The 72,089-nt window shown below is 35.2% G+C and overlaps 3 protein-coding genes across 7 annotated transcripts in view; all 3 read left to right on the top strand.

Annotated features, from left to right (window-relative positions):
- Positions 1–40,855: 40,855 nt before the first annotated feature.
- LOC133879789 (putative disease resistance protein RGA4) lies at positions 40,856–58,188 on the top strand. 5 transcript variants are annotated; one of them, XM_062318561.1, is made up of 9 exons: positions 40,856–41,126; positions 49,120–52,769; positions 52,886–52,915; positions 53,028–53,057; positions 53,170–53,337; positions 55,810–55,877; positions 56,379–56,484; positions 56,572–56,601; positions 57,854–58,188. In XM_062318561.1, the coding sequence occupies exon 2, from the start codon at positions 49,181–49,183 to the stop codon at positions 52,757–52,759; it is 3,579 nt and encodes a 1,192-aa protein (XP_062174545.1). In that variant the 5' UTR covers positions 40,856–41,126; positions 49,120–49,180; the 3' UTR covers positions 52,760–52,769; positions 52,886–52,915; positions 53,028–53,057; positions 53,170–53,337; positions 55,810–55,877; positions 56,379–56,484; positions 56,572–56,601; positions 57,854–58,188. The 5 variants fall into 5 exon arrangements, with proteins under 5 accessions (XP_062174545.1, XP_062174547.1, XP_062174546.1 ...); XM_062318563.1 differs by having other exon boundaries at positions 53,170–53,409; positions 57,082–58,188; XM_062318562.1 differs by lacking the exon at positions 55,810–55,877.
- LOC133879095 (putative disease resistance protein RGA4) lies at positions 45,869–47,242 on the top strand. The gene is made up of 2 exons (XM_062317641.1): positions 45,869–46,297; positions 46,394–47,242. The coding sequence occupies exons 1-2, from the start codon at positions 45,869–45,871 to the stop codon at positions 47,240–47,242; spliced, it is 1,278 nt and encodes a 425-aa protein (XP_062173625.1).
- A 12,152-nt stretch (positions 58,189–70,340) lies between the features above and the next one.
- The window catches only part of LOC133879094 (flavin-containing monooxygenase FMO GS-OX-like 4), an 8,857-nt gene continuing 7,108 nt past the window's right edge, over positions 70,341–72,089 (top strand). Inside the window, exon 1 of the mRNA XM_062317640.1 lies at positions 70,341–70,938. Coding sequence (XP_062173624.1) covers positions 70,341–70,938 — 598 coding nt within the window. The remainder of the gene's footprint in view (positions 70,939–72,089) is intronic.

Raw genomic sequence — 72,089 nt, 5'->3', positions numbered from 1 at the left:
GGGATTAAATCTGACGGTCAACGCCTCAAGTGACCGTCATATGCCGTTTTACAAGTTTTCTTCCTATTTTACCCTCATTTTCATTGTCATTTTATGGGGGCATGTTGGAAGAGAGTGGTAATTCATGGGAGGAAAATGTAATTACCAAAAAAAAATTAGTAATTTATGAAGAAAAATGTAATACCCCTAAATTTCAACTTTTTGTCGTGGCAATTGCATATACGCCAGCAAGGCAGCTACTCATGGGCAACATGTCTTCCTATACAAATTAAAACACGCGTAAAGAAAGGAAAAAAGTCTCTCAACCTTTTCTCTCTCTAAGAAAACAAAGCGTCTCTCTCTAAGAAAGTCTTCTCTGCTGTTGGTTTTTCTCGCCGGGGGAGGCTTCATTCCTCTCTCCCGGCTTCTGTTGTTTTCCTCTTAGCCTTGTTGGGCTAAGGGGTTTTTGTTTCCTCCCTGGCTTTCCAGTGGAGGCTAGAAGTCCCCCAACCATTAAGGTTGTGTGGTGTTTTTGTCCCCACGGTTTAGATCCGGTGGTGGTTGCGCCCCTTCTAGGTCCTTTTGGACTTTGAAGGTTTGGCTTTGTTTGGTTTTCATTGTTGTTGACAGGGAAACGCTCAGGAAGCTGTTAAAGGAGGAGTGGAGCTCTTCTAGTGCCGTCGGTGGCAGCGGGGCCGCTCCTCAACGTCTTAAGCATGTCACGAGGCCAGATCTGTTTATTTTGCTGTCCTCGAATCGGCACGCGCCCCTCATCTTCAGTCGCTGGGGTCTTCTGGTCTTGCTGCTGGTTTTGTCGGCCGGAAAGATGGTCTGTGTGCGGCGCGTAGCTCCCACGTGCCAAGTTTCATTGGCGTTCTGAGTCGCGCGTGAGAGCTACTCTCCGTTTCCTTTTGCCGTGGCTTAGTGGTTTCCGGTGACTTTTGGTGGTTGATGTTTGATCGGGTGTTTAGGAGGCGTTCTCCTTCTGGATGCAGTTTCGTTTTGGGCGTTTTCTTGTGTTTGTTTAATCTGAGCTTGGCTCAGTGTTGGATTCACGCCTTAAAGGTGTTGATGGTGATCTGTAATTGTTGTTGAATGTTTAATGAAAGGCTGCGTTTGGGTATTGAATTTTGAGAATTAGAATTGAATTCTAATTCTATTTACAAATATCGAGGTAAAAAATTGTGTTTGGATGTTGAATTTTGAGATTGAAAAATATTATATTTTAATGATAAAAAATGATTGGAAGTTTAAAAAGTTGTGTATAATGATTGGTATTTTGAAAAGTTGTGTAAAATAATAATTTAAATAATAATAATTTATTATATATTGATTATTTAATTAAAAAATAAATAAATATTTTTTAAAAAAAAAAAAATTAAAATTAAAAAAAAAAAAAAATGATGCAGGGGCGGTTGGCAGCCACCCCTTTGGGGGTGGCCGCGCGCCACCCCCGGAGGTGACCGGGGGTGGCGCGCGGCCACCCCCAGTGGCCGGGGGAGGCCGCGCGGCCACCCCCAAGGGTCGGGGGTGACCGCGCGGCCACCCCCGCTGGTCAGGGGAGGCCGTGCGGCCACCCCCGCTGTTCGGGGGTGGCCGCGCGGCCACCCCTTGTGTTTTTAATTAATTATTTTTATTTTTATTTTATTTAAATTTGTATTATTTTATTATTTATATGTGGGACCCACGCGCTTTTTGGGAGACAATTTGTCCTGCGCGTGGGCCCAGCCAGTATTCAAATTTTCAGCATAAAATTCAAACAAAATTCGGGTCAAATCCGGGTTTTTGGGCGGGCGGGTGGGTTTTAGAAAAAACCCGGATGGAATAAAATTTCATTTCTAATGCCAAACAGATCAGAAACTTCAAAAAAAAAAAAAAAAACACGTGGTTTTTTTTTTTTTTTTTTTTTTACAAAAAAATAAAAATTGAAAAGGTGCCGCGGGAACAGAAAACATATAATCCGGCTGTATCTCAATCTTTCTCTTTGAGTTGCAGATCTCCTCCCTCAACTTTCACCACTCTCGCGCATGCATTGCTCTCCCGTACACCGCCTCTCACTCTCAATCTTTCTCATTTTATAATCATCTGTTTCGATCTCTTTGAGTTGTAGGTCTGAGAATAGTCTGATCTCTCTCTCTCTCTCTAGCTCTTGTTCTGTTTCTCGATCTCTGGCGCCACGAAATCCGCCTCCAATAAGCCGCACCGGACCACTGCCATCCTCTACGTACGCAGCAAGCTCTCCTCAACACAAATTACAGTAAAAATAACTGAGAGCAATCCATTTTACTTATCATAGCTGGCTACTGCAACATGTTATAATGCAAATATGGCAAGGTTGTCAATGGGTTTTACAATTTGGGAACTTTAAAATCTGTTACTCTTCTCAATCTGTGAAATTCCAAACCAGATATCCTAAACAATAGAATCACATACCAAATAACATGATAATCATTTGAGGAATTATGGAATTGTTTGGAGACTAAGTAAGCTAACATTAATTATTAACCATATATATATATATATATGTGTGTGTGTGTGTGTGTGTGTGAAACAACTGCATGTAAGACAGCATCATTCATGTGCTGATAATTTTCTTTTTATAAGTAAGAGATCAATTTTATTAAAAAAGCATAAGGCTCCAATTTTCTTTAAACAATCATATGAGAATCTCTGATTTTGCTGGTGGATATAGAATCACACAATATTTTGACTGATTAATTCAGTTTCTCTCCTTCTCATCTAGTGAGCATTGTATTGAAACATAAATAGAGTTTACAAGATTGTGTGAACAACAAATGTTTTAGTTTATCAAGAATCCATGATGTTTAATTTGTTTATCATTAATGGTTATTGGGAGTGATGTTTCATTTGTTTATCAAGATCTGTTTAAGAATTTAATTTCTTAGGATATGTTATAATGGATGATGTTTAGTTCAGGGAGCAAAGAATTGTTGGACGGCAACTCAAACAAATAAGGGGCCGGGGAAGGGATAAATTTTCATCCTCATTCATACAAGAGAGCTTCTACACATGCGCTTTTTGTCCGTCCCTCTTCCGTCTTTTTTCCACGTGTAATTGTTTTTCGTTTTTTTTTTTTAAACAAAAAGCTTGAAAACGCGGGGTCGACATTTAGATTCATTTTCAAAAAATTTCCCATTTCCCAAATCTCCCCATCTCCACTGTCCCCTCTCCACTGTCCCCTCCCCCACCAACCGACTGCCGCCCAACGCCGACACTGTCCGGCCCTCTCAAACGACCGCAGGCCACCAATCTCCACCCGCAACGTACCCAGCAGACCGTCGACCCTTGACGAACGGCGCCCGCGACCCATCTCCATCTCTTCCGACCAACACCGTCCCGGTGACCCATTTCTCTCTCTCTCTCTCTCACCTAGAAGACCGAGCAAACCAAGGGTTTGTAACTTTGCTATTCCTTCTCCAGCTTCCAGTAACTTCGAATTCACTATTGTCCCTCACACTCTGTTTATATGATGCATTTTCTTTTCATTGCTTGCGTTTCCTTTTTGGTTGTAGGTGTTTTGCAGTTATCCATTTGGTGCGTTGTTCGTTTTCGTCCCTGCATTGATATACACAAGGTACCCAAAACTAAAGTTAGATCAATTTTTTTTGTCTTTGCTTGTGAATTAGCTTATTGAGTTTAGGGTGTTTGACAAAAGGTCAAGGAGAAGAATTTTTGTGGCATTTTTGCTTGATGAGGATGATACTGAGATGCCACTTTCTATGTTGGACACTGACCCCGACTAATTAGTTGGGGGTTGTTTGCCTTGATTTTTTTCCATACCGAGATGCCACTTTCTATTATTTCCTTTTGGTATCTCTTAGGTTTTTGGATTTTCGTTTTGATGTTTATTGTTGTCTTTAGGCCTTTTGATTTTCCTGTTTGATTGTTATCTTATTTCGCATGCTAGAGTTTTCTTGGGTTTTTGTTTTTGTTCTTTTTATGCTTATTGGGTTTGTGCGATTAAAAGTAACGGAATTTTGATTGGTTCATCTGGGTTCGCTTTGATTTGATCATAATATGGAAAGAAAAAAATTGCTTTCTATTCTTTGGGGCAGAGGTGGTATTATGTGAGTAGTTATCTGATTTATGTGCCTCTTGCATGTTCATATTGTTTGGGTTTGGTTTTATCTAGTGAAAGATGTAATGCTTCTTTATCTTTTTACTTCATTTGCGGATTTTCTTATTCTGGGTTTGGTTTGATCTAGTGAGTTTTAATTCACAATTTAAACTTTTGTAGGCTGAGTATCAGAAATTGGTGCTATTTTGTTCATCTATTACTGGATTCTTTAATAATAAAATGACAAATTGGAAGACATATGTTAATTCCCATATCATGTTTCCTTGTATGTATGAATTTTTTTTTTTTTATTGTGATTTATGTTCTGGATATCATATTCTACATGCTGACAGTGACAGTGATAAATATTTGGATAATGTTGTGGCTGGTTGAAGTCCATAACATATTCTAATTACAGCCATGGACCTACGTAGATTACAGAATTTGAATGCTTTGTGCAGTTTTCTTCTTCCACATTTTGTCTTTGGATTTACAAATGATAAAAACGTGCAATATTGTTTACTGGACTACTTGGAAAGTGACGTTTTAGTTAGAGATATGCCGAGAATCATCAAAACAATTTACTCGTTGTTGCTTCTTTTAAAAGTTCTTGTGAATATAGCAAAATTTTCTCCATATACAATTAATTCACGCATGTGATCATGATAGGTTGATCCTGATTGTAGTCCCAAACTGGTATGTTATGATTGTAGTACATAAAAAGAACCCTAGCTGTATTTTCATTTGGATATTTGCTAGGCTTCACTTTTGTTATTATTTACTTTTCTTCTTTATCTACGTGTTTAATGATATTCTGATATTCATTTGGGGGTTTGTTTATTTTTTATTCTGATATTCTTTTGACTAGTGATTATTTGACATGCTCACATGCTTAAATTGGTTGGTTAGTTGAATGATACTTTCTGAGGTTTTATTTAGGTCTTTTGCATAAGCATGGCAAAATGTCGGTAAATAGTGGTGCGTCAAGTGCGTCAAGTGCACATCCGTTATGTTATTGTGGAATGCCTGCACGTGTAAGGTATTCTTGGACTGATACCAATACCGCCAGAAAGTGGTATGGCTGTGAAAATTATAAGGTAATTTTTGAAATTAATATTGTGTTATACTTTGTTTAATTGCTAGTAGGTGATGACATTGTGATGACATTAATTTACTCTTTCTTTGTCATGCAGAGAACGGGTGATTGTGATTTTTTTGCATGGGCTAATAATGAAATGACTACGTACGAGACGAAGATAATGGAACACCTGAAAGCCCTAGATGATAGAAGAAAGGTAGATAGTGATAGACTTGAGAGAAGCTTATTGAAACAAAAGATAATGATCAATATGTTAAGCTTGAGAAGCTGATTGAAAAAAAAATACAATGATCAATATGTTAAATTTGAGAAGCTAATTGAAAAAAAATATAATGATCAATATGTTAAACTTCGACGGGAGCTGGAGCTGTGTCAAACTAATGGGAAGATGTTTTGATGTTTCGGGCTATGATAGTAGTGGTCATTTTGCTTTTAGTTTTTTACCTTAGTGGCTATGGTGGATCTTGAGGCACTTACTTGATGTTAAACTAAAAGAAAATGAGGTATGTATCAAGTTGGGATGTATTGTATTGTGGTATGTTGGATTGTAATGTGGTCACTTGGTTTTTATTTTGGAAGAGGAATGTTATTTTATAATTGGTGAACAAGTCTAGTAAATTTGGTTGAATGTAATATCATTAAACTTTTGGTTTGATGTAATATGATAGTTTACCATTCAAATGGTTCTTTGCAAATGAATCGTAGTACTCAAATATATTTTGCATAAATCATAAAATTTTGCTTTGGTAGATGGTAGATTCTTCTTAGACAACTTTTGTTTAAATCCTGTGAAATTTAATTGGAAGCTCATGTTTTTGGTGATACTTGAGAATTATTGGATGAAGCTTCTTGAGGCTGAGTCTTACACTTTGAGACATTTTGGAGAAACTTAAAGCTTTCCCATAAAAGGGATAGTTGGATGATTTCAAAGGATTTGGAACAGCCATTTAACAGAAATTGCTCAAAAACACATTTACACATACAATCCATACCCTTAAAACCACTTCACACTTCAGTTTCACAATCTTCATTAGGCTTACATTTCCAAGGACAAAAAAAATAAAAATAAAAAAAGATAAGCAGATTCTCAACATTTTCTCAGTCAAAAAATATACACCAATATGAAACCTTTTTATCCATATATTGGTGAAATTGCTGAATGAGTTGATATCATCTAGAGGCAGCAAACAATGATTGTCAAAAGCTGTTTGTTTAACAGTCTTCTAGTCAAAACCATCTGTTTGCATCACAGCTGGAGGGGAAAAAAAATAAAATGAATAAGGAATAATCATTGAAATAATCAACAGTTTCTATTCAAATGAGAATACATTTCAATAGTGCTGCACAATATCTTTTCCTCTTTGGCAGCAAGCTTTCTGTGCAAGAATCAGTATCTTGTATTGTTTTTGCAAAATTTAGAACATAGGAATTAGAGAAAACACAAAGGAGAAGTTTTTCTCAGATTTGTTGAAAATGAACTCTAACACATACTTTTCTTCTTCTGCACTACATCAAAACCCTCTTGCTTTGCATAATTTCTATAATATTCAAGAAGTTCCTCTATGGAGCCAAATAACATACCCTCCTTAGGTTCCTTAACCTTTTTTTCTTCATCTATGAGCTTGTGCTTGGAACGACAATTGACCAAACTATCATCTTTCAACTGTTCATTAGCTACAGTTTCATTTTCATCTATATCAAAACAAATGAAACATAGTGTAAAGAACCCAACTATGAATAATAACATTTACTTTGAGATATGTTATAAAAATTAAAGGTAAGCATGAAACAACCAACATACCATTTTGAGGGTCCATTTCAATGGGCACAATATCTTCAGCTTGTTCATGTGTCAACGAACATTCATCTTCGCATTGTGAAATCAAGGGCAGTTGTGATAAGTCCATCTAAAAGTTTCTTTAGGAAATAAAGATTCATATCAGTGTAACAATTAATATCACCCACAAACACAGATAATATTAATATCAGACAGCCACAGAAAAAAAAAAAAAAAGCATATGAATTAAAGCTTAAAACAAAAAAAAAAATGGGGGAATCATGATATTTTTTTTGTTGGAGGAACCATTCAAAGTACTAAGTAAAGTGAAAGACAAAAGAATAATCTCCCTAATCTTGCATGATCTATATAAAAAGGTTAATTACACGATCTGTAATCACATCATTTAATTACTATTTCAAATTGTTAAACTTAATTTACATGTATAAATCTTGTGTTCCAACAAGTAAATCAAACATATATATATATATATAGAATAGCTATATCAGTACATTTAGAACTATCTGTAGGCAAAGTTAAATTCTTCTTCCTAGCTTCTTGTTTAAAATTCCACTCTTTAATATTTTGTAATTCTACCTTACTAAAATAAAATTCTGTGTTGATATAGTTTATATATATATATATATATATATATATTTCAAATATAACATATCATAAGACAATGGTAACTAATAATTTGTTTCTCCAAATTTACAATTTACAATCCACACTAGCCGGTGTCCTAGAGAAATAAAAGCCTACAACTTCATGGCTAATTTTCCCAAGCAGAACTCTTAATTCGTCTCTTAATGCCCAGAAGAGGCTCCTCTAGAATCCTTGAAAACTTCAAGGAATGTGAATCATCCTCCACAATTTTCTTTAGGATTTGCCCTTGCCTAAATGATAACCAATATATAATCAAATAAATCTCAGATTAGCTCTATGCACTAAACAGATGGTGCATGAGTTGTCAACCCGGGCTTTCAACTCATCAGGCAGTTTCAAAAAACCATGAGCAAATCCCCATATACATCATGCTAGAAATGCACCCCCTTTGTTTATGGGGAAGGAAATGATTGTTCTCAAAAGCACCAACGAGCCAAAACCAAAGGACAAAAGCTCAAAACACCCAAGAAAAAAAATGAAGAGGAAATAGTAACGGAGAGGAGAGGTTGTTTTACCTCTGAAGAGCTTCTTTGAGAAGGAAGTTGAGACGTGCTGAGATCGGTCGGCACTAGAAGTGGAGAGCTCGGTCAGTGGTGGAGACGGCGCCGGAAAAGGGGGAGTTCTGCCAGAAATAGGGGAGGTCGCCGCCAGAAAAGGCAGGACATCGGGCCGAAAAATGGAGGCAAAGTTCTGCCGGAAATAGGAGAGCTCGGTCGCCGCCAGAAAGGGAAGGAGATCGGCCAGAAAATGGGGGCAACGTTCTGCCGGAAATAGGAGAGCTCGGTCGCCGCCGGAAAAGGGAAGTGATCGGCCGGAAAATGAGCTAGAGATCGGCCGGAAAATGGGGAAGGAGATTTTTTAGGGAAAGAGAAAGGGGAGAAAATTTGGGGGCAAAATGTCTAATGGCGCAAATTATTTCAGTACCCTGAGTCTTTCCCTCCATTTGAGTTCATTTTTTAAACTTCATTGTCAGTGCCACGCTGGAAAGAGAGGGACATGAGACGGACAAAAGGCTCACGTTTAGCATTTCCCTTCATACAATTTTCACATGCATTTCAAACTTCTGCGAGAAAGGCCTATAGTCCTACTATTTGGGGAAATATTAAAACTTGATATAGTTAAAAGGCCAAGAATACGCATAACAAATAGAACGTTAATTAACCAGAAGGAAATGGAACTTGCTTTTACTAATCTATGGAATGAAGTTGCCATGATTGTGTTAGAGTCTGGAATCTCACCAAACTCCCTACTACCAGTATAAATATTCAATTTCAAAAAACAGGTCTTGAGAGAGAATAGTAAAAATAGAAATAATAATAATTAATAATAAGGGTTAAATACCCCAGAGGTACTTGAGTTTTACGTGTTTTTAAATTTAGTACCTCAATTTCATTTCGTATCACAGGTAGTACCTGAATTTGGAAGAAAAAAGCCCTAGGTAGTACCTGTCAGATTTCTCGTGGGAATTTCAACTTCTCGCCACGTGTCAACCGCTGAGGTTGACACGTGGCACCACATAAAAAAAAATTAAAAATTAAAAATTAAAAAATTAAAAAAATGTTTAAATTAAAAAAATGAAAAAAAAAAAAGAAAGAAAAAAAAAAAAGAGGGGTGCCACCCCCATGGTGGCCAAGGGGGGTGGCTCAGCCACCCCCTTGGCCGGTCTGGCCGGTCTGGGGTGGCCGAACCACCCCCCAAAAAAAAAAAAAAAAAAAATTGAAGGGTTTTGGCCCTAGGGGGTGGCCGAACCACCCCCGTGGCCCTAGGGGGTGGTTCGGCCACCCCCTAGGGCCAAAACCCTTCAAATTTTTTTTTTTTTTTTTTTTTCAACTGTGGGGTGGCCGAACCACCCCCGTGGCCCTAGGGGGGTGGTTCGACCGGCCAAGGGGGTGGCTGGGCCACCTCCTTGGCCAAAATGGGGGTGGCTGGGCCACCTCCTTGGCCAAAATGGGGGTGGCCGGCCACCCCCATGGTGGCCAAGGAGCCACCCCTCTTTTTTTTTTTTTTTTTTCTTTTTTTAGTTATTTTTTTTAATTTTTTTAATTTTAATCATTTTTTTAATTTTTTAATTTTTAATTTTTTTTTTTGGTGCTACGTGTCAACCGCTGGCGAGAAGTTGAAATTTGGACGAGAAATCTGACAATGATTTTTTCTTCCAAATTCAGGTACTACCTGTGATACGAAATGAAACTGAGGTACTAAATTTAAAAACACGTAAAACTTAGGTACCTCTGGGGTATTTAACCCTAATAATAAAAACGAAAGGAAAGAAAAATAGTCAATCAAGCACCTAGCTCTGCCAGATCCATATCAAAAGAGAGATAAATTACATTTATACAAAGCGGATCACTTTCTTTTACTGATGGCAGTTAAAGAAGAACTTAAGTCTATCTTTGATAGCTTCAAACTTTTTGAGTAGCGCTCTTCAGGAAGGCTAATACTCTCCATATGTCCAACCATAATCAGGTAAGTAAAACCGAAAGTAGCAAAGTACAACATATCAATAAGTAGAACACCTCATAATAACATGAGAATTCCGATCATTGAATTATCTTAACAGCACATATTAATAATTCTGAAATAAATAAACTTCAGCGCAATGTGCTTGCATAATTGCAATCACCAACTTCTAAACCACCAATTTTCAAATTTAACAACTTATTTTGTCATAAGTAAAATTACATTAAAAAATACGAATGAGCGTGAGAGATGCCAAAACTTAAACCCAAGACTACACATGCCCATAAAAAATAAAAATTTGGCGTTAGTGTTTTAGTTATAACTACAACACAATCTACTGTAAAAAAAAAAAAATTGAAGGCCTAGATTTTAATTTAAGTCAAACTGTGTCGTTTGATTCCCAAACATATGAAGCAAACATCTGACGCCACGTTTAAGAGTGTAGAGGGAAGTAAATCCAGAAAAAAAAAAAAAAAAAAAAAAAAAAAAAAAAAAAGGAGCAGTCTTTCACTCTCTTCGTTTCTCTCACACACTTTCTCTCTCTAACCTAAACCTGATATGATGATCTCTGAAGCTCTCCTCTATCTCTCTCTCTCCAATCTGATTTCAACGCGAAGGACTTAGAATCAGAAAAGACTATTTCAAGTAAAGTTGAGAAACATGAAGGAATTTTTTGAACAAGAGACCAAAATCACATAGATTCTGCAGAGATTACTGAAAACAACCAAAAATATTCTACAGAAACCAAAACCACCGCAATTAAATCAACAGCTCGTCAGCAATAGCACAAATAAATATGTAGAGATTTTTCTTTTATTTGGAATTGATTGATTTGTTCATGAATGGGAAAGGTCATTTTCCAAAACAGTGTACTCGATTGTTGATGAATGGAATGACTGTTCATTCTGCCCCCTCCATAATCTCTCAAATGTGCAAGTAAATGTCCTCGTATGAGCCTTTTTGGTTTAATTCAATCTAATTGAAAGAAGAAATGCAAATATAAATGAAGCTTTTTGTTTAGTTTTAAGGCTCTTCCGACAAAACCACAATGTAAAATTAACATCTTACAAATTGGTATACACAAACACATGTAATGTTAGAGTTATATTTTTATCTTTTCAAAATTAATGTGATTTTTAAAATCACAATTGAATTTAAACTCAATAATAATTCATTTCAAATCCAATAATAATTTTAAGAGCTATATTAATCTGAAATGATAAAAATATAATTTTTAATATTACTCTATAAACATAATGGACATGTCCTAATACAATAACACACGTGTTGCGTTATAACTCAACAGAAGCAGATCCAGAGAGCTAAATAAGAGTACAATTTTATTTTATTTTTAACTTTTTTAAAACAATGTATTTTTGTTAGGTTTATGGGCTAGCAAACCCACGTAACCCATTGTCCCAATGCTTGGTTGGGTTCCTGAAAATCAATATGAGCTTGTATCAAATATAGAGATTCCAATGCATAATCAATATGTTGTTCAGTATTTTGTTGACATCAAGACCTGTATTTATTAACCTTTTTTTTTTTTCACTAATTATTAGAGATGAGTTGAGGATTAAGTATTTCATATATCATAGTATCTGGTTCAGTGAATTTTCCCTTCAATTTCGAATCCCAAATTTTGTTATATTTTAATGCTAATGAGGATTACATGCAAGTTCAAATTTGACAGCATTTTGTAAAAAGAAGTTTAATAAGCTTTGGAATGAACCTTTTAGAAAATATTTGGCATCTCACTACTACAACAACTACAAGAAGCAATTAAGGTGTAAACAGTAAATTACTTTTTACCGCATCACTAAACGTGTCACTATTTAACACATCACTAAAATATTTAGTAACGTGTGAATTTTACACGTCATTATACTTTCTGCGAATATAATTTTTTAAAAATATATTAAATTTTAAATTATTAGTTAGTGGCTGAATTTAACATGTCACTAAATTTTAAAAATTATTAATTTTTAAAAAATAAATTTAAATTTAAATAATTAGTGACATGCCAAATTTGACACGTTACTATTTAAAGACATGTTAAATTTGATGTCACTGAATTTAATGGCATGTCAAATTGGCAATATTGTCATTATACCTTTTTATGGACAATTTTTGGACCCACTCCTCTCCATTTCATGAGAGGATCCGTTTGGCACCCACGATCGGATCCTATCCGGTTGAGAGAAACAGGAGAGGAGGAGCCCATCCTTTATACAAGGACATTTTTGTAATTTCTCAATGCTCCTTTTTTATTTTTGTCAAAATTTTTCAAAGTTTTTCCTCCTACCTCTTTTCTCTCTTTCTTTTTGTTTCTTCCTCATTTTCTTTTTCTTCTTCCTGTTTCTTCTTTTTGGGTAAGTGGCTTCTCAGATTTTGATTTCCGGTCGATGGGTACCGAATTTTTGGGTAGAAAAATCTCTGAGAAAGCCGTATGGTTATGGGAAATTTTATGGGTTCTTTAGGGTTTTCGGGTAAACAAATTTTTGGGGTTATTTGGGGAGAAGACCGAATGGGCTTTGGGCAGGATTTCTGGATTTTCTTGTAGTACAGCTTGTTGGGTTGAATTTGTGAAATTTTTTATGTTTCTGTTTGAATTTTTTTTCCCTGTTTTTCGGTTGTCAGTAGCTAGGAGTATCTTTGTGTTTGCAATTGGATTGTTGAATTCTTTGGAGAATTTTCTTTTGACAGATTTGAATGGGTATTGTTGGGTTGGTAGATATATTATGAAATTTTCAGATTTTGATTTTTCAGTTGATGGGTTTGGTTTTCGGTGGAGAAACCGAGTGGGTCTTTGAAACAATTTGGAGGATTTTTGTTGGCAAAGCGAATGGGTTTTGTGAAATATTTTTGGGTCTTTATCTTGTTTTGATTTGGGTTGATTGATTGTGAAAATTTCTGGGTTTTGCGAAAGATTTTCTATAGAAGAAGAATGGGTGTTATGATTTTTGGGGAAGTTTCGGTTTGGACACCATATTAGAAGCCATCTATGAAGAGGATTACGCGGAGGACATTGATGATGTTGAGATGCTTGATGTCGAAGAAGAGTTGGAGAATCCCAACTCCCAAAATGTAAAGGGACAGGGCCGAAAGTTACAGACATAAACAGGTGATTTTCTCCTAAAGTGGGAAGAAAGATGGTTCTGCTTTGTATTGATGGGGCTCCTATCCACATTTAGTTACTTATTTTACATGGCTCCTTGATATTTGTGGTCGTCTTGGCTTCCAGTTGAGGCTGATTTTGGGGTTCTTTTCATTAATGGCCGTGTGTGTGAGTTGAAATAGTGGATTTGTGGTGTGTGGTGTTTCTGGAATTTTAGTTAGATTTTGACATTTTTTGTTTGCCATAACAGGTTTTGGACGTTGGATGTGGAATTGGTGGACCACTAAGAGAATTTGGCAGTTTATGATTAAACAAGAGTGTCATGGAGGTCATGCTTTCAACTTGCTTGTAGTTTTCATTTATATTCACATTAGATTGGTTTGTGCTTTGTGCTTTGTGGTTCTTGATGAATGGAAGCATTATTGAATTGCTAAAGTATCGATGATATCAATTAGATTTTTGAGAAAGAGACAACAGAAGTGCTTAGGCTAGGATTGTATTTTACATTCCGTATATAAATTGTCAATTTTTACCTTTGAAGAAGCTCGGCTAAGAGAATTTTTGGATTGATCCTATTTTTGCTTGAACTTTCTCTTGAGGAAGGACTCTTCAGTTTTGTTTGCAATGGTGATTTGTTACAGCTTAACATCAGTTGCGGGGTGAACGACAATGAATATCAGATATCTAAGGGAAAGGTATATATCTAGAACAATCATTTTTCTTCCTTTTTAACCTTTTGTATTTAACTCAATAGTATTGGATTATAAGGGTTTTTTTGCAGTTAGTTTGGGATTTTATAAAGTTTGATGTGATATAAAAAGTATAAAGAAAATTAGAATGTTTTTTATTTAATTTTTTTAAAAGAAGTGAAAAGAAAAAGAGAGAGAGTTGGAAATAGTTTGTCAAACAAGCCTTCACTGTCTGCAGAGATCATGACCTCAACTATCAATATAAAGGATTACTCTAGGGGAAGGGCATTGCATTGCTTGGTGTGCAAGGGCTAGGCTGGTGAAAACAAGGATATGAGGGTGTTTTTTTTTTTCGGGATTTTTTTTTTTAAGAAAAAATTATTTTTATGCACTTTAGAGACGTATTGAAAGTAACAATAATAATTTTTTTTTAATTTTTTAATAGGGGAATCTAGTGACCTGTCACAAATTGACAGGTCACCAAATAGCAACGTGCCAAAATTAGCACGTAGCCAATCTATGACTCGTCAATGTGTGATATGTTACTAAAATTTAGTGACGTGCCAAATTTGACGGTCGCGAATTGGTGATGTGTCACACTGACACGTTACCAAAGTAAATGGAAAATGTTAGATTTACAACACCAATACAACAACTGTACAACAATCTCTCACATGAGGGTGGGTCCCACATACTGAGGCCCACCCTCATGTGAGGGGTTGTTGTACAGTTGTTGTATTGGTGTTGTACAAGAATCAAATCCCAAAGTAAATTTAGTGACTTTGAGTTTCGAGACGTTGAAAATGCGTCACTAACGTGTAGCGACGTGTCAAAGGATATGACACGTCACTAAAAACTCAGTTTTTTTGTGGTGATAATTAGTTAAATTGGTCGTGTGGCTTGTTAAGCTTTTGGAATGCAACAAGAAGTTTTTAACAAAATAATTCACTGCTCATTCTTTAAGTAACAATTGATAATTATTTGTACTGAAGTGCTCTTAAATTTCCACTTTTTTGTTTTTAGGTGTAAATTTTAGGGGTTTGTTTAAGGGTAACCTTTAAATTGTTAACCATACCTTTCATTAACAAAAAGAATGCTTTTGGATCATATTTTTTTCCTCAAATAATCTCAACTTAGTACAACAAAGTGACTAGAAAATTATATTCATATCATCTGCCATGAGAGGAATATAAAGTGAAAATAGTTTAATTGTCATAAACATCTGTCACAAGACTGCGCTGTACTGCAAAATTTTCTTCATCTGTGATGGTTTCACACTCTCCATGTAATAGTTGACGGATTACAGATTTTTTTTTTTTTTCATTTTTTTAACGAATTCATTAATACTTTCTAAACAAATTCATTATTTTAAAAAAAAAATGAGTGTCAATTTTTTATATTTTATAAAAAAGGGAACTTCCTCAGCATTTTCTTTTCAGCAAAACAACTCCATAAACTACTATTTTATTTAGGAAAAAAATACACAAACCTCCCTCAAATTATCATCTATCATTAGAGTCGTTCTCTAACCTATTAATTGTGTTAATGTTCTTCTAAAGCACCAAAAAAATGTCAATATCTCTCTCCAAGATTAACAAAAAGACAAAAATAACCTTAAATTATTTTTAAGAAGACAAATAATAATTTTTTTTTATTTTCAAGAAAATGACCTAACATTTTTCAAGAAAATAATAACATTTTTATTTTCAAGAAAGTGGGACCAACAGAGAAGAAAAGAAAGAAGAAGAAAAAAAAGGAAAAAGGCGCAGCAACATAAATAAATAAATAAAAATAAAAACTTTTCTCCTGATTTTTTTGCGGCAAAGCAGCCAAGGCCACGTGAAGAAGCGCCGGATTACGTCGCTGCGGTACAGAAAAAAGGCAGAAAAGAAGAATGAAGAAAATAATAATAATAATTTTGATTCATTATAATTTTTGTTTATAGCAAATACTTACTTTGTTTGATTTTTTATGATTCAAAAATATATTAAATACTTAATTTATTATAACAAATTATTAAATATTTCTTATGTCAAACAAAAGACAAAAAAAATTAAAAAATTCTACTACTCTCAAATTGGGGAAAAAAAAAAAAATCAGTCTTACAGTAAAATTGAGCCCATAATGTCCATTTAAATGTATGAATCATCTGTGGAGTTCTTTGTTTTTGATAACCTGTTTTAAAGGTTTGATAAATTGTTTTAGAGGTTTGAATGGTCTCGGGTTTTTTTTTTTTTTTTTTTTTGGCAATCCTCCCTTTTCACTTTTTTAAAAAATAATTAATTTTAAAATATTTTAATTTTATATCATATTAATAATTTTTTATTATTATTTAAATAAAAAAATTCACTATAATACAATTTTTTTTATACAAAATTTTTTTTACTTTATATATTTATGACTTCTTTCTACTAATCTCCACACACGCTCCCCATCAAATCGAGGCCTCAATGAACAAAATCTAATATAATTAGACATTGGACACTGGGCCCCACCCTCATGTGAGAGGGGGAGTGCACATGTTGTGCACCGGTAGTTTTTTTACCATTTCCTATTGGGTTGGCAATTTTTAACACGACCTGCAAACCCGGCACGAACACGACACGAAAAATTCGGGTTTGGGTTTATCATTATCGGGTTCGGGTCATAATTGGGTCAACCCGATTATGGCCCGGTTACTTTCAAAAAAAAAAAAAAAAAGCGTAAAAATGAAATCATGAATCGGTGAATCAGAATTACTGAATTAGAAATTAGTGAGAGTCATGAGACACTAAGACAATGAGACTTGAGAACAAAACCCTAGCCGCAACAGACTGCAAACCCGCACCGCCGCACTGCCGTACCGCACCGCTGCTACCGCATCACGACTGCACCACAGTACCACTGCTACCGCATCACGGCCGCACCGCAGTACCGCCGCACGCCGTTCAGGCTTCATCACTTTCTTCAATGCCCGAATTAATGGAAATTGGAATCACCACTTGACGGTCTTCACCGAATCACCATCACCGTTCACCCAGCCCGGAAAGAAGTAATACCCACTGGCCACTTCGATCTCGTCTCTCTGCCCTCTGCTTCTCCTCTCCGGCTCTCCCCCTGGTATACCCTGATGCTCACTCAAACAAAAACATGCATATACATATGGGTTTTGATTAATTGTTTGAATTATTTGATATGGCCCATGGATCGTTGACTAGTCTGTAATTGTGAAAGTCTTTTGAGTTTGAATGTATAGCTGGGGGCCAAGGATTATCAGCATTCAACAATGTCCATTTGGATATATGTATACGTGTCGTGTCAGGCCGTGTTCGGGTTACCCGATTATTAATCGGGTCATGTTCTTGTCGAACCCGTTTATGTAATCGGGTCAGTCGGGTTGACACGGACCTGACCCGTGAACCCGAATTGCCAAGCCTAATTTCCAAACTTCCCGTGAGTCACAGAATAAAGGTGTTCACGTGAATAAAGCCTATAAGGGGAGTAATTGCTGCACTCCCCCCCCCCCTCCCCCCTCACATGTGTGGGCTCCACTCTCATGTGAGGGGGGGGAGTGCACTTGTTGTGCACCGATAGTGCAACAATCACTTCCCCAAGAAGTTTGCACTCATTCCCAACCATAATTGCTTCAAATTTATTTCAACTTTTTATTATTATTTTTTTTCGACCCAATATGTTTGGTAGACAGCTAGCTGAAATAAAGGTGGGTGTTGCTGGTGTGTTGTCATATTAGAATTCTAACTAACCTCCCCAAAATTTATTAGTTAAAAATTACTTTTTTCTATTTTGATGAGTTATTTTTTTAAAGCATCTCCAGCAATCTTATTATTTTAATTATTTATTATCACTATTCTATTTAAATAATTTTTTTTTTCAAATTTCTTTATTATTTTTCTATTTAATCTTTTTTGAGTGTTTGTCTTTTCCTAACAGTCATATTTTTTAATATTTGTCTTATTCTAATAATCAGATTTATGAATATTTGTTTTATCATAACGGTAATATTTTTTAAAATTTGTTGAAATTTCAAAACTCCGGATGAAGGGATTGCTATTTCAGAAGTAGGAGTTGGGAAAAATAATGGGAGAAAGAAAATGGTGCGAGAGATGGGAGAAAGAAAAGAAAAAATAGGTGTTGTGCTAATTCGTGTGAGAAAAAAAAAATGACAAATTTTATAGTTTTTGAATTATTTTGTGAGTAAATAGTACTCATTAAAATTGGTGAGTATTGTTCACTCATCAAATTTTTTTTGGTTAAATTAGTGAGAAAGAGTAATTTTTATACGTTTTCACCAAATGACCTCAAAAAAAAAAAAAAAAAAAAAACTATTTTAATGAGACTAATAAAAATGCCATTAAAGGGATAGAGGATTTCCATTAGATGACTCCAATTGAAATAAATTTGAAACAATTATTGTTTGGAATGAGTGCAAACGTGAGTCACGAAAATCAGGTTGAAATTAGTTTACGAGACAAAAGGGTGCTCACATCCCAGCAATAATTGTTTCAAATTTATTTCAACTTTTACTTTTTATTTTTATTTTTTTCAGCCCGAATATTTTGTAGACAGCCGGCGGAAATAAAGGTCGGTGTGTTGTCATTAGGGGTGTGCATGGGGCGGGACGGGGCGGGGTGGGGTGGATTTTCGCCCTTTTTGCCTCCGCCCCGCACCCCTACGGGTTGAGGATTTTCCACCCGCAAACCGCATAAAAATGGGAAAATCCGTGTGGTGCTGGGTGATGCGAGGTGAGGGGTGTGGGTTACGTAGGGCGAGGCGGGTTTTCGTGTGAAACCCTCTGAGCATTTCAGATTCTTAGCAACCAAACAGCAAACACAATACACATGTAGAAATCAAAAATAAAAACTGAAAAATAAGCCACTAACACTAAGGTTTGAAAACAAGGGTTTCGATCTTGGATTGGAGCTGGTTCAATTCAATCTTCAACGCAGACGACAGCCACGCGGCGGCCCACGCCTATCAAGCTCTGAGCTCTCCATGGTCGTCGACTCACCGTTTCGCAAGCCTTAGAAGGCTAGAAGAACCAGAAAAAGACGAAGAAGTGGAGGAGTGAATGAGTGAGACAAAGACGGAGAGGAGTTTGTACTCTGTAGAAAGATCAGCGATGGAAGAAGAAGAAGATTTTAGATTAGGGGCAAAATGTTGCGATTTTACGTTTTTAGGCTAAACGCACTGTTTGGAGAGTGACTAACAGCTGTAAAACACTTTGAAAAAAAAATTCATCTTCATCCTCCACGTGGCTTCTAGCTTCTTCCAACCTTCCCCCATTTACTATTTTACCCTTCAGGCCTTCATTTAACCATTCATCTCTTTCTTTTCCTTTTTCTGCGTCGTCTTCATCGCAACCCTAATTTCAGTCACCGTCTCACTTATCCCAGCCACCGTCTCAATGTATCTTAGCCGCTGTCCTCCTCCAGTCCTGCTCAAATCCAAAGAATCCAAGGCTAGTAGTCCTAACGAAGATGAAGAAAGGGTGACTCGTTTCATTTGAAGGGAGGTGTGTGTCGCATGACTCGTGAGGGACAGCCAAGGTCACCAGACATGGGGGTTAAGGTTTTCTATTTTTAGGTGTTTTAGGTTGTTGCGGTGCGGTGCGGTGGCGGGGTGGGGATCCGGTGTTGAAAAAATCCTAAACCCGCGCCCTGCCCCACCCCGCACGGTTTGGCAAAAATCCAAACCGTGCTCGCAAATATCAAGTTAAAAACCAGTAAGGGCGGGGTGGGGCGGTGCGGTTCATGTGGGGCGTTGCGGTTTTGCATGGTTTTTGCCCACCCCTAGTTGTCATATTAAAGGGTTAGAGCATTTCCAATAAATTATATATAGTTTACTTTTAGTTGGAATAGCTTACCAATATTGTAAAACAGCCTTTCATCTCATTATCGATTAAAAATATAAAATAATTTTTTCTTGAATTTGTGAATAGTGTAACTCTAAATGTAGAGTTACACTATTTACATATACATTTTTTTTAATATTTCTTTTGAGTATCTTTCTTTCTCTCTCTCTTTTTTTTTTTTATTTATTTTTTATTATTTTACAATTGCTTGTGATTATAATTAATTAATAGTATTTTTTTTACTTTTTCACAAAAAGAAAAAACCTGTATTGGTATTTACAAGTTTTTTCAATTTCATTGATGATATTAATTTTAATCGAATTTGGTCACTACAATATAAACAGTTCAAGGTTTGCAATTCTTTATATAGCAGGATGCAAAATAGTAGTGAACTTTAATGATCGTTTAAAAAATTATTACGTTAGAAAAATGATCATTTTAATAAAATGACTATTATAAAATATGACCGTAAGAAAAATGTCTGTATAAAAAAAATAAATAAATAAAAAACATTTGATAAAAAAGGACGGTTAAAAAAATATAACGTACTGTAAGGGAAAAGGGAGGGATTCATCTCCTGTATATGAAGCCAATGTACGGCTAGTTTAGGACAGAAATTTCCTACAAATAGGTTTGTAGGAAATATCATACGACCCAAATGTAAAAGTGACATGTGTCCATTGGCATGTGAGAATCACATGTTGTTTTAACAGGATATGCTTCTCACATGTTTTTTTATTAATAAAAAAACATGTGATTCTCACATGCTTAAAGGACACATGTCACTCTTACATGTGAGTTATAGGAAATTTTCTGCAAATCAATTTGTAAGAAATTTATGTCTTCATCAAGCAAAATATATATATATATATATATATATATATATATATTTTTTGCATGTTTCAGTTTGGAGTTATATTTGGGGATAATTGTAATATTGGTCTTTGTAGTTGGCTTAAGTTACGAATCACTCACATTGGTATAAAAAGTTTATGGAGGATCCTTGTAGTAAACTATAATTAGGATAATTGTACCATTGGTCTTTGTGGTTGGCTTAAATTACGAATCACTCCCTGTTGTACAAAAAGTTAATAGAAGATCCTTGTGGTAAACCCATTTTTCATTCACCAAGTTAACAAAATCCGTTTTAAATTAAAAGTCAAGATTTAAAATTGATGCATCTAATTGTGTATATGAAGTTAATGTTGACACGTCTTTTAAAAATTTAAATAATGTGAAATCATGTACACCATTAGATGCATCAACTTTAAATCCTGACCATAAAATAAATAATATTCATTTCATTTGAAATTGAGAAGATTCTACTCCCTACGGATGATGGGAGTGAAGCAAGGCTTCAGTGAATGTTAACCAATTTTTTTATGAAACCTATACAATTTAACAAAGAAAGAAAATTGAATTATCAACTATTTTATAAATTAAAGCGTTGGATGCTCAACCGATTTGGTCTATTTACAGAATCTTCCTTTTCCTTTATCTTGGGATTGGAAAGACGTTTGATATCATGATTTCGTAGAAATTGCAATTTAAAAACATAAAATATATGCTTTTTAAAATTTCAGAAAAAGATTCGTTTGAAAAAAAATATGAAGCCAAACTCTGATTAATGAAGCAAAAACAAAGCGGATAAAAATCACCTCTTTCTCTGTTCGGAATTTGTCTGATCACAATTTAAATTTCACAAGAAAAGGGATGGAAATTTCTATGGTGAGGATAAAGGGTATGTTTGACAAGTGAGGAAACATAATAGAATAGTGGAGAATAAATTTTTGAGTTAGTAAAAAGTGATAGAAGTGATATAAAGTAAAATAAATTTGTATAAAAAAATAATAAAAAAAATTTGTATTGTAGTAAATTTTTTTATTTAGAATGTAATAAAAAAATTATTAATGTGATATAAAAAATGAAAAAAAATTAAAATGTTTTTATATTAATTATTTTTTAAAAAAATATGAAAATAAAGGTAAAATTTTTTGTGCTACTGGCCAAACAAGGCCAAACTTTAGAGGCATCCACATGCTTCGGCCGTTGGACAGCACAAAAGTTTTGGAGTATATATAATCAACAAACAAAACTTTCATAAAGTTTTCTAATAAACTATTCATCGATAGTATGAAAATGGGCTGCTGTCTCTTTTGAATTCAATCCACTGTGGGTACTCTTTTGAAAATTCAATGCAGCTGGTAAATCATGAGCGCAATTTGGGTCAGTGTTGCTGGTGGCATTGTTATATCAAAGGATTAATGATTTTTTATTTTTTATTTTATTTTATTTTATTTTATTTTATTTTATTTTATTTTATTTTTTTATAATAACTGTTGTGTCACATGTTGTTGTACCAGGGATTCCTTTGGCTTTTAATACCGATAAGTGTTAACCCCTTTGTTAAAGTGTCATAAATTACATTCTAAAAAATTTGCGCTAAATTTTGCCCCTTCGAGTTATTTAGGTTAGGGCTGTGATCAAGTGAGTTGAGTATAAAATAATTAAGTTTGGTTTGTTTAATTTTTTTTCTTTTTAACATGAATTAAGTATGAGCTTATTATCAAACTAGATATTCTGTTTAAACTCTGTTTATTTATTTTCAACGAATTCAAATTTGTTCACAAGCTATTCAATTAATTAGGGTTGATAATTTTTTACACGACTCATGAACCCGACACAAAAATACAGGATTTGAGTTTGGAGTAATCGGGTTCGGGTCATAATTGGGTCAACCCGATTATGACACGATTATTACAATGTCTGGCGGGTCAACCTGCAGGTTGACCCGCTAACACAATTATAACCCGTTTACTTAAGAAAAAAAAAAAAAATCGCAACAAACCTAGCTGCATCACATTTCTTTTTCAGTTTTCAGTTTTCAATTTCACGCCTCCTTCAATCCTTCTTTCACGCCAAATACATCCAAGGCTTCTGGTGGCGATCAGGCCGACGAAGATGTGCTTAGCCAAATACATCCGTACGTGGATTCGCCCAGAGGAGTCATCAGCTCTCGTGGTTGTGCCGAGGCCTGGCTATGGACTAGATGGAAGGGAGCGATATTGAAAAGGAACAGAAGATTCATGACGGTGACAGTGACGACGAAGCAAGGGAGGCTGTTGCTCACAAATGGGAGTCCTCGTGTTGATAATTATTCGAGCCTTGTGGTGTATGATCTCCAGAAGGAGGAAAAGATGGAAAGCAACGATGATCGGTACTGGTTGACCGGAGTTGAGGAGATCAGGTGAGATACTCTGTTTTAGGATTTGAAACCCACTTGAATTTTCTTATTAATGTCAAATTCAATTTTCTGGTTGGCACCCGTAATTAAATTTTCTGTTGGTTTTTCTGATCTCTAAAGTTAATTTTAATGGTGAGAGATGGGTTTTTTTGGGTTCTTCCACCATAGGGTTTTGAATCTTTTGATTGTGTGTTTCAGTAGAATTGTGTGTAAACGGGTTACACGGGTCGTGTTCGGGTAACTCGGTTGGCAATCGGGTCGTGTTCAGGTTTAAAGATTTAACCCGGTTAATAATCAGGTTGGATTAATGTTGGATCCAATTGTGTAATCGTGTCAATCGGGTTGACATGAACCCAACTCGTCAACCCGAATTGACAAGCCTACAATTAATCTAGCCATTTCATACATTAAATAAATGTTGTAATTGTTTGATTTTTCTTTTTTTCTTTTTTTTTTTTTAAAAAAAGCAAAATATTGTAGAGCCATTGAATCTGTGTTTGGTGTCATGTTCTTGTTGTTTTTTTGCAAATTTATTATTGAATTTGGAAACCACATAATATAAATTTGCACATCACTTATATAAAGATAAACAAAAAATACGAAAAATAATGAAATTAAATATTTCTTATGTCAAACAAAAGAAGAAAAAAAATTAAAAATTCTACCCCTTTCAAATTGGGGGAAAAAAAAAAATTAATCTCCCAATATAGATGACCTTGCGACGGAGCCCCTGAGGACATACCAGATGCGGTTAACTGGTAAGTTTATATATATATATATATATGCGCTTTGTAGTTAATATATTCTTTTAAATAACAATGTACATTTTTCATTGTTATTTTTTTAATGAGTTAAGCATTTCATTTTCTATGGTTAGCTTATAATCCGGATGGGAGCATGTACTTCCAGGTGATTTTGGACCCGAGAAACAATTGGATGCTTCCGGTGAGAAAAAAGATTGTACTGGAGTACAATGCTGCGATACAACCAGTAGGATGTAGCACAAACCAATTTAGGCGGCATATAGGCAAGATAGTAAGGAGTGAGAACTATGTACATATGCGAGACCAATGGTTGAAGGTAGATAAGCGGATAAAGCTGGACATGTGGGCGGCATTGATGGTATATTTAAAATAGATGTTTAAATTCACGTCCGGGTGGATTTAATTTTTTTTCGAATTATGTTTTTGGTGAATTTATCAACTTAATTGTTAAATTGTGCATGTGGAGTTCTATCTCCCAGAAACTATAGATCTAGAAAAGGCACAACATGATGCATTCCAAGATATGGGACGTAAGCATAGGCAATGGAAGCATAAATTAAAAGACATGCTTGAAATTCAACAGGGTGATACGTCATCAAGCATCCATGCAGGAGTGGATGCAAACTATCTCGCACAATAAAACATCGCAGATGTGCAGCATCTGTTGTGAGCATGGTGTATCGAGAAAAATAAGGTATGTAGGTCATTACTTGAATTTTATTATTATGTGTATTTTCAATCATTGTTTAATTAATTAAATATTTAATGTAATTGTGTCAATAATTAGATATCTCAAAATGTTCATTGTGTAGGAGAATGTTGAATGAATGAAGCAAATGCGAGAGCTGAAAGACACTCTCCACTGCTTAGGATCAAAAAACTATGCCAGGTTCACACACGATGAGGTATATATATATATATATAATATTTTTTGTATCTAACTGTACTTTAAAACAAGTGTTAATGTTTATGTTTTATTTTTTTTTTGATCTCAACAGGCAAGCACATCTGGCATTGCTCTGACTCAAGCAAAAGCATTTTTCATGACGCATACAAGGAGGGATGGGAGTTACCCAATCGAGCGTACGAGGGAGTTATGTGTATGCTATTGATCACATTGTTTAATATTTATAAGTTTTGTATGTGGTAAATTATAAATTATAATTTACCACAAACATCTATTAGGCGCGCTAACATTTACTACAACATACAGGAGAGGATGACACTGCTTATAGCAAATGACCCTGCAACTACACATAGCGTGATTGAAGGCACAATGCGATGGGCACCAAATGACGTGTATGAACCAGCGATTGGCAAACCAAAGTATACGGGGAGGGTTCGGCAAGTTGGGCCGAATGTTTTGCCTGTACAGGGGATGACACATTCATACTACACCCTTTCACAGACACAATTGTCTAGGCAAAGGCAGAGTTCGTCCACATAGGAAGAAAGGATGGCATCGATGGAGATTGAGTTAGAGGTTCAAAAGGCAACAAATCGGGCCTTGGAGTTATGGTTGAGCGAGATTGAGTCTATGCTTGCCTCAGTAGTATGTCCCGCGACATAGGTTACTCCACAGTCCCTAGCGCCAAACGGCGATAAGACACTGCTTTTGGGGATGCCTTCGTCTAGTGGTTCTGTAGTTATGATTACGTTTGTGTAAACTCTCTTTGGTCAATGCTTTGGACTTGATATGCATATAGCTTATTTTATTAATGTTTTTTTTATTTGTAGGTATTGTGACACCCGTTGGGCAGCGGTCGCCCCTCGAGCAGCCATCGCACTCGCCCTTTGGACAATAGCTGCCCGTTGTGTAGCAGTCACCTAATACGGCAAATTGAAGAAGTATGACGTTTTTTGTTGATGTTTTACGTAGATGTTTTCTAATTCTGTTTTGTTAATAGCTATGACGTTTATTTCATGTAAATTTGTTGAAACTGCTGATTTGATTTTGAATTGTTGTAATTATATTGTTTATATTGTTTATATTTTATGAAAATGTAAATTGTTGTAATTGTTGATAGATTAGTTTTTGGGGTTTAGGGTTTATGTTATAGGGTTTAGGGTTTAGGATTTTAGATTCTAGGGTTTAGGGTTTAGGGTTTAGGGTTTAGGGTTTTAGGGTTTAGTGTTTAGGGTTTATGGTTTACGGTTTAGATTTTAGGATTTTAGGTGTAGGGTTTAGGCTTTAGGATTTATGTTTTTTTTTTTTTTTTAAAAAAAAAAAAAATTGTGGCTATTTTCGCCACGTGGCTACTGACGACGTGGCCATAGGGGCCACGTGGCCCCATGCAACCACCTACTAACTGACACGTGGTTGCATGCGGCCACGTGGTCAGTAGCCACGTCGCTGATGTGTGGCGACGTGGTGGTTGACAACGTGGCCAGCCACGTGGCTAAATGCCACATTTTTTGTAGTGATTGTAGGAATTCTTAAAGGTGACATGAATGTTTAGAATTTCAAGAGCTATAACTAAATGGTCATCCACCAAATGCATGAATGCATTCATAAAACATTATTGTTTTTTTAAACATTTTTAAAACAATGCATTTTTGTTAGTTTTACGGGCTAGTGAACCCACATAACCGAAATACCTAACCCATTGGCCTAATGCTTGGTTGGGTTCTTGAAAATGAATATGAGCTTTATCAAATACAGAGATTCCAATGCATAATCAATATGTTGTTCAGTATTTTGTTGGCCTCAAGACCTGTATTTATTAACTTTTTTTTACTAATTATTGGAGATGAGACTGAGGATGAAGTATTTTATATGTCATAGTATCTAGTTCAGAGAATTTTTCCTCCAATTTCGAATCCCAAATTATGCTATATTTTAATGCTCATGAGGATTACAACTTCAGATTTGCCAGCATTTTGTAAAAGAAGTTTGGGGTAATTACCTTTTTTCCCCATGAACTACAAAAAAATGCGCAATGCCCCCATGAACTACCAACTCGACCAAAATAGAGCATTCAACTACCAAAGACAACCATTTTCCCCCCTTCCGTCAGTCAAAGGGGTTAAAACAAACGGTCAACGGGTAATGTGTCGTTTTATATGGGGGCATGTTGGAAGATGATGGTAGTTCATGGGGGAAAAAGAGGAAGATGGTGGTAGTTCATAGGGGAAAAAGAGAAAGAAAATGAGGGTAAAACGGCGTGTGACTGACGGAAGGGGGGAAAATGGTTATCTTTGGTAGTTGAATGCTCTATTTTGGTCGAGTTGGTAGTTCATGGGGGCATCGCGCATTTTTTGGTAGTTCATGGGGGAAAAGGTAATTACCCCAAGAAGTTTAATAAGCTTTGGAATGCACTTTTTATAAAATATTTGTCATCATAATTAGTTAAATCGATCGTGTGGCTTGTTAAGATTTTGGAATGCACCAAAAAAGTTTTTTACCAAATAATTCACTGCTCATTCTTTAAGTAACAATTAATTGATAATTATTTGTACTCTGCTCTTCCTGAAGACCTCTTAAATTTCCACTTTTTGTTTTTAGGTGTAAGTTTTAGGGGTTTGTTTAAGGGTAACCTTTAAATTGTTAACCATACCTATGATTAACACAAGAATACTTTTGGATTATTTTTTTCCTCAAATAATGCTGCCAAATCTAACTTAATTAGTACAACAAAGTGATTAGAAGATTATGTTCATATGATCTGCCATGAGAGGAATATAAAGGGAAAATGGTTTCAATCACATAAACATTTGATGACTTGCAAAGAGTCACCCTCACATTCAATGTTCACAAAACCCATTTCACAGCAAAAATCCACAGCAAGTAAAGCAGCCATTGATTCTGCACATAAAGGGTCCACACTAACCTTAGCGGCCCTGCATTTAGCACCAAGAACAGAGCCTTCCTCGTCTCTAATCACACAACCCAAGCCAACTCAGCCAGATTTTGAATTCAAAGATGCATCCCAATTAACTTTCACAAAGCCAACACTAAAAATTTTTCAAAATTTACAAATATTTGTCTCTTCAGCATTTGGAGTTGTTAACAAAGACTCCTTTAAATTATACATTTCCTACTTATTTGAACATGGAAGATGTTGGTTCAAGCTCCATAGTTACTAGCTAGCTAGGCTCAATCACTTCATAAATCAATCATGGACAACTCTAAGCTCGATTAACACCTGTGACTGATGTAATATCATTACTTCAACAAGGAAAAAAGAAAAGGCCTTACATTAAAAACAAAAAACAAGAAAAAAGAAAGAGTAATTACTTACCATATTATTCTTCTTATATGGGAAGTAATTGAGATTATCTTTTTAAATGTAAGACCTTTTTCTTTTTCTTTTTTCTGTCTAATCTAAGGACATTCTTTTATTCATTATAAAGCACATGCATTGGATTGGTATTTAATGCGACAAGAATTACAGTTTAGCACCAGTAATGAGATTAATTAAGCTTTTCTGAGTTAGATGAGCTCCATTTTAAGTGCATCTCCTAATAAAAAATGAGTTTCTAATTTCTCATAATTATTTTACCGTAGAAATAGTAGAGTACCAAGCATTTTCCATCAGGACTCAGGACAACACTCACATTAATAAATCCCGCACGAAAAAGAGGAAAAACGTGTAGTCGTCGCCAAATTTAACGCCCAGAACCGACAGCCCATGTACGAACAAAAAGTCTTTCTATGCATGCGCAGGCGGTCCAAGTTTGTAGTGAGGCCTAGTGGGTGTGGGACACCTTTTCCAACACTACTTTCGCCAAAACCGTGTACTACGTACGTTTTAAAGAAGGAAAAAGAAAAACCAAGTCCGACGCAACAGGCAAGGCATAGGCATATCACTGTTTGAGATTTGGTCACAATCAATATCGTAAAAGCTCAGGAAAGATTTAACAAAGATTTTTTCTGCTTTTTCTTTTCTCCCTCTGTTAATTTACCACCTTCTATATTTGCAAGTTGCAACCACATTTGTACACAACCTTTTTTTTTCCTTTTTTTTGGGAAAATGGTTTCAATCACATAAACATCTATCATAGAGTGCGTTGTACTGCAAAATTTCCCCATTTGCAATGGTTCCAGTGTCCATGTAATAGTTGACAGATTACAGATTTATAATGACTTCATCGTTACTTTCTAAACAAATTCAATATTTTAAAAAAAAAAAACAAAAAATTTGAGTGTCAAATTTTATTTTATTTTATTATTATTAATTTTTAAAATAGGAACCTCCTCACATTTTTTCCTTTAGGCAAAACAACTCCATGAACGGCTCTTTTTATTCAGAAAAAAATACATAATTTTTCCTCAAACTATCATCCATTGTCAGCGTCTTCCCAAGCTGCCAATTGTGATAATGTTTTCTTAAAACACTAAAAAAATTTCAATGTCTTTCCCAAATACTAGCAAAAAGATAAAAATAACTCTAAATTATTTTTAAGAAGACAATTTCTTTTTTTCTTTTTTTTATATTTTTTTTATATTTTTTTATTTTCAAGAAAATTACCTAGCATTTTTTCCCATAGTAGTTTCATCATTTTTTTTAAAAAAAAATGTCACGAATGCAAAATTGGACAAGAGTTATACAATCAATCATTTCTCTTTGAATCCAGATAAGTGTCACCCTTTCATTAAAGTGTTATAAATCACGTTTACTAATATTTTACATTGTGAAAAATTGTTGCCAAATTTTGCCCCTTTGTGTTTTTTAGGGTGAAGAGGTTTGGGGCAGACAGTTATACAAATGCGAGTGAGACACCTTCGGTCTATATTTCTACTATTCGATTTCTCTTGCATTTTCTTTGGCGGCTGATTCACGAGTAATGCTATGAGTCATTCTTTTGTCATTCTTGTGTTCCTCCAAGAATGATGTGGCTTTTAAAATTATCACTTTATTAAAATTCAATAGTAATCTATCACAAGTTCAATAGTGATTTTAAAAGTTACATCATTTTTAAATTGACAAAAAAAAAAAAAAAAAAAATTTCTTATGTCAAACAAAAGAAAAAAAAAATTAAAAAATTTACCACTCTCAAATTGGGGAAAAAAAGAATGAATCTTCCAGTAAAATTAAGCCTATAATGTTCATTTAAATATATGATCAACTCGTATCAACTTATTTTGATATTAAGACACTAGTGCAGAATTTGTTGTTCATTTCGTATCACACTAGACTGAAAAATTCTATTGTGATATTAGTTATGATATTTGTTGAACTTATTTTCAGAATTTGTTGTGATATTTGTTGAACTTATTTTCAGTTCATTTCGCTGCCTACAATGTTTTTAATTTTTTTTTTTTAATTTTTAATTTTTTAAAGCTTTTCAATAAATATAAAAAAAATATTTGTGGCAGCCAATCGTCTAACATGGCACTGATGTGGCGTGAGAGAGTAAACTTATGTGGCATTTGAAACGGATGTTAACTTTTTAAGAGTGTTTAGTGGCACTAATGTGATCTACTGTTAATTTTTGAACAGAAATTTGGACGAAAATATCATTTTCGCCTTTAACTAAAATCAAGGTACCATATAGAATACAAAATTAACCGCATGGACAAAAAATAACAAAGTTAAACCACTAGAGACAAAAACGTATTTAACCTTATATTTTATTTCAAACATTTATCTAAAAGGTAACTGATGGGTCACCTATTGTAATATAAGTGTAATCTCTTTATTATTCGCATTAAAAAGAGATGAATTATTTGAATTAGTGACCTCTATTTTATAAAGCCTAATTTTTAATCAATTGAGCTATCAGCGGAGATGTGTAATCGTTATTAATATCAAAAGTAACAAATTTAAAAACTCTACCACTCTTAAATTGGGGAAAAAAATCAATCTTCCAATAAAGTTGAGACAGTAGTGCAGAATTTGTTGTTTTTGATCAGAGTAGTGCTACAAATATAATACAATAAATTTGAAAACAAAAGACAAAGCATCAGGTGAAGAGAAAGAGAAAAAAGTAATCTAATCGTCAACACCTTTATTTATCTATAAAAAAATAATAATAATCATCAACACCTTTATTCACGTGAATACCACTTAGTCTCGTAAACCACCGTAAGATTTTCGTTTCCACTCATTCCCAACAATAATTGTTCCAAATTTTGTCAAACATAACCTTTTTTTTTTTTTTTTTTTTTTTTTTTTCTTTTTAAGTTTAAGGCCTTGTTTGGATCGGAAAGAAAAATCAATAGTAAGAGCTAGAAGTAATAAATGTGATATAAAATAAAAAGAACTTTTATAAAAAAGTAAAAAATTTGGTATTGTAGTAAATTTTTTTTTTTATTTAAGTAATAATAAAAAAATTATTGATTTGATATAAAACTAAAATATTTTGAAGTTCAATTATTTTTTAAATGAGTAAAGAGAGAATTATTATTATTATTATTATTATTTTCTCTAATTGCCGAACAGGCCCTAAAGAAACGAAAGCAGCAGTTTGCAGGACAAGTGAATCATGAAGGACTTGTTTAGTAAGAGTAAGAATATTCTCCCTCTTCAACTTTTTTTTATAAACAATCAAGTTTTAAAATATTCTAACTTTATATCATATTAATATTTTTTTATAAAAATTTTTTATACAAAATTTTTTTATTTTATATTACATCTATCACTTTTAACTCTCTCTACGAATTTATTTTTTTATAAAAAAAAAAAAAAAAGACCGAAATTGGCCGGCTATATCTTTTGAATTCAACCCACTCTTTTCAAAATTCAATGCAGCCGTTTCTATTTATGATATAAAGATTTTATTTTTTATTTTTTTATTTTTTTATTTACGGGTAAATCATGAACGCAAATAAAACACTTTGTAGAGAGCTTGGTGGGGTAAGGGTCAATGCTGCTGCTGTGTTGTCATGTCAAAGGGTTAATGCTTTTTCAAAAGCACCTGCCGTGTCACGTGTTGTCGTTTCAGTGCAATCCCTTTATTAAAGTATCAAAAGTAACAAATTGGGGGAAAAAAATAATCATTCTTATAATTATCGGGTGAAGAAAAAGAAATCTATTCATCAATACCTTTATCCACGTGAGCACCTCTTTGTCTCGTAAACAACGAAAATATTTCCGTAAGTCACGCTTGCACTCATTCCCGACAATAATTGTTTAAATTTATTTCAACTTGTTGCTTTTATTATTATTTTTTTCGATCCAAATATTTTGTAGACCAGCTGGCTGAAATAAAGTGTATTAGTGTGTTTTTTTTTTTGAAAGGTGCTTGTATTCTCATTAATCAGGAGACAAAAGTCTCTCCTTCAACACAATCTCAGAAATACATGAAGGATACGAATACATTCAAATTTGACTTAAATTCTGTCTGACAGCTAACTTAGCAAGTTGGTGGGCAGCGTTATTGCAATCTCTCCTTACCGACGCCACTTTCCACACAGAAAACTCCCTAAGGACCTTCCTGGCCTCTGCAATGATACTGCCCATTCTACTAAACCCTTCCTCCTCCCGATTGAGAGCTGAAACCACCTCACTCGCGTCACCCTCCAAGACGATGGAGTCGAGACCCAGAAAGCGGCCAAGAACCGCACCCAATTTAGCTCCAATCGCCTCAGCAACCGACGGATCCAAGATGAATTTCTGAACCGCACATTGAGTCGCTAAAACAGCCCCAAAGTTGTTGCGGACAATGATCCCCACCCCCATCAAGTTCTTCCGTTTGTCGATGGCCGCATCCCAGTTGATCTTGACTGTATCCACATTGGGAGGGTTCCAGGAGACACTGGGAGCAGGAGCTCGGCTCCCGGAGATAGAAGGGAAAGCCTGGATCTCTTTAAAGTTCTTCATCGAGTCCTCTGCTCCATCCAGCAAACATTTGGGGGGCATAAATTTATTCTCAAAGACCCATTGATTCCTTCGGTGCCATAATCTCTGGGCAATCATGGCTGCTAGCTCAAGATCCTCGATCTCCAGCCTCTCATACAGTTCGCAAAAAATACGGAGAAAATCAGAATCATTGATGGCACACTTTTGGATAGCTCGGGAGGCTTCGGACCATACCGCCCGAGCCGCATCGCAATTCCACAAAGAGTGTGCAGCAGATTCCACTTCTCGGCCACAAATAGGGCAGAGCGGGTCAGTAACAATTTTCCTTCTATGTAGATTTTCTTTCGTAGGGAGAATGTTGTTGCAAGCTCTCCAAAGAAAAAGATGAGTAACCCGCGGCACCCTTAATTTCCATATGATCTTCCAAATAGGGCTTTGATGAGGCCCCAGAGAACTACCCCCCTGATACCTGGCTTTTCTGTCCAATTCCAGGTGGTACGCGCTTCGGACAGTGAAAATGCCGTTCGCCGTGTAAGCCCAAATCAGCCTATCTTGCACCGTGCCTGGACTGATGGCCAAGCTGCAAATCTTCTCAGCAGTCTCGGCAGGGAAAATCTGCTCAATCAGAGGTATATTCCACCATCTACTATTCTGGTCTATAATTTCCGATACTTTTGCATCCTTATTCAAAATTCGAATAGGAGATTGAATAGAGTTTAGGTGGGGAGAAAAAATCCACCGGTCTCCCCATATGTTGATTTTGGTTCCATCTCCAACTTTCCAAATTACTCCTTCCTGTAAGAGGGGTTTAGCCAAGCAGATACTACGCCATAGATAGGAAGGTCTGTAACCCAGGGGAGCTTCAAACAACGATCCTCCAGGAAAATACTTTTCCTTTAGCACCCTAGCAACTAAAGAACTGGGATTCTGGATTATTCGCCACCCTTGTTTAGCAAGCAAGGCTAGATTAAAGCTCTCCAGATCCCGGAAACCCAGTCCTCCTGAGCTTTTGCTCCTCCCTAGTCCTTTCCACGCCATCCAGACCATCCGATCGACCTTCTCCATATGTCCCCACCAGAATTTGCTCAAGAGCCTATTAATATCACGGCAAAGAGAGATAGGAAGTCTGAAAACGCTCATAGTGTAGGTTGGGATGGCTTGAAGAACCGCCTTAATCAGAACCTCCTTGCCCGCATGGGAAAGGAATTTCTCCTTCCATCCATTCATCCGATTCCAAATGCGACTTTTAATATAATTGAAGGTCGCAATTCTGGATCGCCCAACAAAAGTCGGTAATCCCAAATAGGATTCATAGCATTGGGTAGGAATTAAACCTGTTTCCTGCAAGATGGAAGTCCTCTCCTCCTCCTTTGTGTTATTGCTGAAATAAATAGAAGTCTTCTCCAAATTTACTTTTTGACCCGAGGCCCTCTCATAGACTTCCAGGATATTCTTCATATGCCTCCATTCGTCTAGGTTAGCTTTCCCAAATAGTATACTATCGTCGGCAAAGAGGAGATGATTGATTCTAATCCCACCCCTACGAATAGGAACCCCGGAAATCTTCCCCATCCCTGCCGCTTGGTCCAGCATTCTACTCAAGGCTTCAGCACACAAAATAAATAGGAAGGGGGAGAGGGGGTCTCCCTGACGTATACCCCTGGAAGGAGCAATATGGCCGTGGGGTAGGCCATTAATAAGGACCGTATAGGATACCGTTCGGACACAAGTCATAATCAAATGGACCCATCTCTCTGCAAAACCGAGCCTCCTCATTACAGCCTCCAAAAATCCCCATTCTAGCCGATCGTACGCCTTGCTCATGTCGAGCTTGATAGCCATACACCCATTCCTACCCTTTAGCCGAGTCGCCATAGTATGGAGAGTCTCGAAAGCTACAATAATGTTGTCAGTAATCAACCGGCCCGGAATGAACGCACTTTGCTCCGGAGAAATGATCTGCGGCAGGACAAGTTTCATTCTGTTAGCAAGCACTTTGGAAATCAGCTTGTAGACCACGTTACATAGACTAATAGGCCGGTAATCCTTAACCGATTCCGGAGCAGAATTCTTTGGAATGAGGCAAATATTGGTAGCATTGATCGAAGGATCAAAAGGACCACCATTAAGAAAGGACAGCACTGCCTCCGATACCTTCTCCCCCACAAAACACCACGCCTTTTGAAAGAACCCCGCGGAGAAGCCATCCGGGCCCGGAGATTTCAGCGGATGCATTTGAGAAAGTGCCAAGCCCACCTCCTCTGCTGTGAAGGGCCTTAAAAGGGATGAGTTCATCTCATCCGAGACAAGATGCTCCACATTATCCAAGCACTGAGAGAGATCAGCATTGGTATCACAACTCGAGGAGAAGATGTCCTCAAAGTAATTAACAAAGACTCTGCCAATGTCCTGGCGTCTCCTCCATACTCTCCCCTGGTCATCCGAGATAGACCGTATGGTATTTATCTTTCTCCTGTGGTTTGCCCAGGCATGGAAGAATTTAGTATTCCTGTCTCCATTGCTGTACCAATTCTGCTTAGCCCTCTGCTTCCATTTAAAATCCTCCCTTTCCAAAATCTGATCAATGTCCTTTTGGGCCTGGTTGATCTCCTCAATAAGGCACGGATTATTGGCTCCTTGCAGTTCCAAGAGTCTCCTTCTCTTCTGTTTCAGCAATTCTGCGTCTCTTCCAAATTTGGCACTACTCCATCGGGCCAGGTCTCTTTGGCAGGCTGAGAGACGGACCTGAACATCCTTCAGCTTGTTAGGCTCCAATGTCTCCTGCTCCCAAGCAGCCTTAGAAATATCATTGCATTCAGGATCCAGCTGCCATTTGGCTTCGAACTTGAACGCCCTGCGTGAAGGCCTAATCTCATAGGGTTCGTCCTTGAACAAAATAAGGATCGGATTGTGGTCCGAGCAGATAGCTTCTAATACTTGTACCCTTACAAAATTGAATCTGGAACACCATTCCATATTGGCAATAGCTCTGTCAAGTCTTTCCAGAATAAAATTATCATCTCTCCTGTTATTACACCAAGTATATCGTGGTCCAGAGAAGCCAAGATCACTCAGCTCACAATCTTCAAGCGCCCTCCTGAACTGATCAATCTGAGAACTACGCCTTAGCACTGCCCCCTGCTTCTCCGATTGATCAAGAATTTCGTTGAAATCCCCTGCACACAACCAGGCAGAAGGCTGAAAAGACTTGAGAAATCTCAAGAGTTCCCAAGATTCCCATCGTCTAGCCGCATTGGGGAAACCATAGAAACCAGTGAACTTCCAACCTGGTCTTCCGTCCTCATCACTGATGATGGCATTAATGTGCTGTCGAGAATAGTTAAAGATCTCCACCGACAGATTCTCAGACCATAATAGAGCTAAGCCCCCACTTCTCCCAACCGGATTAACCACAAAAAGCCCAATTTACATCTAACTTTCTCCATAGTACTACTTCTACACAAAGTTTCAATAAGGAACACAATCTCGGGTTTCTTCTCTTTCACCAAATGGTGAAGCACACGAACTGTCCGGGGGTTCCCAAGCCCCCGGCAGTTCCAACTCAAGAGACTCATGGCGACAGGCGGGGCTGAGTTCCAGCCACCGCCTCTTCCATATGAAACAGAAACTCACCTCCTGAATGGCTCTTCTTTGGGCCGAGCTTCTGGTTTTCTGCATGATTCCACTCCACGTCGTCAAGCTTCCTCTTACGATCAGTTTCGCCAGTGATCTCGTTAGTAGTCTCCCTGCTCTTCCTCTTCCACTTTCGGGCCTTACTCGTGGACCTCAGGGGCTCCTCCGTTGACACCTGAAGATTTGCTTGGTCCACGTGATGATCGTACTTGGGATTCGGGGTGACTGGTACCGTGAGACAGGTTCCATTTTCTGTACACATTATCTCCTGCTGGGGCACATGACTATTCGCTGCCACCTTGGTGTTACAAAACTTCTTTTCCGTCTCCTGGACATCTGTAGTCCCCTTTTCATTAGTCAACGTGGCTCCCCTTCTGTCAATTCTAGCTTCAGCGCTTGGCTCGATACAACCGTGCTCCTTAGAGCTCTCACGGACTTCCATGTCATTCTGGTTATTAACCCCTATGCCAGCTTTAGTCTTAGGTTTCCCTCTCTGATTTCCTCCTTCTATTCTGCTAACCTCCACATTTTCTCCTTCCAAATCTTCCACTGGATCCATCTCATTAATGCCACTTGTCCCGCCCAAATTTTCGTCACTTTCCATGTTGTCAGTCGTACACTGTACATCCATCTTTCCCACTGGACCGTCCGGAGCACTTCCCTCTGGTCCTTCACTGCGGCTCTCACCTCCGGGCTGCTTCGCTGCCGATCCACCCGGACTTCTAAACCTCCCTCTATCATCCGTAGTATCTGTGTTCCAGAGAGGCTTAGACTCAGCTGGAGTAAAGCCTTCCAGCACCTTTGGTTCCTGTCCCTCCCATACCTGCTTCTCTGGATAATGGTCTGACTGTCGGAATAGCGAAGGGCCCTCCTTCCTGAAACGTAAATCGTCCGCCCTAAGCCAAACCCCCCAGGGCCTAGCTGGACCCTCCTCATTGATCCGGAAGCTGGACTTATTCGGACAAGCTTTATCCGCATGATATATCCTCCCACAGTGATAACAAAATTGCGGGAGTTTTTCATATTTGAGCGATATCCAAATGGATTTACCATTCAGAACAATAGCCCGGCCTCTCTCAAGTGGTTTTGTAATATCAATAGACACTCTTATTCTCAGACATCTACCCCAGCCCACTCCATCTCCAGTAACATCAATATCCTCTACCGCTCCAAGCGATCTGCCTATACGCATCCCCACCTCCCGGTTCATGCACGTAAGAGGCATATCATGTAGTTGCACCCAGAAAAGCGCATTTGAAAACTCCATAAGCGAGGGAGGAGTGTTTTCATCGATCTCCTTTAGAACCAGTAGACTACGATCAAAGAGCCAAGGTCGGCCCTCAAGAACCCGCCCTTTGTCTTCCCTGTTAGAAAATTCTAGCAGCCATAAGTTATCTTGAATTTCCTTAAAGGTCACTGCTTCAGCTATTTTCCACAGTCTCGACATTAGTGTTTTGAAGGCTTCCTTCTGGATACGACGGTCCGACATCAACCTACCCAAAAGACATCTTTCACTTCTTCCTCGGAGGTCTGCAATATCCGTCTCATTGATTGTTATCTCTATCCTTTCTCCTTCAGAAAGCTTCATCCCCCCACTCATACTTTCGATAAAGGTCTTCCATTCGGTAGAAGGAAGAGAACAAGCTTAAGACAAAATACCCAAGAAACTCAGCACACTGTATAAAACAGTGACAGAAACTCCCAGGCGTAGAACACCGGGAGACTCACACTCTCACTCCTAGGAATATCCAGGGCAAGGAGAAACCTAGGGGAGGACTTTTTTAATTCTTCCACTCTTGGTTAAGTGTATTAGTGTGTTGCCATATCAAGGGTTAGAGCATTCTTTATTAAAAATATAAGGGTTAAATGTAAAATTGCCATGTGATTTGTAAATTTTATTTTTTATTATAAATAATACTTGTGCTATGAAAAAAAGGTAAATGATACATTTGTCTATTTTTTCATCTAAAATTAATAAAAATTTACGTCAACACCACGTAGTACCATTCAAAATATAACACTTGGCCATAATATTTTTTTTTTAATTTTAATTTTTTTTTTAAAAAAATAATAATAATTTTTTGGGTGACTCCTTTTGGGCCATATGAGAGTGGCTGGACAACCATACCGGCCGATCTAGATCACTCTCAAATTGGGGGGAAAAAGAAGACTTTGACTCATCAACACCTTGACTCACTTGAGCACCTCTTTGTCTCATAAACAACGGTAAGATTTCCGTCGGTCACGCTTGCACTCATTCCCAACAATAATTGTTCTAAATATATTTCAACTTTTTGCTTTTTATTATTATTTTGTTCGATCCAAATATTTTGTAGACAGCTGGCTGAAATAAGTGTTGGTGGTGTGTTGACATATCAAAGGGTTAGAGTATTCTTAATGAATTTGCATCTTTTACTTGTAGTTAGAATAGTTAATAATTTTTTTTTTTTTTAGGAAGAACAGTTAAGTAAAATTATAAAAAAAAAAAGGCTAATTATCTCATTATTTACTAAAAATATAAAATAGATTTGTTTTAAATTTTTGAATTTTCAAATTTATTTATTTTTTAGTTTACGTAATAGGATATTAATTTAAAATTTTACTTTAAACCATAAAATAAATTTTTTAAACCATCTTTATTTTTTCCTTTTTTTTTTTTTGTTATATTTTCATGTTTTGAAGACATAATAGAGACGGTGCAGAGAACGATGGATTAGGAGTTAAGTAAGGCTTCGATGAATGTTGATCCATGCTTCTATAAAACCCACACAATTTAACATGGAAAAAAATTGAATTATCGACTGTTTCATAAATTAAAGCAATGGCTGCTTATTCGATTTTGTCTATTTACATAACCCCCTTTCTCCTTTAGCTTGGGACTGGAAATGCGAAGTGAAAGACGTTCATTATGATTTAGTAAACAAAATTTCAGAAAAAAAAAAAAAATTATTTGGAATTGTGATTTAAAAATATAAAAAATATACTTTTTTTAAAAAAAATAAAAAAATAAAAAAATTAATCACTCTTGATAGAGTGGACACGAGTGATTAATGAAGCAAGAACAAAGTGGATAAAAATCACCTCCGTAACCCATGATACTTTTGCTATCTTGAGCTTCTATCTTCGCTGTTTGGGATTTGTCTAATCACAATTTAAATTTCATGTTGGATTTAATCGATGGTGTAGAAGAAAAGGGATGAAAATTTGTATGGTGACGATAAACTTTGGAGGCATCCGCATGCTTGGCTGCCTGTTGGACAGCACAAAAGTTTTGCAGTCTATAATCAACAAACTAGTCTGAAAATTGAAACACAATAGTTGGTCTCAACAAAATTCATAAAGTTTTCTATTAAACTATTTATCGATAGTAGGAAAATGGGCTGCTCTCTTCTGAAAATTTAATGCAGCTGGTAAATATGAACGCAATATAAAAACATTTTATAGAAAGCTGGGTGGAGTAAGGGTCAGTGTTGTTGGCGTTTTGTCATATCAAAGGAATAAAAAAGAAAATAATAATAAACCAAAAACAAGACTCTGGGACTCATTTTTACATTATTCTCGTGTAGGTATAGTAGATTATTGTAAATATTTTTAAATATTAAAATAGATGTATTTAATTAGTATTATATTCTCATTCATTTTTGTTATAAATTTATCATTAAATATCTAGAACCTTATAATATAAATTTGCACATCTCTTGTATAAACATAAACCAAAAATATAAAAAATAATAAAATTAAATATTTCTCATGTCAAACAAAAGAAAAAAAATTTAAAAAATTAACCTCTCAAATTGGGAAAAAAAAAATCAATCTTTCAGTAAAATTGAGCCAATAATGTCCATTTAAATACATGAATCATATGATCGACTTGTTGCTATTGATAAACTATTTTCAAGGCTTGAATGGTCTCAATGAACAAAATTTACACTGAGACGTTTGAAGATAAGATAGAAAAGCCAAAGCATTGGGTGAAGAAGACACAAGAGTAGTCTACTCATCAACAGCTTTATTCACGTCAATACGTACCGCTTCGTCTCATAAACCACACCAAGATTTCCGTGAGTCACGTTTTCACTCGTTCCCAACAATAATTGTTCCAATTTTGTCAAATATTTCAACTTTTTACATTTTTTTTAAAATATTTTTTCGACCCAAATATTTTGTAGACAGCTGGCTGAAATAAAGGTCAGTGTTGGCATATCAAAGGGTAAGACCAGTGGTGAACGAGTACACATTCAAAAGGAAGGAGAACGAACATTAATTGAAAAGGAAAAAAAAAACCCAATGATAAAGCTGAAAGGAAAGAAGTATTTTACTTTTACAAATTCTTGGTTTTTAAAGGTCATTAATGGTGGCTTTGGATTCGTTACCTAGATAAAAGAAAAGATTGAGTTTAATATTTATACACTCATAGTTCATTTGTAATATTGCATTTGTTTTGAAAAGAGGGGCAATCAAATTTAATTTAAACTATAAAATATATTTTCTAAACCATCAACTAGAAGAGAGAGCGAGCCCATAAATGTATTTTTGCTGTGAGAAAAACAAAATGGTGGTATCGCAAGAGTACCATCAACAAGTTATTAATTTTAAAGTTTTCATTAAAATTTGATAAATATATAAATAAAAAACTATTTTAGCAAATTTTTTATAATTTACCTATTTTGTCTCCGATCAAAATTCCATCCCAAATTTAAGAAGCAATTTGACTATTTTATCATTTTCACGTCTTTTAACTTTTTCGCTCCACTTTTGCTCTCCCCCTTCCACTTCACTTTTCCTCCTATATTGTACCTGGCTACCTGCCGTTCTCACCACCATCTTTGCGTTCACAAACTCTCTCCCCTTTTCCTTCACTTTCCCTCTCACAGCACGCTCCAGCTGCAGCTTACCCACGCCCTATATTGTACCTGCCGTTCTCACCATCTTTGTGTTCACAAACTTTCTCTCCCCTTTTACTTCAGTTACCCTCTCAAAGCACGCTCCAGCTCCAGCTCCAGCATACCCACGCTCCCGATTAGGTACTAGTCTCTCTCTCTCTCCCTTCCTCTGCTATAGAATACAGAATACACAGATGGGTGGAGGTTTCTATCACTGATTTGCACTTGAACTATACTTGGTAAAGGTTTTTTATTTTTTATTTTTATTTTTTATAGAAAATTACAATTTTTTACGAAGATTTGTTTTTTTGTTTTGTTTTTTCATTTGGGTATTTATTTTCTGCACCTGCTTTAGAGAGTTTGATGACTTTGAAGACTTTCTGCACCAGCTTTAGAGAGTTTGTTGATTTTCTGCAACTTGGAACTTAATAGTACTTGTTGTATTTCCATAGTTGTAAAGTGAGTTTTTGGATTGATATGTTTGGTATTTGATTCTGCAAGTTGGAGTGATTTGTCTGACCCGAACGTGTTAGCAAGAATCATAATCTTTTTTCTCCAACTTTTACTAGATTTCTTAACCCTCTGCTAAGACAAGGTAAATAATACCTGTCCATATTTGGCCATCACTTTGTAAGGTGTGGTGTAGTGATGGCTTCTCATTGTAACGAACACAGATATTTGATTGATCCAAGTATATATATGGAGTCATGGACTTGAAAAACTGTAAAACATACAGTGAGAATTATAGTTTCTCTAATTAGGTTGGATGAGATGTTTGTTATAGTCTTCAACAAGCATTCCGCAGAATACTTAATGCAGAAAAGCAACGTCAAACAAAATCACCGTCAATTCCAAAATTCATGGGATATCATATAGCAGCAAGTCCTATTTCTACTCGAGTAATACTACACATCATCCCCTTGTCTTCCTTTTATCACCCCAAAATTGATGTGGCTCTTAAAATTACCATTGGATTTATAATAGATCACTATTGGATTTTGATCCAATGGTGATTTTAAAAGCCACATCAATTTTAGGGTGACAAAAGGAGGATAAGAGGATGATGTGTAGCATTACTCATTCCTACTCACAAGCTTCACAATCCTCTGCCTCTCTCTCATATACACTGTACAGCAAAGCCGTTTGGTTTGTGGGACAAGTGAATTATCATTTATGTTCTGGATCGATTGGGTGTTCAATTTTTAAAAACTCTCTCTTCCTCTATTTTTTTTCTTTTTTTTTGTCCTTTTTTTTTTTTTTTTTTTTTTCATCATCACACGTGACCTTTATTTTGAAAAATGTTATTTGAATAGAATAATAATAGTAATTAGCTAAAGGAAAAAATACAATTTAACTCTCTAATCTACCGGTCATTTTTTGGATAGCTTTTTGAATTATCAAGGCTTGAACTCTGGTCCTTTAAACTACCAAAACCTTTGAAAATAATTTATTTTGGCGAAATATTTTCATAATACCTCTATCATGTGACATTTTTCAATTAAAAATAATTAAAATCAAAAAAATCAAAAAAATTAGAAAAATAAATAAACTGAAATTTTATTTTTAGTAAGCGTAGGCGTAGGCGTGCATCGTACCCAACGGCAATGCTGGAAAGAAGCAGTATGTGTTCCGGTTGATTGTAATATTTTTTAAAAAATAAAAAATAAAAAATAAAATTTTAGTTTTTTTTTAGTTTTTAAATTTTAAGTTTTTATTTTTTTAATTGTTTTATTTTTTTTAAAATTTTTTTAATTTGTTTTATTATTTATTATTTTTTAATTGAAAAATGACACATGACAGGAGTATTATGGGGATATTTTGCCAAAATGGATATTTTTCAAAAGTTTTGGTAGTTTAGGGAGCCATCCGCAGAAAGGGTGGTAGTTTGAGAGGCTAAATTGTATTTTTCTTTTAGCTATAATAGTGAGGCTGTTGGGAGTGGTTTAAAAAGATGGATGGTTAAAATAGAGAAAAATAGTTTTTAGCTATTTTGACTAGTAAAATTTGATGAGACGACTACTCTTAGATCGTATATTTACTTGGTTGTTCTGTATTTACTGATTTAAAAAATTTCAAGTTGTCAAGGCATGTTTAGGAAATACCTTTTTTTTATTATATTTTATCAATTTTCAAATACTTGTTTGGGCTGTTTTGTTAAATTTGAATTTTACTAATGTTTTATTCAACTTTTTTTTTTCTTTTTTTTTTTTATCTAGTTTTTTGAAATCATCCTAACATAATTTTAAAAAACAATTTTTATTGACATTAACAATTTTAAATATAATAAAAATAATACAAAAAAAATTGTACTTCTAAATGTACGCTAAATTACAATTTTTCGCAAGTTTTATTTTATTTGATTTCTTAATATTTTTCTTTTCAAAGAAAAAAAATGTTTGTATTTGTGTATATGTTTACGATATTATTCAAAAAATAATAATAAAAATAAAAATAAATAATAAACAATTAACAAACGATTCTAAAAACAAAATTTTTTAGAATTATTTTTAATTTTATATTACATCAAAACATTCCTTCAAATTAAAAACCAAAATTCACAAGAGCGTGATTCATCGTGCTTACAACATTATTGCCACAGCCAACTCGATTAAAGCTTTCTCAATAATTTGTATCCGTTATTGTAATGCTATACGTATCTTTTTACTCTCAATGTAAAATTTAATGCACTGATATATGTTGTAAACAAACAGTTGAGTCAGTAATTCCACGTTTTGTCATATCTTTTTCTAAAAAGCCATTCCCATTTATTTACCCATAAATAAATAAATAAACAATTGCTCCAAACATGTGTTGTCATATCAATGTTAAAAAGTAGCTGGTAACAATAATTGTCTTAACAATAATTGCTCCATTCCCATTTTTTTAATATTTCTCACTTACTCAAAAGTCAAAACACTTCTTTTTACCCTTCAGTTTTGAGCATTCCTTCCCTCACTGTTAGCGGTGGGCAAATTATTCGATTATCGACTATCGTAAATTCGCCGACCGCTACCGAACCGCATTTAACCGCCTACTGCCTATCGAAAAAAAGAAAAAATCGAAAATCGGATTAAAAATTATTTTCGATTAATACTCCGTTTGTTTTGACGTAAAATGATTTCGACGAAATCATTTTCAGGAAAAATGATTTTCTCGAAAATATTTTTCGGTGTTTGGTTCGCACAAAAAAATTACGAAATGCAAAAATAAGAGTTTGGCAATTGTCGCTGGAATTCGGCAACGTCCGGTCGCCGTTGCCGGATTCCGGCGAGAAAGTTTGAGCGGATCCGGTCAAAATGGCCGAATTCAGGCCGAAATCTTCCGGATCCGGCTGGATCCGTCCAGATCTGGCTGGATCCCGGCCGTTTTGGCCAGATCCGGCTGGATCAATAGCCGGATCTGACTTGGCCGGAATCCGGCAATATTCCTACAGGAATTTGGGCTGCCGATGCCGGGTTTCGGCTCCGGCAGAATTCCGGCCTCCGGATCCTGGCACCAGCAAAATTCCGGTGGCCTGATTTCGGACCCGGCAGGTTTCCAGCGATCGGATGTTGTCGGATTGGTTGTCGGACTTTGGGGCCGACTGGATTCCGACGGCCGACAATTGCTAAATTCTGACGATCGGATATCAATCATACGTGTAAGGACGAAGAGCTTAATTTCGGAAAACGATCTACGGTTTTAAAAATCGTAAATCGTTTTTCGAAAATTAAAGAAGCTTTTACGGTCAAACTAAAAATGATTTTCGTTAACCATTATTTTCGCCTCAACCAAATACCGAAAAATGCCGAAATCATTTATCCAGAAATCATTTTACGCCGAAACAAACGAAATATAAAATGTCGGTCGGAAATCGGTAAATTTTTTTTACCGTCGGTTACCGACCGACCCGACCATATACATATAAGTGAAAAAAAAAATTCTGCTATATTCTGAATATACGGTAAACGTTAGGTACAGTATCGCGTGGCTGCGCAAGAAATGATTCTTTTCTAAGGAGTTCTGAACGTTTACTGCATATTCTGAATTTATTCCCACTACCCAGACCACACACACACATACATACACACACACACACACACATATATGCATATATAATAGTTGTTTCACTTTTACCCACTACCCAGACCATATATATATATATATAAGTAATAGTTGTTTTACACTTTTACCCACTACCCAGACCCCAGTCCATTCCCATTACCCTAACCCAACACGACATCGTTTTGCAAAGAGTATATATTCATATTTTGGAAAACCCTAATCATCTCATATTCTCTCAACCCTTCAGTTTCTCCTTCTGCCACCTCCCTGAAAAAACACATTCTCTGATTCTCTCAGTCTCTTGCAAATCACGATCGCTGATCTCCCTCCCTCCCCAATACCTGCTGCTTAGTGCTCGCGCTTCACAAGCCTCCACTGAACCATTGTCCCGTCTATGTAGCAAGAAACCAAGAACTAAGAAGATCATGATTCATGAACAAGAAGATCGTGATTCGCGAGGACCATGAGCCAAATAGCCAATCCTGTTGATTTGGTACCTGGGTTTGATTATTGTTGAGTTTGAGAGTTATGGGTTATTGTATTTGTGGTTTCACTAAATCACTGGTTTGTAACGTTTGTTCAACTATGTTCTTGAATTTTTAGGCTGTAATCTTGTGATTCTTGTTGAAATTTATGGTTGAATTTTCGATTTATCCGACCGATCATACCGATTTTTCCATTTTTTTTTTTCGAATTATCCGATTTTTTTCGAAATTATTCCTTGCCGGAATGAAGTCGGGTAATTACCCGGTTTTACCGACAATGATGGGTCGAAAATCGGAAATGTCATTTCCGACACCGATTTACCCGATACCCACCCCTACTCACCATCAGGATCTATGGCCGAACAACTTCTCTTCGGCCCTGCCCAGCAAATCATTGAGACTTTGGGCTCACTGGTTGCCAATGAGATCGCATTGCTTTGGCGTCTCGAAGATGAGCTTCAAAGCTTGATCGACACCGTTTCAAAAATCCAAGCTGTGCTTCTCAATGCGGAGGAGAAAAACGCTGCTGGGAACCATCAAGTCAGAGATTGGCTCGGAAGGCTAGAAGATGCCATGTATGATGCGGATGACTTGCTGGATGATGTTTCCACTGACACTCTACAGAAGGAAATACTGACCCGTGATAAGACGGCCAAACAGGTAAGCATTTTCTTTTCTAAATCAAACCAGCTTTTCTATCGTCTTAAAATGGCCCGTAAGATTAAGGCCATGAGAGAGAGGGTAGATTTCATCTACGCCGAGAGGGACAGATTGCACTTGGAGGTACGCCCTGTGGAGACAAGTGTCGGTGGAAACAGGGGTAACACTCATTCTTTTGTACGTGCGGAAGCAATTATTGGTTGAGACGATGATAAAAAGGCTGCTATCCACCGCCTGTTGGACTCCAGCGTTGAAGACAATGTTTCAATCCTTCCAATTGTTGCCATCGGTGGATTAGGAAAGACTACTCTCGCTCAACTCATTTTCAACGATGACCAAATCCAAAACCATTTTGAGCTCCAAATGTGGGTGTGTGTCTCTGATCCCTTCCACGTTAAAAATATTGTTGAAAAAATCTTAAAAGATGCAACAAAGAATAAACCACAACCCGTTGAAATGAATATGTTGGTAGGTAAACTTAAAGAAAAAATCGATGGAAAGAAATACTTGCTCGTGTTGGATGACGTGTGGAATGAGGATCGTGAAAATTGGTCTGAATTGAAAGAAGTGCTGACGGGTGGTGCAAGCGGCAGTAGAATGTTAGTGACTACATGCAGTGAAAAGGTTGCAAGGATTAGCGGGACAGTTGAACCATATTTTTTAAAAGGTTTAAAGGAAGACGCGTTATGGTCTTTATTGAAGCAACTGGCATTTGAGAAAGGAAAAGAGCCGGAGGACAATTCAAGCATCGCAGCAGTTGGGAGGGAGATACTAAAAAAGTGTTCTGGTGTCCCGCTGGCCATAAGGACAATTGGAAGTGTGCTAAGCTTTAAAAATTCAGAAGTAGAGTGGTCGTCTTTTAAGCAGAATGAACTCTCAAAAATAACTAAGAATGAAAATGACATTGTACCAACTCTGAAGCTGAGTTATAATCATCTTCCTTCACATTCGAAGCACTGTTTTACTTATTGTAGTTTTTTTTCGAAAGATCACTGGTTTGATAAATCAGGATTGATTCAGCTCTGGAAGGCACAATGGTTTGTCAAGTCATGTGATGATCAAAACTGATGCTTGGAAGATGTTGGTAATGAGTATTTTATGGATTTACTATGGAGATCATTCTTTCAAGAAGCTAGAACGAATAACTTTGGTGACGTAGTTAGATGCAAAATGCATGACCTGATGCATGATCTTGCCATATCAGTGACAAGATCGTTGTTCACTACATTAGATGATAAGAAGAGAAACCTTCATGAGAAAACTCGTCATGTATCAGTTGTTGATTAATACGATATCGATGCTTCATCAATTACAACTTCATTGTGTAAAGCAAGTAGCATACGAACATTTCTGTGTAATCCAACTTCCGTCAACTTTTTAGATTGTGAATCAATCTTTTCAAGTTCCAAGTTCTTGCGCGTGCTGGATCTCCACGAGAGAAATCATGAACTTCTGCCAAGCTCTATTGGAAAGTTGAAGCATTTAAGATATCTTGATCTTTCTAAAAACAAGAATCTCAAGAAGTTACCCAATTGTATAATCAGGTTGCAGAATTTGTAGACACTAAAACTCCGATTTTGTATGAATCTTGAAGAATTGCCAAGCTCTATTGTTGAGTTAAAGCATTTAAGATATCTTGATCTTACTTGGAACAAGAATCTCAAGAAGCTACCCAATTCTATGTCCAGGTTGCTGAATTTGCAGACGCTAGAACTCTTAAATTGTTTAAAGCTTGAAGAATTGCCGAGAGACATGAAAGAATTAGTCATTCTCAACCATCTTGACATAGTTGGATGTCATCGGTTGACTTATAGCATATACCTTATAAGTGGTTTATTCCCTTAAATATAGAAACAATTTGAAAAAAGTCACAAAAAATATCAACACCAATCTTCTTATGTTTTTCTTAAATAGCTACCCAAACCAACAAATTATATAATGATAAAACTGACAAAAAAAAATTAAAAAAGTAAGAAAAAGAATAAATAAAAAAAGTATTTAATTAGTATAAAAAAATATAAGAAAATTTATTATAAAACTAGTTAAATTTAATGTTCAAACCAGTCGTTCGACACCTATTTGGCAATTGACTGCAATCGTTTGTTTGGAATTGGATAGCATGATTTATGCATGCATGCTGCTTGATGCTTGTCGGCACTTACATCTTTCAGCCTTTTCTTCTTTTCTTCACTTTTTGTTCTTTTGTTCACACATTATTTCTGTCATTGTTCTTTATAAATTATAATCGAAGGGGATGTCAGTGATTTAGGCCAACTTTTGATTTTGATTTTCGTGATACTTATTTTCAATAATTAATGGCATTATCCATAATAGATAATTCATTGCAGTCAATAGAGATTAAAAATCTCTTTTATGTGCCAATTAAAAGACGCCAACTGGTTCACAATGTCTATTTTTGATATCTCTGCTTCTTTTTTTAGTGATAAATCATCATCTCTCAGTGTAATCTGCTAGCTGATATGCACGGTCATTTATGTTTAGATATGTGTTATTTGTATAGATTTTTTTTTACATATTTTGTACACATATTTATATTTAACTTGGAACCTATGCATATGATATGAGTTCTACATGTATGAGTCACACATTCTACCGAATGTGAGTGTAAAAAAAAGTGTGTAAATTTAAAAAAATAAGGTAAATTTAAAAATAAGATATACAAGAAATCTATATATTAAAAAAAAAAAAAAAAGACGTAAGAAACACAACTCAGTTTTTTAGTCTCATGTATATAAAAACTCAAAAGCATAGTTAAAGAGAGAAAAAAAAAAATCAACATTATTCATATAGAAAAATATACAATAGGTGTCTATTAAGTTATTAACCAAAGGAAATTAAAATAAGATTTAACTTCATTAGACAAAATAAATAGAAGCATAAATTCACTCAAAACACTTGTTCATTCTATTCTACCCTTCAATCAGAGACAAGAGCGCTGCGCTTGAGTTTTGAGCATTCCTTCACTCAGCATCAGGATCAGGATCTATGGCCGAACAAATTCTCTTCGGCACTGCCGAGCGAATCATGGAGACTTTCGGCTCTTTGGCTGCCAATGAGATCGGACTGCTCTGGGGCGTCGAAGATGAGCTTCAACACCTGAAGAACACTGTTTCAACAATCAAAGCTGTGCTTCTGGATGCGGAAGAAAAACAGGCTGCTGGGAACCATCAAGTCACAGATTGGCTCGAAAAGTTAGAAGATGCCATTTATGAAGCGGATGACTTGCTGGATGCTGTTTCCACTGAAGCTTTACGAAGGGAAATACTGACTCACCATAAGAAGGCCAAACAGGTACGCATTTTCTTCTCCAAATCAAACCAGTTTGTCTATTGTCTTAAAATGGCCCATAAGATTAAGGCCATCAGAGACAAGCTAGATGCCATCAACAACGATAAGCAGGGGTTCCACTTGGAAGTACGCCTTGTGGAGACACGAGTCGGGGGAAGTAGGGATAACACTCATTCTTTTGTACGTGCGGAAGCAGTTATTGGTCGAGACGATGATAAGAAGGCTGTTATCCACCGTCTGCTGGACTCCAACGTTGAAGACAATGTTTCAATCCTTCCAATTGTTTCCATCGGTGGATTGGGAAAGACTACACTCGCTCAACTCATATTCAACGATGACCAAATTCAAAACCATTTTCAGCTCCAAATGTGGGTGTGTGTCTCTGATCCCTTTCACGTTAAAAATATTGTTGAAAATATCTTAGAAGCTGCAACAAAGAAGAAACCAGAACCCGCTCAAATGAATACGTTGGTAAGTAAACTTAAAGAAGAAATCGATGGAAAGAAATACTTGCTCGTGCTGGATGACGTGTGGAATGAGGATCATGGGAAATGGTTTGAATTGAAAGAATTGCTGATGGGTGGTGCAAGTGGCAGTAGAATATTAGTGACTACACGCAGTGAAAAGGTTGCAAGGATTAGCGAGACAGTTCCATTACATTCCTTAAAGGGTTTAAAGGAAGACGATTCATGGTCTTTATTGAAGCAACTGGCATTTGAGAAAGGAAAAGAGCCGGAGGAGACTTCAAGCATCGCAGCAGTTGGGAAGGAGATACTAAAGAAGTGTTCTGGCGTCCCGCTGGCCATAAGGACAATTGGAAGTTTACTGCGCTTCAAAAATTCAGAAGTAGAGTGGTCGTCTTTTAAGAATAATGAACTCTCAAAAATACCTCAAAATGCAACTGACATCATACCAACTCTGAAGCTGAGTTATCATCATCTTCCTTCACATTTGAAGCACTGCTTTGCTTATTGCAGTTTGTTTCCAAAAGATCACTGGTTTGATAAATCAAAACTTATTCAGCTCTGGATAGCACAAGGGTTTGTCAAGTCATGTGATGATCAAAACCGATGCTTGGAAGAGGTTGGTAATGAGTATTTTATGGATTTACTATGGAGATCATTCTTTCAAGAAGCTAAAACAAATGACTTTGGTGACGTAATTTGTTGCAAAATGCATGACCTCATGCATGATCTTGCCATATCAGTGGCAGGATCGTTAATTACCACATTAGATGATAAGAAGAGAAACCTTCATGAGAAAACTCGTCATGTATCTGTTGTTGATTACTACGGTTTCGATGCCTCATCAATTACAGCATCATTGTGTAAAGCAAGTAGCATGCGAACATTTCTTTGTAATCCCACTTCCTTCTTCATATATCGTTCCCCCCCTCCCACTGTCGTCAACTTTTTAGATTGTGAAGCAATTTTTTCGAGTTCCAAGTTTTTGCGCGTGCTGGACCTGCACGGGAGAAATCATGAACTTTTGCCAAGCTCTATTGGGAAGTTGAAGCACTTAAGATATCTTGATCTTTCTGATAACGAGAATCTCATGAAGCTACCCAATTGTATAACCAAGTTGCAGAATTTGCAGACACTAAAAGTCCGATTTTGTAAAAATCTTAAAGAATTGCCAAGCTCTATTGGTGAGTTAAAGCATTTAAGATATCTTGATCTTTTTTATAACAAGAATCTCAAGAAACTACCCAATTCTATGTCCAGGTTGCTGAATTTGCAGAAGCTAACACTCTCATATTGTTCAATGCTTGAAGAATTGCCAAAAGACATGAAAGAATTAGTCAATCTCAGGCATCTTAAGATAGATCAATGTAATCGGTTGACTTATATGCCACGTGGATTGGGGCTACTCACTAATCTCCAGACGTTATCAAAGTTTGTGGTCCACAAGGATCCTCTCTCTCAGCATAGCAGTGGGTTAAAAGAACTAGAGGGACTAAATAACCTGAGAGGAGACTTAGATATTGAAAATCTGAGACATGGAAAAGATGGTGCGTCAGAATGTAAGGAAGCAAATTTAAAAGCGAAGCAACATCTTCATGGTTTGTCTTTACAGTGGAGTACTGAAGGAGGTGTCAATGCTTCAGACGTTATTGTTGATGATGAGATGTTATTGGAAGTCCTCCAACCGCATCCAAATCTGAAAACGCTTTGTTTATCATACAATTTGGGTTCAAGGCTTCCAAGTTGGCTTTTGTCACTCACAAATCTTGTTACATTGCGATTAGATGGGTGTACGAAATGCCAATACCTACCATCATTGAGTCAACTGCCTTCTCTCAAAGATCTTAGCCTTTACTCAATGGATGCTATGGAGTACATATCAGACAGTGGTGACAACAATGAGTTCTCTTCTTCTTTTTTCCTATCTCTCAAGATAATCGAACTCTCTTTTTGCCGTAATCTCAAGGGGTGGTGGAGGAGGAGGGATTCTTCTGTGGAGGTCAATAGTGATAGTCAGAATTCCATTGAAAATACAGAGCATCCTTTACTCCCTTCCTTTCCTTGTCTCTCACAATTACAAATCTCGAGTTGCGATATGTTGACTTCCATGCCAACGTTTCCACATCTTAAAGACTTGAGCCTAACTGGTACTAGCTTGAAGCCACTACAACAGACAATGATGATGAATATGGGAGCACCGCAAAGCCCAACGTCAAAAGCAACAGCCTCCTCTTCATCCACTCCTCTCTCGAAATTGAAGTCTATAACTCTAGATTCCATTAAAGATCTAGAAACTCTGCCAGAGGAGGGGTTGAAGAACCTCACTTCTCTCAAGTCTTTAACGATACGGGGATGCAATAAATTAAATTCTCTCTCCCAAGGTATACAACATCTCGCTGCTCTTCAAGAACTGGATCTTTTTGGTTGTCCTGAGCTTGAGCTAGCCAATGTTGAGGATGAGATGCAATGGCAAGGTCTTAAGAGCCTCCTCTCTTTGCACTTTTCAAGTCTTCCGAAATTGGTTTCTCTCCCGTTGGGGCTTCAACATGGGACCACTCTACAAAAGCTCCTGATTTCAAATTGTAAAAACTTGACGGCTATACCAGAATGGATCCGCAACTGCACATCACTTCAAGTCCTTGAAATTGATGGATGCTCCAGTTTAACATCATTGCCCGAAGGAATGCGTAGCCTAACCTCTTTGCAGAGGCTGAAAATTAAAAACTCTCCCAACTTATTGCGAAGATGCCAGAGGGAAGCGGGTGAGGATTGGCCCAAGATTGCTCACATCCCAGAGTTGGAATTACAGTAAACGGATTCAGGTATATATAGACTCATCATTTTATGCTAATCCTTCATGAAAATTTAAGTAACCACCTTCTTCTCCATCATTTTCTTCATTTTTCTCGCTCAATATTTATTGGTTTTTAAATTCCAGGTACAAAAGAAACAGAGGATTTGGATTCAGGTATAGACTCATCATTTTATCTTAATCCTTCGTGGAAATTTAAGTAACCACCTTCTTCTCCATCATTTTCTTCATTTTTCTCGCTCAATATTTATTGGTTGTTAAATTCCAGATACAGAAGAAACAGAGGATTTGGATTCTGGTATAGACTCATCATTTTATCTTAATCCTTCGTGGAAATTTAAGTAACCACCTTCTTCACCATCATTTTCTTCATTTTTATCTCTCAGTATTTATTGGTTGTTAAATTTTAGATGCAGAAGTAGCAGAACCAGCTAAAGCACAGAAGAAACAGAGGATTTGGAGCATATTCAAAAAATCTAGGGCGCTGAATTCATGATGCTTCACATATCAGGAGAAACAATTAGCCTCTATTCTTTCTCTTCCCACCACCTCTCTACTGTCATCTCAAACAAAAGATAGTAAGTCAAATCGCTCATTCAAGATCTTTGCTCACCCCTGCACCATGGTGTGCGAGTTGTACTGTGCAGGATGTGCTACTTAAATATCAAAAGTTTGATATTTTTTAGAAGAAATAAATAAAAGTACAATCTTTCTTTTAAGAGTAGAACTGAACAAATGCGAAGATGTTTGGTTGAATTTGAAATTATATTCATTATGTTTAGGTGAAGGTTTTAAAAGCACAAAGCGTATCATCAAAACATGTGGAGGCAATCAGGAACTAATTGATTAAGCATTTCTTTCTTTAAGTAGCTGTTTGGTATTCTTTAGATTGAGTAGCTGTGATGTAGGAATTCATGTACTGGAGAAAGAGTATTGGCAGTAATTCATGAGAGAATCTATAAATGACTATAAAAAGATGTGGTGGTAGTTTGGTAAGTGGATCTGGAAGTACTTGGATAGAAGGATTCTTTGAGCTCAGTTTGGTTAGAGTGAAAAATAGAAAGTTGCTAGGGAAGCATTGAAGTCACCTCAGACAACTAAACTGGGTAGTATTATTGATTTAATGTTGAAGTCACCTCCGGCTGATTTAGTGTGTTGCTTGCAACATTTGCAGGTCTTATATTTGTTTTCCTCATTCTTTCTTTCTCTCCCATGGTCCATACTATATCATTCAAAGTACCAAATTCGAAATCTTAAAAGCATTTATACATGCAGTTGTGATTTGAAACTTCTACAAAATGTGTCATCTTTGCTGAAATTGGGGGATCATTTTCTTTGGTATTATTCCGGACTTATGATGGGATCGCAGGAAAGATGCATTCTTATGATGTGGAGGGAGTCCAGTTTAGGCCAGCGGGTCTTCTCTGGGTCTTATTTGCTGGTGGTTCAGTTTAGGCTTTGGATGGAATTGAATGGTGGTTCAGAGAAAGTGTAAGAGTGAGGTATCATTGATGTGTGGAAGCACGCTCATGACTAAATAACTGCTTCCGTGGTGTTTTAGGTGAAAATGGAATCAGATGTTGGTAGTAAACAGAAGAAAAACAAAGTTTGTACCATTTTTGTTTTCCTTTTTCCCCTGTAAGCATTAAGATGTCTAGCTAAATGGTGGGCTCTTTAGATGAAAAAAAAACTGTTGTTCAAATTTAATGTAAGGCATCAAAATGTCATCCACTGTTTCAAATTCTAGTTTTCTGTTACATGAAAACAAAACAAAATCTGGACGGTAAAGCTTGATAAAACCATAAAAGGATGGACATCATGATAAAATTCAAGTTATTGCCCTATTTTGTAATATCTTTTATGTTCCACCAATGGTTTTTATTACAATAGTAACACTTCCAGTTTTTTTTTCTTAATTTCTTGTTGGAACAGCATTGTGTGCAACATGGTCTCTGTCTCTCTTTCATCTTGTGTTATTCTGGATGTACTTGAGTCAATATGCCAATCTTCAATAACTGTGGGCCTACTTGCTGGGATATGTCAAATTTGGTTTCTGTGGTTCATGTGATTGGTTTCCTTGAAAATCTAACGTCTACTGTAATACGAATTGGGATCAGAAACATGTAGTTGGGGAAGATATTTCAGATAATAGAACAACGGCTTGCTTTGAGGGTTGGTATTTTTACATGATGATTCTGCTGACGTATCTTATAAAACATTTCAATATAACTTTAGAGTAACCCAATCACCCAGATGTGAGAAGTTGGCTAGATAATTTCGTTCAGTAGCACTCATATGAAGCTAGTCAACTTCCAGGATTTGAGGGGCATGGTCAAGTGTTAATGATTTCGTTGCTTTTTTTTTCCCCGGTATCAAATGGTACTCAGAATTCAGAATTTCATACCACCTGGTTCTATCCATCAACAATGAAATACAAAGACTCCTTATTTGCATGATCTACCCTAAAAAATGAATGTTATTAAGGAATTGATGTTGTAATTTATGAATGGGCATAGAAGATGCAAAGCTTGCATAAATATGTATTTGAAATGTTTATCCTTTTTCTTGGAAGGGAATATCCTTGAACAATAACAGCTACAAATTGTAATCTTATGCGGTCATTGCAAGAACACGAATACACAATAGCAGCACTCTTAACATATTAAAGGAACTTTAACATGGTTGTTCACTGGAAATGTGATGTCTGATGTGAAAACTCAGAATGTTGATGTAATTAAAAAAACTTTTTGATTCTTCACCATCAAATTCGGGGTTGTCTATGGTTATGGTGGTTTAGATGAATTCTTTTGATTTATGCATTAAATAGTGATTCCCTTGCTTATATACTCCTTCTATTGCTCCACCAGCACCATCATGATAATACAAAATAAATCTCTTCCACTGAACCTTAAGAAAAGGGTCGAGGTATCAAATGAAAGAAAAAAACAATAAATAGGTCTTTTGGCAGTTTTGTTAAAGTTATATGCAGCTGCAGTGTGAGCAAATTACTGCAAGCATATGTTCTAATTTTGTTATGTTATCAATTCCAGGAGAAAAAGGGCCGTGGCTCTCCACCACTGTGGTATATAACTGCCAATGAGCTGGATTCTGTGTCATCGTAAGTACATATTTCCTTATGTAATTGTTCGACATTTGATATGAGTGCGAGTTTCAGCTACACCTCCTGCTTATGTATCGTAACAGATTACTTAAAGTTGTTTGCTATGTGCTTATGTATGTTTAAGTTAGTGCATATGCAGAAAAACATTGGAGGCTGAAACACTGCTGACAATCATAATCATACTTTCCTCGGTTATATGTGCACATATTTTAAGAAATAGAGGTGAACTATTTGAATTTGTCTACAAGTATTGGGCATGGTTGTCAAGTTGGGCGTCAGACATGCCAATTGTCAATTAATAAACGGGAGTATAATAATACAGCTTTAGCCTCTACATATTCAATATAAATTCCTGCCCCTACTCTCCTTTTAATCTTTCTTTTTCTATTTCTTTTTCTTTTCTGGGTGGTTTTGACGGTGGGGAATGTCTGATACATCCCCTTTAACTTAATAACGATATTCCATAAAATTTCTAGCTCTATGTGTCACGAACTGCAGATGCATGAGAGGAAGGCTGACATTGGAGAAGGTCAATGCAGCTATTAATGACATGGCAACTTATGCTGAAGCAAATGCTGATCTTATTACGGCTCCAAGGAAGAAGGTTCTTATTCTACTTTTTTTTCTGATACTCAGACATATGTGTTTAATCTTGAATCTGTCCTAATTATGGTTTTCTTTCTTCATGAAGCTGGCAGAAAATCTCTGGGACAAAGCCCTGGTATGTGAACTAAACCTCAATTAACAGTTCTATCTCCGAATGGATGCTTCCCTGCACCCCCTTTACCTAGCTAAGGATAACTTATCTTTAAAATAGCACTGGCTGATTGTCTCTAGGTTGTTGAAGTAGAGATATGGGATCAAATCCCACATCAAGGTTGAGAGAGTCTATGTTATGGGGATGGGATACCACCATATTATGCAAGCTATTGCTGAATTCTTTCCTAAAAAATGTAGGAGCAGTAGCCTCCTGTCCCGGCATCCAACACCTTGACCTTTCCCTGCAGTGTGTAGGAAGGAGGAACTTATCAAAAAAAAAGTGTGTAGGAAGGAGGTGCTGATATAACATAATCTCACAACTATAATCCAAGATGGGAACCTGTATTCCTTTTTCGGGAAACTGGCTTATATTTGTTAGTGCTGATTATCTCTTCATGTTTTGAGCATGAATTATTCTTTGATTCGTGCTACTGATTTTCAGCATTGCTGAAACATATATGCAGGAGCTAAGGGATATTGTGCAATGACAGAAGCCGTAAAGGGAAAACACTTTTTTCTTGAAAATGACATAAAAGGACCAGCACTGAAGCTTGACAATACTGGAAAAGCAATACTGAATAATCCATTTTATTCCTATAACATTTTTAAAAAACAACGCATTTTTTAAAGGCATTTTTAAAAAACAATGCATTTCCTTCTAAAGGCATTTAGAATAGCTAAACAATGCATTGTCAAGGAAGTAAAATGGCCTGTGGGATAAACTGAATACCCACCCTCATCTATACATGCTTCATGCTCTACCCCGGGGTTGGTTAAATGTTTTTAATATAGACTTCATTTCATGGCCAACTGATCCTAAAGATGGTTGTCAAAAACTATTAGGCATCTTTGCATCTCCAAGAATCACATTCCTTGTGAAAATTTAGATTACAAATAATGCAAAATGAAGAAAGTTGGATTCCTTTTGTTCTGTAAACTACTTTCTGGTTCTGCAAATGCTGTAATAATTTGTATGATGACACTGCACATCATGATGAACATCTTATTTGATTGTACTGAGATCCTCTTGTTAATTTATTTTTTCTGTAAATTAAACAAAATTTGATTACAATATCAATTTTGTACAAGAAGAATTCCATTCTGTACACTGGCATGTTGATGTTTGACTTGAACTATATAAATAGATGCCTTTCATCTTTCATGCCCGTTTGTGCAAAGAGAATCTCATCCCTCTGTATCATGGTGTGTTGCAGGTCCTTCCTCATCTTGGCCGCTTAAGTGAGACTCGGATTGGGTATCACCGTGTGATTATTCTTTTGAAGCCTCAATGAAACCTTGCTTCCCAAAGAACCTCATGTTTACATTCTTATAATCTTTTCCTGTATTTCTTTTAAAGAAGATTGTAAGCCCTCACCTGGCATGAGTGTATATGTTCTTACTTTCAAGGTTTATGAGTATAGTAAAGACTAAAGAGGATAAAATTGGCTTTTCAAAGCTGAACTCAGTAAGGATTGTAAATTCTATTTTGAAGGTTTTCTGGAAAACTGGTTCAGATGATATAGATTATGGTTCTATCAACTTGTTTGGATATATAGATTATATAGATTACGGAAACATTTTTTGGTCTTATTTAAAGTCCATTCATTTACGATCGAGGGCTGGATTGGTGTGGGTATCATTGCTGGGGATTGCATGGGATGTTTTTTAGGAGCTTGAAGTCTTGCTTACCCCCTACGGGTGGACGCCAAAACTGCGGAAACTATGGCTGCTTTGGGGCTGTCCAGCTCATCAAGGAGGTGGGATTCTTTGATGCCATATTTGAAAGAGATGCGGTCCAAGTTATTTCAGAGATTAATTCAGGCCCGCCTTATCTTTCTAGACTTGGTTATTTTTTGGAAAGCATTCACATGGAGAAACAATTTTTTCGTTTATGCACTTTTTCTTTTATGTCTAGAGATGCAAATTTCACAGCCCATTGTTTAGCAAAAGAGACTGCTTGTAATAAAATAAGACTGATATGTGTTGGCTAGAGGATATTCCTCAGAGTATTTTCAGTATTGTTCTTAAGGAGGCTGTTTGTTCCCTAGATCCTTAATTTTGAGGATCAATTTGTTTTTTGGTTATTGATCAATGAAGATGCAGAGCAATTTCGTTAAAAAATAAAAAAATAAAAAAATAAAAAATAAAAAATAAAAAATAAAAAGTTGGGAAAATATATTTTAGCTCCTTGAACTAACACTACATTTTCATTTGTCTCCAAACTTTAAATGGGAAAATGAAGATGTAGAGCAATTTTGTTCAAAAAAAAAGAAAAAAAAGTCATTTAATGATAACAAAGCAAATTTTAAAAATTGGGAAAATATATTTTAGCTCCATGAACTAACACCACATTTTCATTTGTCTCCAAACTTTAAAAAGTGACATTGAGGGCCTCTTGAACTACTTTTGTGTATCAAATTCTACACTTTTGTATTTTTCTCTACAAAATAAAATTAAAAAAAGAAAAAGAAAAAGAAAGGAAAAACTGAAAATATCAAAAAAAGATAGCCCTTTTCATTCATACTTAGGTCATTCATGATGGATTAAGATTTCCTACAATTAGGGTGTCAAAATTTTATTGAAATTCAAGCAATTTACAGATGATTGCATCCTAGACTATTCGGGGCAGGTGGACTTCGCACCCTAGACTATATTGTCGTGACATAGTTTAGTAGTTATTGATATTTTTTTTGGGTAATCTTACATACTATACTTCCATTCCGTTTCCATCTTATTGAGTTGATGTGACAGTTTTTATTAACTTTTGATTTTTTTTAAAAAAATTAAAATTAAAAATAATCATGCTATGGAGAAAAGTTCATCCAATCAATGTAAATGAGAGTTTAGGCTCCTGAGAGCTCATAAAAATAAACCAAAATTTCTGTTAGTTTAGATAATTATTCCTAAGCTCAAGTTTGGGTATTACACTTTGCCTAACAAATTTTGACTTAAATCAAAATTTTTTGAACACTGAATTATCCAACATAAATCTTAAAACATTTAATGGTTCCAGCATAACAATAACATGATATAAATGAAAGAAAAAAAAATGAGGAAATAATTTTGGTCAAGAACGAGCTGGATGGCCTTCCCTTCGTCAATCTACTTAATTGGAAGATCAGTACCTTTGGTCGTCCAGCAACTTCTTTAATATTTAACAACCCAATAAATATATATGGGTAAAATTTATCATTTAGTATCATTTAAAGCTCCAAACGACACTATAATTTTTTATTTTTTATTTATTTATTTATTTTTAGTGTTGTTTGAACAGTAAACGACACTAACAAATTTGAATTTAATCTAGCTCATTTGAAAAGTAAAATTTTAGCGTTGTTTACTGTTTAAACGACACTAAATTCTAATTTTTTTAATGTCGTTTACTATTCAAATGGTACTAAATAGCGCCATTTTGTACAAGCAACACAAACAATGGTTTTTTTTTTTTTTTTTTTAGTTATATTAACTTAATAAGTAATTTTTATCAAAAGTCATCTAAACTAGTTGTTTGTATAAATATATGAAGAGTTTGGAACCAAAAGTCACAATGTATTAAATGGAAACCCCCCATTTGATGGGATGAAAGGACCAACTCCTTTTGGGTGTGTTGATGTAATATATCATGACTAGGCGTCATTCCCTTCAATTGTCCATTTGAAATTAATTAATTTCTTACCTGTGTACCGTGTTTTGCTCAAAACTATAAGTATACATAATATATATATATATAAGAGAATCTTGAAATCCTAGCAAAAAAGATATTACTTAACCTGCACTTAACTGAAAAACGCTCTTAAAAAAAAAAAAAACTGAAAAACGATCATATTTCCAAAAGTCAAAACTATTAAATGACACTTACTTGAACTTTTTTTTTTTTTTTTTTACATGTTCACACAAAAAGGGAAGACGAGATTTGAATTGATGATCTCCGCTTCATGAGGCTGGAGATACACAGAGGAGGAATTCGAATTAGTGACCTCCGCTTCATGAGACGTGATCCCTAACCGATTGAACTACCTCTTAAAGGCTATTTGAATCAAATTAACGTAAGAATTAATCATTTCGTTCAATATATAAGGGCTCAACCGTAATACTCTTTTTTATTATACATCAATATATATAAAAAGTTTCTAAAGCCGAAGAAAACACACTTTAGAAATCACTCAACTAAACCCTTAGTTATAAAGTAATCCATCACCACTAGCATAAGTTTTCCAATACTACTTGTTGTACTGAATCTCAATCTTGAGAGAAAGGTGAACTCAAATTCATGACTTGCAAATGTATTAAAAAACTTATGGTAGTGATGATGAAATTACTTATCCATATTCTTCTCAAAGTGCAAGTTAATAACCTTTCCCATATCTCTTTACGTTCCCTTTACGATCACTCCTCACCTCTCATCATGCATCCTCATTTCTCTATTCAAACTAATTAATGATCTTGACCCCACATCTTTTTGTCTCTCCCCAATGCTCTTCTTTGTATCCTCATTCGTATAAACTTTATGAAGTTAAAAATAAAAACAATACATATATGCCTTAGAGCATCTCCAATAAGGTTAGGTAAACATATGCTTCCATAGATTTTGATTGTGGTTTACACTTATAGCTTTCATAACCGTTTATTTCGGATTGTCTCCCATATAATAAGAAAGAGTTAAAGAAAATGTAGCAATCCAAATCAAGATTTATCGAGTACCCTATTTATATTAAACTACGTTGAATCATAAAAATAGAGGTGAAAAGTGAAAAATAATCAATATTGTCCCAAAGTGCTTGTCATTTTGTAGTCGGATCCCCAAATTTTTTGTAATACCCCAAAATAATAATATAAATAACAAATAATTAACTGGTATAATACATTTTTACAAATATATGTTCGTAGTACTAGATTTATTCAACTAAGTGCCCTCAAAATTATTTTCCTAAAAATAAAACAAATAAATAATTTTATACATTGGTCGAACATTCGAAGCATCTCTGAAATGTTCGAAGTAGCTAGACACATTTCTTTGTTAAAAACAATTCACCGAATATTCGAAGTAATACACTGAATGTTCTACCATGCCCAAAAAGCAATTTAAACCTATTATCCACATGATTCAGTCTTATATATTCCCTTCAACCCACGCCCATAAAAGTCACACCACACCCTTAATCCCAAATCATTCTTCCTACTTCATTTGTTTAAATAATGACACTATAGACGATCAGATTGTTTTAATATGATTATGTTGGGGATTGTCGGGATGTTGGATGACATTTACACATATGCCAATGTATCAACCAAGTGTGTGAAATAAGGTGTAGTGATGAGTGTAATTTATGTCGATCCCATTTTAACTTTAGTTGTAAGGCTTGAACATACTTCTTCTATTCATATTTTTAATTGAATTTAAATCATATTTTGCTCAAATAGAGTGTGGAATACGTGTATGATATAGGAGTATAATGACAAATTTGGCATTGACAATTATATAAATAAATCTTAAAATTTAATTATAACTCATGTTGGGGAGTTTATGTGGGGTTTATATAGCATGAAATAAGTCTGTAAACGAACAAAGTTACCTATGAACTCGCCCAGGCTTGGCTCGATAAAGCTTGGCTCGAGCACGACTCACTTATTAAAAGATTTGTTCGTGGACACGAAATTATATTTGAAAAAAAAAAAAAAACTTGAAATTTTTAACTGGGATTGGGAAGTGTAGATATATGATCAAAGTGTGGAACTGTGTATGAGCATGTTCGATAAGAGATTTACCAACTTTTAAAGTATATATGATTGTGCTATTTTAGATAGATAGATGTTTTGTGTTATTCGCTGTTGGTATTGTTGTGCATCGGGTCTTGTTGTGAAGCAGGTGTTGTAGATGGCTAGATGGTTTGGTTGTTTGTGTTGCTTTTCTCATGTAATATTTGAAAAAAAAAAAAAAAAAAAAAAAGAGAGAAGAAGAAGAAGAAGAAGAAGAAGATAGAAGTAATGTGAAATCAATAGATTTTCAAAACATTAAGTCTTAAAAAAATTAAAACAAACCAAAACACTAAAAACCGACCCAAATTATTTTTAAAATCGTTTAAAATATGCTCTAATAGAAACCAAAAATATTAAAATAGACCTAATACCTAATATGCAAATAGTAAATAATAACTGCATTTAATAATAATAATAATAATAACAGCAGAGATGCGATTAGTAAAACCGTGATGTGAATATTTAAAGTCGTACCTATGTTTCATGTTTCAAGTCGTACATATGTTTCACGTGGCACAAGTTTCATGTTTCTCTATTTTCTTTTTTTTTTCTTTTAGATTGTGTCTAGTTTGTATCAAAGTGGTCACACCGTGAGACTAGAGATACAATCTATAAATATATACGAGATAAGCTAACAATCGAGTTGAGTCTTATATAACGTTGTTCATGAATGTTAATCGAGTTTTGTTTGAGTATAAATTGTTTAATAATTAAGTCTAATTTTGTATTCACAAAAAATCTATTTAATAATCAAGTGGAGCTCAAGTCAAATTTGAGTGAATTCACAAGTACTTTTATTTATTTAGAGTCGTAATTACAAACTTATATGTATAATAAGATTGGTTAATGTCATTCCGTCTTCGCACTATGCTATAATTGTACTTGGAAAATATAAATTCAAATGAAGAATTGAATGCTACCTTCAAGTGATGAGAAGTTGTCGGTTGATCTAAAACGTGAAACCTTTTTAGTTTTGAATTAGGATCATTTACAATTACTCACTCGAAGTGTAGACAATTTGGACAGGTGATTCAACTAACCAAATAAAAATTGACCTATCCAACCACTTAAATTTTTAACCCCAATACCAACTTTTTTTTTTTTTTTTTTTTTCCTTTTTATGAGCAATCAATAGGTTAAGGGAAAGCCCCCAATAACAAGTTACCAACTCACTTCACCTTTGTACTTTGTCCATGATCACCGTGTGCAAGTGAGACAATTTTGTTCAAAAAGTTATCATAGACATTTCATTTGTGTCAATGTCAATCAACTAAAACAAATATATAAGCTTTGTTTAATTTTTTTTTTTTTTTTTTCAAAACAAAAACTTCCAAAAACACAAAACAGTCAAACGTGCTTTCATCTTATGTCAAATCAAAACGCTTTTTTAAACAAAAAATAGAAAGCAACATCTAAATAAACATTAACAAATTGAGCCACACTTCTTGTCTTGTTTGATTGGCAGGTGACCCGCCAAAGTGTGGTGGATTCATCTTGGCCTTCCGCTTCAACCACAGAATGAGTGATGCCAGTGGTTATAGTCCAATTCATGACGGCTGTAAGCGAGATGGCGCGTGGTGCGCATGCCCCATCCATCTCACCCGTGTGGCAAAGACACCTACTCAACCCAATGGATCCACCGTGCATGAATTTCACACATTATGAGTACGAAGAAGTGGTTGACACTAAGGCCACAACTATCCCATGCACTCGACGACATCGTTAGCAGATTTGTTGGTGATCAGAGGTCGACCCCATTTTACCGTAGTGCAATCATACTTAGTGTCGGATTTGAAACGTGCCGGGATCGGAAACATGGACTTTGGGTGGGGCAAGGCTACATATGGAGGAGCAGCAAAAATTGGGGCAAGGGCCATCCCTGGAGCGGCAAGTTTTTATGTACCTTTTAACAACAAGGGAGAGGATCAGATTGTGGTCCCAATTTCCTTGCCTTCTTCGGCAATGGAAAGATTCTTCATGGAGTTGGATTGCTTCTTGACTAACAAGCCAGTTAGTGGCCCTGAAAAATTCAAACTTTAAAGCTAATTTGCTGATGGCTGTTTGTTTGAATATATATTTCATATTATGTTAGTGAATTAATTTTCTTATAATAATATTTCTCATTTATGTTTGATTGTAATCGAATCTAAATACCATTTCATATTTTCCTTTATTATATTTCCTTGTATGATTTATTCTTGTTATGTTAGAATATTTATATTTTCTAAATTTGATTTATCGATATTTACTTTATTTAGTCTATGGTTTATTGTTCACTACTTATTGTCTCCTTACAAATAGAGATTTGTGTAATATTGTTTAATATAATGAATTGAAAAAATGTAACCCATACCTACAAGTATAAATAAATTTTAATTTGACTCGACTAATAAGTTGGGTCAAAAATACTAATTCTTTTGTAATGCCTCCTCCAGACTATTGTCGAAACTCAAATTATTAGTTTATATATATATTTTTTAATTATTTTATATTAATATTTTTATGTTGTAAATAAAAATTAATTTTTATAGGTAAATATGACTAAATGAAAGTATATAAAATAAAAAAAATAAAAATAAAATTGTGATTTTCCATACTGCATCCCTCAACCTCAAAGTTGAAAATGTTCCAAAATTTGATGAATGTAGTTCGCTTGCTTCGGATAATCCAAATTCGATAAAATCTCTTCTTGTTTGACCAATTTTGACGACTTTATGATGATACTCGCATGGAAGTCATTCATGTTCAACAAAATCTGCCTTGCAATTTTCGGAGCTTTAATTCCTTAAATCCCACCCATTAATTGTAACTGAACGGCTGAAATTATATAACCGCGTTATCAATCTTAGCATAAATAAATAAATAAATATTTCTAGTTCTCTTCCTATCATTTCATTTTATTTCTGCCTCTAAATTTTAAAAGTGGCATTGGGCCTGTACGACCACATCGTGTCTAATGACTAATATGAACCTTGCGTTTTTTTTTTATAAACTTCAAAAGGTATTTTGGGAAGAAAAATGAAAAAGTGTTAAATTTGACACACAATGGTAGTTTAGGGAATTACAATGTCACTTTTTAAAGTTTGAAGGTTTAAAAGAAAATGTGGTCATAATTTAGGGAGGAAAATGTTACACATTTCAAAAAATTTCTCTAAAATTTGGTTTTCAAATGATGCGTCATAATCTCACGTGATCAGGGTCGGCTCAACTATAAGGCGAGTTAGGCGGTCGCCTAAGGCCCCTAAGTGAAATAAGGCCTCCAAAGACAGGTTTATTTGAAAAAAGAAAAAAAAAAAAAAAAAAAAAAAAGGCTAATCATAATCTGAAAATGGTTTTTCCAGTGGAATAAGGCCCCAAAAAGACAAGTTTGTTTGAAAAAAAAAAAAAAAAAAAAAAAAAAAAAAAAAAGAAAAGAAGAAGAAGAAGAAGAAGAAGAAGAAGAAAGCATGATCTCTTCTTTGAAAACTCTTTAACTTTAATGAAAAATAAATAGTTAGAGGCCCAAGAACACAACAATTAATACCAACAAAAAAAAAACTACATTTTCTCTCTTATTAAGAGACTCAACTAAAAAAATGTGAACTACAAAAAAGCCAATGAAGAGAGTGGGGCTCACGGAAAAATGTCTCGTTTAAAATTTTCATCTTAGGCTTCAAAATATATCGAGCCAGCCCTGCACGTGACCTATTATTTAAAAAAAATGTGTCACAATCTGATGGAATAGTGACATATCATTTGAGAACAAATTTTGGAATAAAGTTTGGAAAAGTTTACCATTTCTCATTTAGGGAACCAAAGTATATTTTTCTCAAATAAAAAACTTCAACCAAATTATTTTAGGGAGATTAGATCATTTCTCTTAGTTGTTTAAGGTAGTCAACCACCCATAGAATCTTAGGACTGGCCTAGCCACTAAAATAACTATTGCATGGGACTAACTCACGCCACACATAAAACAATTGATAGGGTGCTCTGATTCTGAAGGGCATAGTTCTATCATAATCAAGATGCGAAAAACAACTCATTTTTGCATTGACAATCTCCTTTAATTTTTTTTTGTTCTATTTGAGACAGAACTATTAAAAAAAAAAAAAAAAAAAAAAAAAAAAAAAAAAAAAGGAGATCAGTTCTGCTATGAATTTTCTGCTATAAATAAAGTAACAATAGGTCATCGTTGAATTTTCTGCTATGAAAATTTTATTACCCTGTTTTAGCTGATGGCTCCAAAAAGAGATCAGTTCTTTAGTACGTCAAATCACAACTTATTCCAAAAGTTTAAATTAAAAGAAAGAGTTAATTTTAATCATACAATACTTTAACACGTGAAATATTTAATTAAAATAGGAAATAAATGAAAAAAAATATGGTTTGGACTTAGGACCTTTACTCCGATATTATATTAAATAACTACTTATCTTAAAAGTTTAAGCTAATAAAAATTAGTAAATTTAATCATTTAATCAATAATTTAACAATGCACACGTAATACTAAAAAACATGTTTAATTGCAACCGGTGTTTGGAAACTGGCATGAGATTAGTTTTAGGAAGTTCACACATCATTTATTTATTTATTTATTTTTATTTTTATTTTTATTTTTTAAATTTTGTATGAATGAGTAACTTTCATTATCAATAACATATTTATTTACAAGAAAACCTTATCAGAGCTAAAGCAAAGAAACACCTTTACCAACCCAATGAGAGAAACCAACGTACAAGAGAGCACGAAGGGAATAATTACGTAACAAAATCAAATTAAAACCCCATCTAAGCCACAAGTCTTACAAATGATAACATTTTTTTTAGTGGCCTTAAACTTATATTTAGAAAGTAATCTAGTTCTAACTTTCCAAACAATTTATTTGAGCATTTGCTCTTCACACATCACGCTTGCCTGGCCATAAAAAGAACAAAGATAGTCTTTATTTATATATGTGAAGACTGTTTTGCTGGATTTTGGTATCTCACTGATCCATGATCTTTGTGTTCTTCCTACAATCATATAATGATGATAAGAATCATAAGATGCAAATAAAGGAAAGTCGAGAGACGACAGTGTGTAATGTTCCAATGGACTGATCACACATGCTCTTTGTGTTATGAACTTTACCATATTTTTTAAAGACCTGTGAAATGCGAAAAATAAGAAAACAACAAAATTAAATCAATCATACATGACACCAAAATTTAAGTGATTCTTTCAATATGACGTGCATTTACTGGCGGAGGCAATCCTGACCCGGAGAAAATACACTATCAAAAGATGAGTACATATAAGAGAGTAATAGAGCCAAAAAACCAGTTAAACTCAAAGCTCCAATACACCTGATTATCATTTTTATCCAAAAGAAGAATAATAACAAAAAAAAAAAAAAAAACTCTTTCTTTTGGTGCCCTCACCTTCTTCTCTCTCAATTGTTACACACTCTGAAGTCTTCATGCTGCACTCATTTTATAAGAAGCAAGGTCGGTTGGTAATCTCCTACTACAAGAGTAATAAAGCCAACTACTACTATGAGAAGAAACCAAAACAAGAGCAATTGGGAAAGCACGTGAGCCTAAAAAAGACTCCAAGTCTGCTACGGATTCCAAAACCAATTTGGAAAAGCAAACAAAAGGCTGGCGCCACCACCTTTACTTGATTTCAAGTCATACACAAAACTAAGGACTTCTATACATGGTTCAATATGCTAGTATTATCTTATTAGAGAGAATATGAGTCATTTTGTTACAACCTATATAATCGAAAAGTACTGCATCCTAAATTGTAAAGATATAGTGAATATTTTAATTTAAAATAAAAGGTGAATGGTAGAAATAAGGTTTGAACTCGATATCTTTGCTTTGATAGCATATTAAACTATTACTTCTTCTCAAAATTTTAAGCTTAAGTTGATATAAAATAATAAATTTTATCATTTAATTTATATTTTAATAGTGAGATCACTTCATCTAGGGATTCAATTCATGCAAAAAGATGAGAGCGCATAAAAACATAATATAAAAATGATAAATTATCTTTGTATTTTTAGGAGTATTTTATGTTAAAGTTGTTTGTTAATATTTTTGTTTTAAGAAAAGAAAATCGAAGCAGAAAATACAAATTTTAACAAATAGAGCCAGATGCATATATTTGGAAGGCATTCCATGCACAAAATCAAAGATTCAACATACACCAGTTGTAAAGTCTAACTAAGATACTTCATTTCAACAAACTGCTGGTACTTTTAGATCATATGGGTGATATTTTTTATGCCCTTGCCTAAAAAACTGCTGGTGCTGGATATTTCTGCGGGTGATGCCTCAGCCGCATTACTTTTGATTGAAGTGACTATCTTTTTCTTCTCTGCTAGAGTTCTGTTGTTACGTCCATCCTATTCATCCAAAAAAAAAAAAACAACCCCATCCTAGCTCTGTGCTGATTGGTCTTTGGCTCCTACTTCAGACGACAATGTTTCCCATCTTTCTTCTTTTTGTTCTTGGTCTTTGACCAAGGTTTTAAGAAGAGCTAATCTGATCAGGGTACGCTCTATTGTTAAATGGGTCGTTTATCATAGTTGTTATGGAAGCATTCTCACTTCTCTTTTTTTCTTATCGTTTGATAGAATTAAGAGTGAGAAAGACCCTCCTTGTTTCCTTATTAAAAATTAAACTTTGAAATAAATGTAGCTAGCCTTAGTGAAACGTATATTCCTAATATTTTAAGCTGAATAAGATGTAACTATTTTAGCTCTAAAAGCTAAACTATGGTAAATTACAACTTGCAAGGTCAATGTATCTTTGTTTCTAACTGTTACAATATTAATTTAAATAATTCACTTAAACTTTTGGGATATGTAGTGATTTAATATGGTATCAGGTCAAGATTTTGAATGCAAACTTTGTCTTGGTCATTCACTTCCAATTTAATTAAATATTCAATATATTGGGCCTCACTTGTTCACTTGTTGAGGATTAGTTTGAACCCACACGATTGGGAGTACATTTTTTTAAAATTGAGATCTTAAAGGCCAAGCGTTTAGCTGTAATTTTAAAATCACTATTTTTAAATCGTAAACCCAAACAGATGCTAAAGTCTATAATTTCCTTTTAACTTAAACTTTTTCGATGTGTGATGATTTAACACTAATATTATAACGTATCTAATTAGTTGAGCTCTAGATATAAATGTCAACAACTCTATCTAATTGAAAGAAAAAGTGCTTGGCGATAAAAAAATAAAGTTAGTTAATTTACCATTTATATTAAAAGTTTATGACGATAAGAAAGGATAAATTTATTTTTTTAATTTATATTTTAACACTTCCACTCTTATACACATGAAATGTTTAAATTGAAAATAATAATAAATTGTAGAGTAAAATTAGAAATAAAAACTTATTTTCTGAATCTTGATACTATAGATAGCATATTTCTAACACTGGTCTTACCAAAAAAGTAAATTATCAATCTTTAACGTATAAGAAAAGATATATTGTATAGATTAACTCTAACCCGACTCATTTAATTAAACGGAACAGATTAGAATTCTAAACCTTAATTTACTATTTTTTGTTGAGTTCGTCTTGTGTTCGTGAGTCATGTCAAATTGACACCTCAAAATATCACGTGTCGGATTAAGGTCTTGTCCACAAATAGTTGTAAGACTATATATGTTAACCTTAATCTCAAAATATTTAATTAAACAAGTGAGACCACCTTCAATTTTTAACTCACTAATTTCATATTAGATTCGTGTCAAATTGACAAGCCGGATAAAAATTTACTAGCCCTCCTTGTTACAATAACTTCAATGCAACAAATACATTTAGTTTTTTTCCAAACTAAATTGATGAATTTTTTTCAAGTTCAACCCACTATTCTCATATCCATTTTGCTCACATGTTATTTGTAGGAAAACTTTCTTTATAGCTGTCTGCCTCTAAACCAATAAAATGGTTCAATGTATATCCAAACCAAACCAACTGTAATTGGTCATAACTTCCGAAACCTTAAAAGTAGTCCAATGTTTGAGCAATCCTTACAAGTAGCAGTGATCGGAGCCGGCATGACTGGCCTGCTCACCGCCCGTGAGCTCAAAAGAGAAGGCCACCGGGTCATAGTCTTCGAGAAAAGCAATAGGCTTGGTGGCACCTGGGTCTATGACCCACGCGTCGAAACCGACCCATTGGGTTTAGACCAAAGTCGCGAGATTGTCCATAGCAACATGTACCGCTCGCTTAGGGTCAACCTTCCAAGGCGGCTCATGGGCTTCTTGGATTACCCATTTTCGCAGAAAGAGGGTGGGGATCCGAGAGAGTTTCCGGGTCATGAGGAGGTTCTCCAGTACCTTGAAGATTTTGCCCGGGATTTCGAGTTGGTTGAGTTGATATGGTTCGGGCACGAAGTAGTCCGGGTTGAAGGAGTCAATGAAGTGAGTCATGAGTGGGTCATTGAATCGAGGACTCGGGAAAGTGAGTCAGAGGTGGAGGAGGAGGTGTTTGAGGCCGTGGTGGTGTGTAATGGTCACCACACCGAGCCAAGAATTGCCGACTTTCCAGGTATATTTATTTCTACTTTTATTTGCTGTTTTAATATTAATAGCTCATCCTTTTATTAGAATTTAAAAACAAACAAAAACTACAATCTTGAACAGATGTAGTTTTTAGGTATAACTTCTTAAAATGATATCGAATTACATGTCTTTTTGAGATAAGGGTACTAAATTAGCAAACGTTTCAAATTGGGATATCCACGTTTTCAATTCCAAACGTTTCACTTAAGAGTATTCCGTTAGGATTTGTTGTTAAATTCTGCCAAAATTCTCAAAATACGCATGAGTTTGAGTTTTTTTATTTTTTATTTTTTAAATTATAAATTTTTTTTAAAGATTCAGGCATGGGTGTTTCTACAAATTTCGTTAAATTTTGAACAATATTTAAATCCTAGTATTTTTTTTTTTTTTAAAAAAAAAGGTATTTTGAGTACTCCGATATGATTTAACAGCAAATCTAACGGAATATCCTTAAGTGCGACGGTTGGAAACATGGATACTCCAATTTGAGACATTTGCTAATTCAGTATTTTTATCTCAAAACGGAATATAATTCAATATCCTTTTGTGAAGTTATCCCAATTTTTAATCTCTAATTATCTTGGTGTTTTGTAAGCTCGACAGTGTTGAGTATGTGAAGGTCATAAATCGATCTCAAGGTAGATGGTGAATGAAATATTGATATTACGAGAAATTATTGAAAAATCTTGCAACTTTGTAAAGAGTTGCACCATGTGTATTTGAACTTCAAATATTTTCCCCGAGAATTGAGAAATATTTTGTGGCATGGATTAACATGTGTCTCAAAAACTCTCTCCATCCTTCAACACATTTCAGCAATGCAAAACTTGTGAAGGAAAGAGCCACCATCGTCCCTTGCTGTCATTCTCGCATAAGCCTAACACTCCTCTTCTTTCCTTTACAAATGGAGTTACTGTAAAAGATTTTTCCCTACTCTTTTCTCTCATCTGCTCTCTCTCCCCATTTCTTCTCTCTCGTGGAATATTAGCTGGATTTTCGTGGGTTTCATTTATTGATGGGTTTGGTTGAATCTCTATATCTAGCCTTTTTTACGATGGATTTTAAAGAAGAATTTCTTGGGTCCTTGTATTAGTTTCAGTTATGTTGATTTTTTTTTTTTTTAGGTAATTTTAGTTA

The sequence above is a fragment of the Alnus glutinosa genome, chromosome 10 (assembly GCF_958979055.1).
Source record: "Alnus glutinosa chromosome 10, dhAlnGlut1.1, whole genome shotgun sequence".
Lineage (NCBI taxonomy): Eukaryota > Viridiplantae > Streptophyta > Magnoliopsida > Fagales > Betulaceae > Alnus > Alnus glutinosa.
The sequence above is the reverse complement of the archived record's forward strand: the minus strand, read 5'-3'. Positions and strand labels throughout refer to the sequence as shown.

Coding starts and splice junctions, on each gene's coding strand:
- LOC133879095 (XM_062317641.1), top strand. CDS start 45,869: ATGGCCGAACAACTTCTCTTCGGCCCTGCCCAGCAAATCATTGAGACT. Junction 46,298..46,393: donor GGGACAGATTGCACTTGGAG/GTACGCCCTGTG, acceptor GATGATAAAAAG/GCTGCTATCCACCGCCTGTT.
- LOC133879789 (XM_062318562.1), top strand. CDS start 49,181: ATGGCCGAACAAATTCTCTTCGGCACTGCCGAGCGAATCATGGAGACT.